We start from the raw sequence: 72089 nt of genomic DNA, 5'->3' as shown, positions 1-72089 counted from the left end.
AAGAGAAGCCAATTGCCATAGAATAAGCTCTTCCTAGGGAAAAGGTTTTATTGGTATCGGAGACAAATTTGTGTTTAAAGTTACTAATTCCAAATTACTTTTTCTTTAACAAAGCCATGTTATTGGATACTACACATTTATAGTTGTTTCATCCCAAATGTAATCTCTGCTTATGAATTATCTGCTCTGAATAACTGATAACATTGCTGAGTGAGGGAGTCTAACATGTTCAAATAATATATTTTTTAATAGAATAAGTAGTAGCAATTAAATACAAATGAAAATATAATTACCTGCCCGCTATAAGTTTTCCATACTAGGATACCCAGTCAACAAAAACTGTCTTTGGTTCAGAAGTGGAAAAGCATTGTATACATTGTAAAAAAACAAGTATTCAAAGAAATCACATGCTGATGATATCCCTTATCAGTTGTATAGTAACAGAGATGTCTTTTTCTTCTAAGAATATGAGAACTAATCACAAACTAGTAAAAAATCTCCAAACTTTTCTGTTAATAAACTTAATTAACACCAGATGAAGTTTTTCTTTCATTCTTTCTCATTGCAAGCCAGTCCTCAACAGAGACACAGGCTCGATGACCTCTTTGCACCTCTCCAAGGCTCATTTTTATGCCTCTAAATTAAAGTGATCAATTTTTTTTTAATGTATTCTCCTCTCACTTTAGAAATATTATATTTGCACTGTTTTCCCAATGTGAGAGAAATTCATACACAGTCTCCCATTCGGTCATTTGAGTGTAAGTAATACTTTGCTATCTTGACTATTTTGTCTGCAAACGACACTTTCTTTTTCTCAGAAGATCTGATTCTAAAATGTATAAACCATGTAATAAAATAGCATTAATTTTAAACAGTAATTCACATGAACATATGTATTTCCATATGAATAGGTTTGTAGAATCAGGCCAGAATCACGCAAGCCATCACGTAAGGATGGATTATAGGATTGGAGATGGATAACTGCATGAACCTGTAAACCCCATTGTATTCTTGATTGTATTTTGAATCTCCTTTTGTATTAAAGGTTTACAAGTTATAAAGACATCCTGTGAGAATTGCCAGGCAGTGCTTTAATAAACATAGATCCTTCTACACACACATAAATCCAATTCATTTCCTCTAGTATCTCATTTCAGCTGAAGTTGAAACCTGTCAGTACAAGGAACTAGCTAGCCCTCTGCACAACCAGGACAAAAGCAATGAAACACATTTGTGTTACTCCGTAAATTAATAAATATAACTATACAGGTAATAATGGCGGATTAAAAGGGTGACATACCAGAACAGGACTTTCCTACTTCATCTTTTTTCTCTCCACCATGCTAGGTCATTTTCTACTACAGCCTCTACATACTGCCAACATGGAAATCTCACATGCCTGAATACTCCCCAAAGAGCAGCACAACTTTAAAACTTGCGCTGGTTCATTCCCTGCTCAACTATTCAGGAGGTGTGTATGAGTGGTCAGCGGCGACGGAGAGAGGAGAGTTTATCCTGGCGATTCAAGGTTGCAGTGAGCACTGTAACCACTTGCAGAGGCTCTCCAACCCTGTTACCTTTGCCGCATGGTGCAACACCACCAGCTAATCGGCAGCCAGAGTAACCTTTGGCAGCCTAAATGCTCTTGGACTTGCCCAAATAAGAGATGAGGTTTATGTAGCTGCACAAGTGAGGAGAGTCCTGATGTTTCTTTCATGGAGTACTTTAAATGCTGGGGGTTATTGCAAGAGTTCTCTATGTCTTTAGATACGTGAATAGTAGATTAGTTGTTTGTATATGGCAGTCAAAAATAGGTGGCTGGCTGACAGAAGAGTTCCTGAGTTTTACGAGATCAATAAAACTTGTTGTTTTACAGAGCACTTGGCTTTCGCTAGTAGTCTCTTACATCAGCTTTAATCAGATTTCTCCGTGCATCACTGAGGGGAGGCAGTACTATGAGTTTGTTCAGCAGCTGTTACAGAAAGTCCAATCTAAGTCCAGGCTTAATGGCTCACTGGAATGAACGGGGCTTATGGATGCACTTGAGTGCTTTGCTGAACCGGGGCCAGAATGAGTGACAGTACCTTGCCAAGGAGCCAGGCACTCAGTCTCACTTTCTTTGGAGATGTCTCTATGGTGTGAAATTTTTTTCCATTGATGTGTCATTTTTTGTTGTTGTTTTTTTAAATTGAGAAGAAGCTCTCCAGAATGAAAATGTGTGATATCCTCTTGTATATGGAAAACTTCATAAATAAGAACAGATGCTCCTAGTGCAAAGGCACTAGAAAGGCATTTCTTTTGAAAACAGCAGTTAGAGACTATTCATAACTCTCCTCCCTTTCTTGGATGATGAGGTGGTTGAGCACTGAGACTTGAAGTGGGAAGGCCCACTAACCAGTTCCTTCCTCTATAAAATAGACACTAAAGAGGAATTCTATCCAGATACGCTCTTATGCACATTCCACCACACACCTTGGGTCTGAGCTCAAAACCACTGAGGTCAGTTGGATGATTCCTCTGCAGTTCGGGGAATATTGTATCTGGTGCGGACTTGGAAAATGTCAAGGAGACATTCCTGGTTTTGCTAAGGACATGGGCTACTCTTATTAATCATGGCTTTAGAAACAGACAATCAGTGCTACGTTTAAATTAAAAATTTCGAGAAAAATAGAAAAGAAGGTCAAAATAAACGATGGGCACATTTGCATTTAGATCCCATTTTTCACATCGCCAAAATATAAAGCAAGGCCTAGGAGGCAGAAAGATTTAGTGCTGGCTTCCTTCTAACAAAGCTGTGACTAATGGCATTATACCTTTTTATTTTATTTTTTAAACCAAGCTAAAATGAGGGAACAGGAGAAAAAAAATCCTTACAAATAGAGCTTACATTATGCTCAGGGCCTCTCAGGCAGCCCGCACAATGGGTGCCTCCCTCAGCCCTTCCTCCTGTAGGATGGATCTCCTCCAGTTTCCCTGGTTGCTTGTTGTTAAAGCAAAGACTGCTATACACTGTGCATCTTTTCACTGATGAGATTGTATTTTTGCATTATTTGGGAACCTGGATACAAGTCCACACCTCCAGCAAAACAAACAAACAAATGAAAAAAAAACCCACAATGCTCATTTTGCAATGTCAGCCTACATAAAACACCCTTTAGAGACATTTTACTCATCCTTTTACCCTGAATAAAAACAGCAGAATGAGGTTCTGAATGGGCCCATCATATATCAATGACATTTTAGTTAGGTTTGAGTTGATAGGTAGCAAAATGAATTTATTTACTGCATTATAAAATAAAGCATAGTTCAGGACTGAATTTGGAAATTACCCTCCCTTTCATCAGAAGTAAAACTTACGTTTTGAAGTATGTGAAAATTCTTTTTAATGATATATGACCATTTAAATGACCTTATTTAGCTGGATAAAAACTGTTTTAGTTGAAACCCTGGCTTAGGTGAGTCAGTAAATATTTGTACAACTAACATCAGTAAAGGAAAAATTATGCAAGGCAAGTTTGCTTTTGTTTAGGCAAACAGAATGGTAAAAATAAAATTGTGTCATGTAAAATTAATGCTTAGTGAAATCTTGCCTTTTCAAGTACTGTTATTAGGCAAAGCTGTAGATCTGACAGTACAATCCTAATATCAAATGCATGAAATAGAACCTTTTCAGTATCAAAGCAATAATATTAATAGATTCAAGAGGCACATGCTTTCAGACATGCAATTTCACATGTGGGAAAACTGTTCTTGAACTGGTTTGGTACCAAAGGGGTCTTTCGTTCCAAGATTTGAGAACAAATTGAGGTAGACATGCAGGAGAAGAAGATAAAATATGCTCGCTGAGGTCTTCCAGGATGGCTAAAAAGGCTCGCCTTTTCAGAGGTCTTCCACAATCAACTCTGATTGGGAATAGTAAATCCACATTGCTGGGATTTTCCAAAGCATACCATTCTGAGGGATTACTAAATGTATTCCTAAATTATTTGGGGTTTTAGAAAACTCCATAGCCATTTCTCAGTGACTTTCAACAGCATTTAGGATTTCCAGAAAGGCCTCAGGCACTTATCAGGAATGTGAGTGTGAGAACCTGTGGAGAAGTTTTTGCTGCCATTTCCCAAAAGCTCTCACACAGGTAATTTGTGGGTACTCCAACTCCAGCACATTGCAAGTTTGGATGCTTATGGAGTTTGGATAAGGATCTGCCATATTCAACACGTCCTGAATAAGCCAAAGAACTAAAACAAAAGAAAATAAAACCCGAGTCTGAAAGATTCCTTATTTCTCTCTGTTTTGAGGCCCCTTGGCATTCCGTAGTTCAGCCAGGATGTCCAGCTGACATGACACCAGCCTCCCTGCTCACTTCTTTGTGTGTGCTTGTACATCTACAAGCCAAAGGGCTGAAAACCTGACTGCAAACATAGCAAAAAGAGAGAAAGACAAGGCCCTGAGCAGTATGAAGTAACAGAGAGAGTCAATCAGTGGTTAATGAGGGGACCAGAAGATCCTCAGAGGCATCGACATTGCCCCCTTCCCTGCTGGAGGGCAGGTGCCCTGCACCTGCTCCTGGGCTGCGGCAGGGTCTGCGCAGTGAGCAGGGGGGTGGGAGGAGGTGGAGGGGCCAAGGCAGCTCCTCGCCAGCCCCAGCCTCGAGGACAGCCCTCCTGGCTCTTGCATCTGCCATGTCCGGAACTGCAGCCTGGTCTTCTCCTGTTTTACAGGCCATCAGTAGGTCTCAGAGGTAACAGTTTATTATAATGGGGGTCACTGTTCCCAGGTCAGGCTGATATATCCATGCTCAGCTACTCACAGAAGTGACTTTCTGTCCCTGTTGAAATGAAAACAGCTTTGTTACCAGACTCACCTGGGCTCTGAGGATGTGTTCCTCCAGCCCAGGCTCTCTACATGACTCCAGTCACGACACCTGATGTTACAACATTGGCTTTTCTCCACTGTGTGGCTTGGACACAAGAGTAAGACAAATTTCCCTGTGCTGCAGTGTCACACAGCAAACAACTGCAAGAGTCTCGAATCTTCTGATAAAGAGGACCTTGCAGAAATAGATGCCATCCAGGCTCCATGCCAGGTGTAAGTCCCTTTATGAAGAATTTCACCTGTTATTAGCCTGATTACGTGTTTATCTACTGAATCTGCATAGCTTCCGGTTGTGACTACTTGGTGGCCAGAGTAGTGGAGAAATTGGCAATAAAAAAGCATAGCAGTGGCAGGATATAAAAAACTAGCTTTTGAAAATGCTTATTTACCAAGCACAGTGCTAAAACCAGAATGTCTACAGATTTTTATGTATATACGAGAGGCACTGGATATTTCAAGAGTACTTTGCTGTGGGCCTTCAGCTTGAAGATTTGTCTGCTTTCCAGAACTGCAGTCTCTTAAATCTTTGAAAGCAGAAATTAGCCTTTCCAAGTACCAAATCTGTATTTTTAATTGAGGAACTTTTATTGCTGTCATGCTAAACAACAAGAAAATGTCCCAGCCCTTCAGAAAACAAACAAACAAACATACAAACAAACAAACAAACAAACAAACAAACAAATAACCTGTAGTCATTAAGTGGAAGGCAACTTCTTTATTTTGTGAAGTTATTTTTCAGCAATTGACCTCCTGCCTTCCAACAACAAGTAGATCCCATCTCACCCCTGCTCCCCCACAGCTCTGTGGCAGCGAAGAGCTTCCAGGTAGAGCGACAAGTCAAACACATCCTTCCCTGAGGGATGCTGCTGGAGGCACACATCCTCTTGGACATCAGAAGCAGGTGGAAAGAACCAGCCGACCCAAACAGCCAGGACAGTGGGAGGCCACGCTACCTGGGCTGCCCGAACAGAGGACACTATGTGCCTGTGATGGAGAGGAATAGGAATCCCAAGGCAGCACCTGTTAGTGACATTTTAAGAAAACAGCACAGCTGTAGGTAGGAGAGCTGGAAAGGGCACACTGCATTATAACCAGCCAAAGAATTACTATGCAGCAGAGTCTTGCTCCTGGTTTGCATATGTGGAAATTAATGAGTGCAAGGTAGTGGCATGTCAGACTGTCTGTTCTTTGCAGTATAACCCTCATGGACCTTTCTCCCCTCTCATTTGGCTAAACCTGTTTTAACGAAGGCGCTGAAAGGTCACGAAGATCTCCCAGCCTTTTTGTAAATGTTTTGCAACAAGATCTCCCACCCTTTCAGAAACGTTTTCTTCCTTTCTTTAGTGGAGGCAGTCAGAGGCAAAACAGCAAGCAAAGCAAACACAGGTTGAACATTCACAGTCACTAGATACTGTTAACAATCATTAAGCACTGTCGCCTGAGTCAGTAAAATACCAGTTGTCTCAAACTCAGATTAAAACATTACCTAACAACCTGTTGGAGTATACTTTGTTTACAAAAGAGAGGTTTCATTATTTCTGTTTTCATTTTTGGGTGAGTTTTTCAAAGGTACAGACAGTAGCAACATAATGTGAAAGGCTGTGTCATCCATGGGTCTGCCTTTCCAGAAAAAAAAATAAAAAGCAGAAGGGTTATTCTGCAATGTTTTTTAAGCGTAACAAAATTTTGGTAATCATTCAGCAAACCTCACAGAGAAAGACATCCCACTACCACTTTCATCCTACTTCTGTAAAAGTGTTGTGAAAAAGAAAAAATGGTAAATGATAACTTTAAATTGCATCTCAGTAAGGTAATGTAGACTGCCAACAACAAGGAACTTTTTAAAGTATCTTTCTGAGTCTCAAACAAAACAAAGCCTATCTTATCTCCACATCAGTTTACATGCTGTAATCCAGAATGCTTCCACGTTTCATTTTGTTTGAAGAAGTAAAAAAAGGTTTTACAGGAATTTCCCTTATTTTAAAAAGTCCTAATTAGTCCCAAAGTTTGCATAGATTTCAAACAAAAAATCAAGTGCATTGAGACATAGTCATTTTTCGCCTTGTTTACCCATCTGTTTCTCTGCAGTTGGAGCAAGGAGGAACTATTTAATGGAAATGGTACTGAGAATATGGAACAAGTTACCAGTGTTGAGAGTTAGTGAAGAACATACATGTGTTCAAATTACCGGAGATTTGTTTCTCTGGTAGGGAGGATTGAGGGATGAAAATGCAAAGACATGAGATTCAGCTAAACTAAACAAAGGAATTTATATGATATTTTGGACCGGATGTCTTTTTCCTGAAAAGATTTTCCTTCCAAATGATTCAGGTGCAAACTTGTTGTCTGCTGAGACTGAGAGCCAAGAGCCCTTGATATTGCTTCTGGGGGTGACACGTGACGGCAGGCGGGGGGTTTGCTGGTTGGTTTTCTTCTGAGGCAAGTCTTACTTTTTATCTGTAAAGTATGTGCATGAAGAAAGGAGTCCTACAGGCTTCAGTTCAGGACTGGATTTTGTCCAGGCCTCAGTGGGTACAGAGGAAGAGAGAGAAAGACAGGCTGAGGCTGGAGATTGTGAGTGAACTGCTTCATGTTCAACGGGGAGGCTGCTGAGTGCAAGGATGCTCCCTGAAACTGGCTGTAGACTAAGCATCGATTCTGCATAAAAATCTGTTGGGCAAGAGCAATGGTTATGCCACACGCATAACAGAAAACAGAAAAACACGTACTCCCTTACACGTTTTTCTTCTGAGGCAAAATTCCTCTGACATCCATGGAGGCAACACAACTGTGAATCACCTGAGGACTGAGGTTTACCTACAAGGCATCATCTCAACCCAGATGATTGCGAGGGCTTTGATATTAGCTCAGACACAGAACTGAGCTAACATGTCTGCAGGACTTCTAAATTAGAGCTGGCTCACATCCAGGCAGTTCGAAGCTAAGCAAAGGAGCCTCAGGTCTGTCTGAAATGTCCGTATAGATGGATTCTCAGATAGGATGCTCTGAAGTGTTGCCTCTTGTGGTTACAGTTAGCGTGTGGGTGGCTGAGTTCTCTGAATCACACATTGTAAAAAACAGCAGTTTGACAGTTCCATTAACAATATAGATGGGTTTGGTTTCAGTATGAAGACGCTTCTTTTTGGAATTCCCCAGATCTGAGGAATGGGTTGAAGAAAAAAAAGAATCTGATTCAGAACTTGAAGGGAATTCGTGTCTTTCCCACAACTTTTACTACTGGGAAACATTACTAACTTTTACTATAAGAGCTATTGACCAGTAACTCTTCTAGTGTTTCCCTGGTAGTCCAGCAAATTTAAGTGAAGAGGGTGGAGAATGAGAGCATTTTCCTTTCCAACTTTAAAAAATAAAATGAAATCCCACCTTCTGCAGGCAAATATACATGCACATGGAGTGCCTTCAAATCTGCAGAAAGAGTCTGAAACTCAAAATAATGGTAGAGCTTACTAAAATTCATCAGGCCATGTGAACGCAGGGTACTCACACCACAACATAATGAAAGCCGTCAGAGCTCCAACTTCTTGTGGCTTTCACGGACTCAAAGCATTTGCTTGCTTTGTTTTGGAATTTTGCCTCTGCCCCATGCGAGTCACTGCTACAAGAGAAATACGTAAAGGAGTCACTCTGGGTTTACAGAGCAGGAACAGCAGGAACATCTGAGATGAACCGTTCCAGGTGCTTGTTAAAACAGGTTTAGCCAAATGAAAGAGGAGAAAGGTCCGCGAGGGTTATACTGCAGCGAACAGTCTGATGTGCCACTACCTTGCATTTTGTGCACTCATTAATTTCCACATGTGTAAACTGGGAGCAAGACTCTGCTGCATCGTAATTCCTTGGCTAGTTATAATGCAGTCTACTCCGTATCGCTGTAAATGAACATATAGACTAAACAAAAACCAAAAAACACAACAGAATATAAGGCCTCATTCAGCCTTTACGTCCAAGGAAAGATACATCTTATGCACAAAGATATGTTGAGGCTTTTTGTCAAGGATATGCAGATTTTCCTCACCCACTAAATGTTTTCTCCCTGGTACTTCAAGCCCAACAGTAAGATAGACTGCTATATTGCTCTTCACTAGAAATTGGTCTGAACTGGACCAATGAGTGGAGTGATGAGTTAAAGATCACACAAAAGTGTAGACAGATGTTCTAAGTAAGATAGGAAAACCTACAACGAGAATTTACCAAGAAGGGTTCTTCAGAAGATGCAAACAGGAAAGGACAGGTTTTTTACGTCTCTCTGAAGAACAGGAGGGAGGTGCTGTCTGAGCCCTGTAAGTAGAAATGTGTACGAGCTGACAAAAGAGAGCTGCAATGAGATCATGTCTTTGTCAGCACCAGTCAGGAAGCCTGACTTCACTCTATGGGACCCCAGCAGCGATGTCCTAGACAGCAGTCCTGGGCCTTAATGACAAACGCTCCAGCAGACTGAGGACAAGAAGAAGGAAATGGCTATATGACAGAGAACTATTATTCAGCCTTATTGCAGTGTAGTTGCTCAATGTGGTTCATGTGGATTTGCCTAGGCATAGAAAATACGCAGCAAATATTGGCTGTGTTGGAAACTGATAGACCTCAACATGTGATTGTAAAGAAGAGCTTATTATCGAGGAAGACTTCTGCTGCATGCCAAAGAACACAATTCTTGGCCTAACATGATATAATATTTTTATCAGTGACCTGGAAATAGACATAAAATCATGAAGTAAGTTTGGAAGGCAGTCTAAGCTTTAAAACGGTCTGGACACTGACACGAAGAATTTAGAATCCTGAAGAAAAAGTATTGAGCAGAGCAGCACGTCTGCAAACAAAGACTGTAAGCCATGGCCTTAGAAGAGGAACATTCTCTCCAGAGAAGCAGGGACTCTGCAAAAGCAAAGGGAGAAGCTGTTACTGTTAATCAGTTAGTGTGAGTTCCTGGAGTGGTGCTCTGCCCAACAGAATTATGGCAAGTCAAGTTTTACATGTATTTTACACTGCCATGAGTAGCATTGAGAGAGAATTTTGGTAAATTGAAGGAGGCTAAGACAGGACCCTGAGAATGACTGAAATATTGAAAAATAGAGCTTTGCATAAGCACAAGGTCCTTATTATGTTTTTGCCTCCCAAAAGAAATGTTAGAGTGACATGGCTATTAACTATAACTTTACTAACTAGGAAAAAGACGTAGCAGATGCTTCAGACTAGCAGGGAAAAGTTTAACGAGGTGTGATATCTGGTCACTGTGGCTAAATTAATTCAGATTAGAAGTCGGATGCAATTTTTTAACAGTTATGGTCAGTAATCATTGGAACACCTTACCGAAGGCAGTCATTTCTTCCCTGGAAATATCAAAATCTTGGGTTTAATGAGTCAAGTGAGTCAAGCTGAGTATTTTAGGTGTGAACACATGGACCTTCTCAAACTCAAACGTACATTGACTCCAAACTTTATGTACACATTTCTGCACCTACGTGTAGAGGCTTGAATTTGAGAGCTTCCCAGCCAAAGCAGGGGAAGAGGCTCAAGCACAAACTACCCCTTAACGTCCTCTGCCTTCCCCTGCCTCAGGCATAAGTCTGTGACCAAAGAAGGCGGCAAGGCTGACAACAGGTTGACTTACCCACTGTCACACACAAAACGGTGCTAACACTCATCCTTCCTCACACAGTGGCACCTGGAACCTTGTGGTAGACCAGGTGATTACACTAGTTGGTTTTCCAGGATGAAAAGGGTGGGGTTTTGTTGGGAAAGGTCATGGGTGGGACATTGCTCTGTTCTGTTTTCTTTTAAAACCTGTCACCATATGGTTTCCGTGCTCTGTGCAAAGGAGCATGGTTTTCCTACACAGGGGATGGGTGAGTTCTTATGAACCATGGAAAGTCCTGCTGTTCATTGGCAAGGGATTGAGTACACACATTTTTCAGTTCATATTGGAGAACATAAAACCCAGTAAACATCAGGGAGGACAGAAAGTTGCCTGGTGTGGTTATAATCCAGACCATGACATGCACATTTCAAAATGTCTTCTTGGGGGAAAAAAATCTGAAAATATTACAGACAAGGGAGCAGAGAAGCGGAAAGGTTCTGAGAGAAGGTAGGTAATTTGGGAAACAGCCTTGAGGCTATGATGAAATCTCTGTAACTCAGACTACATAAGAGTACAAAAGTTTGGTTTCTTGCCCTGTTCTCCTAACACCTTGAAAGGCAGGTTGCCTCCATGGGTGCATGTGTTTTGTATACTGCTTTGTAAATCTATTCCAGGTCACAAGAGAGAGAAATGACATCTAGTAGCATGATGTATACTGGAGGCAGTGGTGTTGTCTAGTGGGCCTCCTCTGGTTTTAATACTGCTGAAGATCATGACAGGTGGATTTTGAAAGGACCAGTTGTCCAGGTTAACTTAAGATCAAGCTATTCTCTGCTCTGTCCATATGTCATATCTGCCAGGCACTTCATTTGTTTCTTTCTTTGCAAATTTCTTTGCAACATGGCTGCTGAAGATTTTCAAGACTCTATTTGATGATATTCTGGGTGTCCAGTAAAAAGAGAAATAATTTCCTGTGGTACATTGCAGTATCCTGTAACAGAGCTCCAGGGAGATTTACCCATTCCTTTTAAACACACCCCCTCCCGGAACAATGGTGAAAATGGAGTCATGATGCTTAGCGATTTTCACCATTTAACTTCCTGAAAGGGAAACCATAATGAAATACCATGCACGCTATAGTACCGTATGGTCAGGAGAACTAGACAAAGTCTTCCATTGTACCAGTCTGGTTGTTACGAGAGAGGATCTGCCTACTTTGGTGTAACAGGATGTTCTGCATATTTTGTAGTTTTGCCCAGTGCTCCAATCCCTGTGGGCTAAACCTTTTCAACAACAGCAATAAAAGACGAAAAAGACTGAGGCCCTTCTCTTATACCACTTTTATTTTAGGGGGATATTAAATACAAAGAGTTTCACTCTCAGTGGAAATTGTCCAACTGACTCCAGGATACTGTGTAATCATTAGGAACTGGAAAAACTCAAACTGCGTGTCTGTAGTGGCTTGGATAAGACCTGCTGGGTGCATTCCAGAAATGAATATTGCAGCTGTGATGAGACTTATGTTTGGTCTCTTCTTTCAGGGTGAATTGTGCCCTTATGCCCAAGGCCAGTGTAAGCCTTACACACCATTTGAGACCCGTTTAAGCCCTTGAAATAAGACTACCATCATTTAAATGCTACGTGGACCCCCTGGCCCTTTTGAAGGAAGCGTGTGCATTACAAGATATATGCTGATCATTAAAATGTATGCTTTCCACTGTTAAAGACAGTAAAATATATTCAGAAAACTACCTCCCTGTCTTACGTATGTGTTCTCTATTCTATATTCTCCATACAGCATCCAGCCTGCAAAAGTGTCTTAAACATTTGCATCTGAAAAGGAATATTGTGCAGCCCTTGGCTGACGCTGCAGCCTGTTTGTGTCCTTCTGATGTTCCTCAACAGTAGTAGCAGGACCGTCCACTCTAGGAAGCAGTGCAGCTGGATGGGTAGAGATCTGGACAGCAGACCAGTTGGTGCTAAGGATGTAACATCCACTCAGTATGCCTTTAGGTGGATTTAGAGGACCTCCTCTTTAGAGGACCCGGGCAACTACAGGCCGGTCAGCCTCACCTCTGTGCCTGGCAAGGTCATGGAGCAGATTCTCCTGGGAACCATGCTAAGGCACATGGAGAGCAAGGAGGTGGTGGGTGACAGCCAACATGGCTTCACCAAAGGCAGATCGTGCCTGACCAACTTGGTGGCCTTTTATGATGGGGTGACAACATCGGTGGACAAGGGTCGACCAACGGATGTCATCTACCTGGACTTGTGCAAAGCTTTTGACACTGTCCCGCACGACATTCTTCTCTCTAAACTAGAGAGGCATGGGTTTGATGGATGGACCACTCGGTGGATAAGGAATTGGCTCAATGGCCGTACTCAGAGAGTAGTGGTCAACGGCTCGATGTCCATGTGGAGACCAGTCACGAGTGGCGTCCCTCAGGGGTCCGTGTTGGGCCCGGCCCTCTTCAACATCTTTGTCGGTGACGTGGACAGTGGCATGGAGTGCACCCTCAGCAAGTTCGCCGATGACACCAAGTTGTGTGGTGCCGTCGACACGCTGGAAGGGAGGGATGCCATCCAGAGGGACCTCGACAGGCTGGAGAGGTGGGCCCGTACCAACCTCATGAAGTTTAACCAGGCCAAGTGCAAGGTCCTACATCTGGGTCATGGCAATCCCAGGCACAAATACAGACTGGGCGGAGAATGGATCGTGAGCAGCCCTGAGGAGAAGGACTTGGGAGTACTGGTGGACGAGAAGCTCAATATGAGCCGGCAATGTGCTCTTGTGGCCCAGAAGGCCAACCGCATCCTGGGCTGCATCAAGAGGAGCGTGGCCAGCAGGTCAAGGGAGGTGATTCTCCCCCTCTACTCTGCCCTCGTGAGACCTCACTTGGAGTATTGCGTCCAGTTCTGGAGTCCCCAACATAAGAAGGACATGGACCAGTTGGAGAGGGTCCAGAGGAGGGCCACGAAGATGATAAGAGGGCTGGAGCACCTTTCCTATGAGGACAGGCTGAAAGAGTTGGGGCTGTTCAGCCTGGAGAAGAGGAGGCTCCGGGGTGACCTTATAGCGGTCTTCCAGTACCTCAAGGGGGCCTACAAGAAAGATGGGGAGAGGCTGTTCAGGAGGGCCAGTTGTGATAGGACAAGGGGTAATGGTTTTAAAATAGAGGGAGGTAGATTCAGGTTGGATATTAGGAAAAAATTTTTTACCATGAGAGTTGTAGAACACTGGAACAGGTTGCCCAGAGAGGTGGTGGATGCTCCATCCCTGGAGACGTTCAAGGCCAGGTTGGATGAGGCCCTGAGCAACCTGATCTAGTTGGAGATATCCCTGTTCCTTGCAGGGGGGTTGGACTAGATGACCTTTGAAGGTCCCTTCCAGCCCTAACGATTCTATGATTCTATGATTCTATGATTTATGTGGTCTAGGTCTAGTCTAGTTCTGTGCCTTATATGCCCATGGGAACATATCTTCTGGTTTAGTTTCATTCCAGAGGAAGCCCGTTTGCGTGCTCCATGACCTCTACCTGGTGCAAATCGAAGCACAGTAAATGGAGATGATAGGAAAAGTCCCTCCAAAAGCACATTCATGATCCTACCCTAGATGCACTCTCTGCATATCTACATGGCTTCTCAGACAAAGTAGAAGACAAAGTTCTCACAAAACGATCCTACTTGTGGATTAACATTACAGAAGCATCTGTGGGGAGAGCAAGTTGCAGAGTCCCCACCTTTCTCTTTCATGGCAAAGATTTCTATTTTGAGTGAGGACAAGCCAGATGAAGCTTTGTGCAAGGCAGTGGTGCCACCTGACAGTGCTCCCCCCAGCTCCTGTCTCAGAGGACCTGCAAAGTTCTCTCTCCCCAAGTTTCAGGGCAACCAGGATTCAGATGGAAAAATCTGTGCGCACAGCAACCAGAACTTGATATCTTAAGTGGTGCAGCGTGTGTATTAATGCCAGGTGAGATCTGGCAAGTGAATGTTTGTTTTAAATTTCTCTTTAATCACTCTTACAGTTTTAACTTTGAAGTCTCGGGAAGTACATTTTCTGGTTTATGCCTCAGATGACATGGAAAAAGATATTCCACCTACAGTACTGGAATATCATTTATAGATGTGTAAATTCATAAAGCTATGCCTCTAACAGTTTGCCCACATGGAACTATCCCAATTTGCATCAACTGAGAATTTGACTGAAAAGAAAAAAAAAAAAAGAAAAAAAAAAAGAACATTTAGGGCATTTCTTTTAATTCCCCAGTATTTCAGACCCAGCTATTTCAGAATATATGCAAGAACATATATCCAGCCTATGTGTAAAAAAGAACAAACAAGATTTGGGTAGAAGTGAGGGGAGGTTATTTGCCTGTTAAATAAGTATTGAATTAGTTTTTGTTTAGATGTGGCTCGTTAAAAACCTTAAGGCACACACAATCCAAAGGGTAGATCACAAATGGAGCTGAGAGGACAGGGAAAGCAGAACATACAAATCTTTGGAAAAATATTTAAAGAAATAATGATAAAAAGTGGTAAGGTTTGGAGGGGTGCAAGAATACTTGGATTTATTCAAGCTCTGTTTTTCTACTACAGATGTTCTGCTAACTAGAGCAGAGATGTTCAGAGACCACATATTGGCTGTAAAATTCCAGGACTGAGATTAATTAAATGTCTGTTGCTCCTCATACAAACTAGACTGCAGAGTTTTTCAGGCCTTCTAGTCTTCTGAAAGAACAGCTGTAGAATACATCATGTGCATATCTTGCACTCTTAAAATGTATTTTTATAACAAGTGTCATTTTTTTACAAGGAAAGTTTAACATCTTACTGTTCCTCTGATTATCTTGCTGCTGTTCAGAAAAAAAAAAAAAAGGATAAGGGTCTAATACTTACTATACTAATATCTGATACTTCCTGCAGAGCACTGCCTCCACCCAACATGTGTTTTTAAACAAAATTCATAGTAGGTTCAATGGTCACAATTATTCACTTATGTTATGGTTTATATGAGTTCATTTCTTACAGCAGTCGCAGGAAGGTGAGGACCCCATTCCGGTCTACTCTCTAGGTCAATACCTAGGAAATATAATTTGTCATTTGTGCCTCCTTTTTCCTCCTGACTGGACAATGTCATCGCTTCTTTTGATCAGTAAACTCACTCCTCCTCTGGATTCTGCTATGCAGGCAAGAGGTATACTTTTATTATGTGATATATTTTTATGTATAATTAATCTTGCAGAAATCTCTTTTCCTCCTCCATAAGTGGATACCCTAACAACTTGATTTCTAGCCAGGCCTCAGACAGTTTCATATTTTAATTTGATACAGTACCCACAAATTCACAATATTCTTGTGTCGTTACACTAAAACAATACAGCTATTTAAATGGTGCCCAACCCAGCTTTAACACTGTACCCCTTATGGCTGCCTCCTTAGCTCTTACAGAAGAATGAAACTGATGTCAAATGTAAAATTTTCAGCCTGCTAGAATTATTATATACTTGATACATTACTTACACATGCCACTTATAAAAACATAAGCCCCAAGCCAAAGGCGTCTCCTTCGCTCCCACATGGCTGCAGTTGAAGATGTCATTGACCATAAAGAAGCGAGTAAAACATTTTGCCTTAAAGCTACAGTGCGTCACACCAAAAAGACTTGCATTTCTTACCAAATACAACTGCTTTAAGTTCATGATTTTATTGTAACTGAAGACATTTTTATTCTAAAACTGGCCAATTACAGCAACTACGGATGGTGGTCACAGGCAGTGGTGGCTTGTGAGGGCCACAAAGGCACAACCTGACTAATGCTGTCCAGGAACTCGTGCACTGAGGAACACCAGCCTATGCTTTCATTGTGAAAATACTTTTTAATTGTTTGGGTTTTCTGAGGTAGATGTTACTTGGCCTTTAAATAAATCATTTAGGGCCTACAAAAACTTTGGACTGGACTGCTTAGAAATGCCAGCTGTGGAAATGAGAGAACGTGCAGCCCACAGCAAGATTCCTGCTACTGCCTTTGCCACATGCAATACGAGAAGGATGAAGAAGCTAGCTCAGCCTCCAGAAGCACTCAATTCCCGATGCATCTGGTAAGACTGACAGGAAGGATACACCAATAATAGTGATGTTGGCTTATTTATCAACCACAAAGCTATTTCAACATCAACAAGCAAGTTAGAGTCAGTCAAAATGACTGCCAGGAGGTCTCCATCTGAACGGGTTTTCATAGCATTCAAGCCACGTAAAGACAGATAGTCCAAATAAGTGACAATATTGACTATGCTGCTGTTGTAAGGTGGGGGTCGAAGGCTGTACAACTTATTCCAAATGCCAGGATATCTAGTCCTTTCCAGAAAGCTAACCAAAAATATTCATCTTTAAGAGTTCTTTGCAAAATTCCTTATAATGAGTATTTTATTTAATAATGAGCACTTCAGAAATAAACTTATTCAGTGGTTTTAATGCATCACCATAGGAAAGCTATAAAACAAATAGACTTGAACATTATAATCATAATGTTTGGACTGTTAAAACTGCTGACAAGACCAATAAGCCATGGTGGATTTGAGAGGCAGCAAAATATCACTGATAGATTTCTGGGGGATAAAGATTTGAATAGCCTCCTGTTGCAGGCAAGCTTGATCTTGCTGTGATATGCATGTTAAAAATGCCACATAAAGTTAACAGAGGCTTTCAATTCTCAGGAGGGACAAAGCTGTCCCATGTTAAGATGCATGTTGCTACTGGTAGATTCTTGGATAGGAGCTCACCCAAACCAGGGTCCAGTTCGCAGTTGTAGGCCTGTGTTGATCACAAGTTTATCAAATGTTCTTTGGTTGATATTACTTTAGAACATGTTGAGCAGGCAATTTCTTGGGTTTGATCAGATCTTCCTATAATTTTGTAGAAAAAAAATAGTATCTCCCATAGTTATTGCGATTTCCACTGTGCAATTACATAGAAATGTCAGACACTGCTAACACCAGAACAATAAAAGCTGAACAGAATTTTTTTTCACTCCCAAGCAGAAAGAGATAAGTTAATGGTGAAAAACAGGTGGTGTTGGGTAGGACATCTCTGCTAGGCCTTGACTGCTACCAAGGGGCTGTAGAAAGACACAGGACTAATTTGTTAACACCTTGGGTTCATGGTTTTCTACCCCTAGTATCATGACTGAGAAATTGAAAAGACGTGATGTAAAACAGGACCCTTCCGTAAGACAATTTGAAGAACATGTGGATAAAATGATTAGCAACTTTGTCAATACCTCCATGTCTCTCAAGCTATTCCTTCATATAAGTGTTTATAATGCCTAGAGCAATTATTTTTTATGTGGCTAAAATACTATATAAACAGGAATCTTCAGCTACCAAGGCTGTTACTAGAAGGATCCTAAAGGGTTTCACGGGCAAACGCAAGGGGTGAAATACAATCTTAACAAAAGCAACTTGCAGCTCCCAGAGACTCACAAGGACTGCGTCTTTTTACATCAAGATTGAATTTGGTCCAAAGTGTACAAAACTTGCGTTGTGCCTTAAAGCTAATTGAGGATTTGTGGCTCTCTGTCTCTCAGTTGGGAAAGGTCAGCTCTGAGATTTCCAGGTCAGAACTGTTTGACAAGGATTTAGTGTCATCCACAACTTGGGACATGCTAACAGGCTTTCTTGTTAAGGGCAATGCAGCAACTGTAAAAAGAGGCTAAGAGGGCAAAAATAGGAGGAAAAAGAAGATGATTCGTTTAAGTGATTTATCCTTACACTTCAAGACTCTCAGCTCAGACTAGAAGAGGGTTCCTCCTGTTGTATGAGGCATGACTGACCTATCTTTCCATTATTGCACCACTGAGTTATTACAGTTTTGAAATGTAAATAGGAAAGACTTCATAATCTATGGGTTAATCTGCACGGGTTAATTTGTACCTTCCTGGAAAGCCTCGATCCTTGCTCAATGAAATAGGGCATTGTGGAAGCTTAGCCAACTTTTCCTGTCATTTGGGAAATCAAAGACAGCACAACAGACGAGCAGTGAGACGCACCATTTAATTACCACTAACCCTTCTAAGCATTCCTGGTTTTCCTAGGCTATACGGCTGGACAGTTAGAATTATGCTGTAGCGTGGGAGAACATTACACTGGCCTCTTGTGCATCATATACCTTTTAATTGGCAAACTAACACTTTTTTAATGAGAGTTTCTGAGGTTGTTATCCAAACTACATCCCTTATCCCAGATCTCATCTTTAGCACCTCTCCCAGAGGTATCTGGGAATTTGGACTCAGACATATATGTGAATCCGAGGCTCAACCAGGTCCTAATGAAGTCAATAAAGAGATTGTTGGTGCTGAACAGATATCCGCTACGCTCAAACGAAAAGTAAAAGCTGTCCAAGAAAAAGCAGGACACAGATTACAGGTTCTTTTTTAATTAAAATATTCCTTCTTCTCTCTCTCTCCCTTTAATTTTCTTTTCAACTGTCTTAACTTTATCACTAGTTCAAAATAACTGAGAAAGTTTAAATTTTAAAATGTTGAATAGTCCTAGACCAATGCCCCAAAAATGTTATGTGACCTTCCTGATATATAACTCTTAATTTTGGAACTTAGTCACACCAGTCAAGAATTTTTGGTGACAATAAAATACTGAAATGTAGAAAAGAAATACCAGGAGATTGAGAAATGAACTTTTGTTTGCAGGTATCACTATTTCGGGCGTGGGGGGGAGGAAGGAAAAAAGGAAAAAGAAGAAAGAACACCTGCAAAACTTTGGTGTGTTAAATATTTCATAAGCATAACCTCAGGGTTATGCTAATGTAATCATTTACATGGTTTACATGGGAATATACATTTTTGAAACGTTTGTTGCATTAGTTAACCTGTTCTTTACAGAAGCGTTAGACTCTCGAAGCAGCCTCTGGAAGCTACAGAGGCAGGTGCTGGTCTGCCGCTCCCTGCACAGCCCGGCACCAAGGTCCTGATCCTGCGAAGTATGACAGATGCGCACATCATTCCCTTGCAGATAGATGGCTCGAGCTGAGATGCTGTTGGCAGGCTAGGATGAGGCAGGAGAGCCGCATCCCCTTCGGAGTTCTGCAGCCAGAGATCACCTGTTCCTGGCGCCCGCCTTGGGACATGGAGAGGAAACGGGATAATAAGCACTTTTGTTTCCCACGGGTCCGTGTTTGAGTCGGTGCAAGACAGAGCACCTGGTGACGCTGGGTCACGTACCTCTGAGCAAGAGGGAAGCCAGCAGAGCTGGACTCCTCCGGGGTCCCGCTCCTCTCTCCTGCCCGGAGCCCAGGCTGCCTTCCAGCCCTTGATCTCGGCAGAGACTGAGCTGTTTGCCAACCTCCCCTCGCTCTGCGGGCGATGTTAAGGTGGAGAGGGCAGATGAAAGAGGGAAGGCGGCAGACATCTGCCCTTTGTGGTGTTCCTGCCGGGGTGCGAGGCGGGGGAAGGAAGGCGAGGGGATGGGGTGAGTGGACGTGTGTGTCGGGCAGCGGAAAGGTGATCCAAGTATCTGAAGTCATTCAAAAGGTCAAAGCAAGCACTAACTCTTCCCCGCCCTCTCTCCTGCTCGGGGGCTCGGGGGAAATCACAGTCCGCCCAAACTAGATGACAGCTTGCCCCGACTTAATGACAGGCTGGGTGCAGACGAGCCGCGGCCGCCCAGACAAAGGCAGGAAGTTTGGTGCTGCCGCCGACCCCAGAAAGGTGCAGGGGCAGCGGACGAGCCGCGTCCCCGCGGCCGGGACGGCGGGGGCGAGCCGACCTCTCCCCGCCGGCGCAGCCGCTCCGCTCCCCGCGGCCGCCCCGCGGGCGCTTCGGCGTCACCGGCGCTCTCGGAAAAGCCCCGGCCGCTTCGCTTCGCCTCCGAGAGCCAGGCGTAAACCTGCCTCCTCCCCCGAACACTGCGAAATGAAGGGCAGAGCCGGGCAGGAGGGACGGGGGAGCGGGCCGGACGCGAGGTAAGCGCAGCTCCACCGTCCCCGGCCGAGCGGCGACATCTCAAACGCCGGGTGACTCTGTGGCTTTAAGCGATTCGAGGGAAACCTTCCGTTTTTCATAGACAAACATTTTTTTTCCCCCGGTCTCTCTCCCCTCCCCGGCTTCCTCCCTCTCTTCCCCTCTCCTGCCTCCCTCTCTCCCGCTCCTTCTCCCTCCTTTTCTCCTCCCCCCGCAGCGCCCCCCCTCCCCCCCTCCCCGCAAGTTTCTCCCTCTGTCTGATTAAATGAGAAGGAAGTGTGGGAGTGGTGGTTTTGAAGCTCTCCCTTTAAGAGGCAGCCTGCAGTGACGAATTGTTGAAATTGCCATTGCAGGATGGCATTCCGCTATAAATTCATTGTTCCACCTCCTCTCATCTTCACATTTCTCTCCCTTCTCCTCTTGTTCACATCGGCAGACTGGGGATAACAACAACAACAACAGAAAAGATACAGGGAGGGGGTTTTTACAAAAATCCCGGACGTTTTCCGCTTCTTGGGCTTTTTTTTTTTTTTTCTCCTTTTTAACCATCTCACCGGAGACGATCGAGGCGGTTTTTGGTGCCTGAGTTTCTTCTCTCCCCTTCTCCTCCTTCTCTTCAAAACAAAAGGGGGCAAAAGAAGGAAAGGGAACCCACCGGAGCCCGAGAAAGTGCCGAGTCGCAGCAGACCTGCCCCCTGCCCCTGCCGCTGCCGCTGCTGGTGGTGATGATCGGGTGACTACAGCAGAGAAGTGGAAGAGGAGTGGGAAGTGCTCAAACTTCTCTACTTGCCGGGTCCGAGCCTCCTCTCCTCCTTTTTCTCTCCCCCCACTCCTTTGCCTCCCCAACAGCAGTGATTTGGGATTTTTTGCCTCTCTCTCTCTCCTTCCATGTGCTCCCGGCTCTTCCCTGCAGAGAAACACAAAGTTCACACGCGAGCGGCTTTTGTTGACATTTTTTTCTCTCTCACTCACACTTGACTGGAGTTTGGGAGAGAGAACTTTCTTTTTCTTTTTTTTCTTTTTTTCCTCTCTCCTTCCCCCTTCTTTCCTTCCCTCAACTACGTTGCCGCACTCCGCCGGCCGTCTCTTTCCACCCCCGTCCCCGGCACTTATTATTATTACTATTATTAATTATCACCACCACTGTGGCCGCTCCTGACGGCGAGGCAAACATGCTCCTGAAGCTGCTCTCCATGCTGCTGGCCGCCGAGCTGCACCTCGCTCTGGTCCAGCCGCCGGCACCTGCCGACGACGGAGCGCCGCCGCCCCCCGCCGCCGCCGCCGCCGCCGCCGCCGCCCCGCCGCCGCCGCCCCGGCCCCGGCCCCGGCCCGGCCCTCCCCCCGGGCCGCCCCGCCGCCCCCCGCCGCCCAGCGGGGCCAGCGGCGTCGTGCGGCGCCTCGACCCGACCTACGCGGGGGGCGGCAAGGCGGGATACGTGCTCTACGCCGGCGGCCAGCGCTTCCTCCTCGACCTGGAGCGCGACGCGGCGGTGGGGGCGCGGACGCCGCGGGCCGGCGGGCCGCCGCGCTGCTACTACCGCGGCACGGTGGACGGCAGCCCGCGCTCCCTGGCCGTCTTCAACCTCTGCGGCGGCCTCGACGGCTTCTTCGCCGTGGGCCGCTCCCGCTACACCGTCCGGCCGGCGCGGCGCGGCCGCGAGGCGGCCGGCCCGCGGATCTACGGGGAAGGCCCGGCCCGCGCCCCGCACCTCTTCCGCAGGGACCGCTTCAGCTTCGAGACGGTGCCGGCCCGCACCAGCTGCGAGACCCGCGACCCGGCCGCGGCGGCGGCGGCGGCGCCGAGGGACGGCCGGCGGCGGCGGCGTCGCTCCGTCTCCCGGGCCCGGCAGGTGGAGCTGCTGCTGGTGGCCGACGCCTCCATGGTCCGCAAGTACGGGAAGGGGCTGCAGCACTACCTGCTCACCTTGTCCTCCATCGCCTCCCGGCTCTACGCCCATGCCAGCCTGGAGAACCACGTCCGGCTGGCCGTGGTGAAGGTGGTGGCCCTGAGCGAGAAGGAGAAGGGGCTGGAGGTCAACAGGAACGCCGCCACCACCCTCAAGAACTTCTGCAAGTGGCAGCACCAGCACAACCGCCTTGACGACGACCACGATGAGCACTACGATGCCGCCATCCTCTTCACCCGTGAGGTAGGCATCGCCCCAACTGATGGTGACTTGGTGTCCCCTCGAACGGTGCATGGTGGGGTGGTTGGGCTGTGACGAGGCAGCCCTTCAGCCACGCTGCCCTGCTTTGCTCGGTGGTCACCTCCCTGCTCACGCCTTCGGCCTGTCCCTTGTGCTGCACTGCGTCCCATGGTGCGGCACCCACACGCACAGCTGCCGGGGATGGTAGTGGGGTCGCGAGGTCATCCCCACTGCAGGCACACAGCCATTCGTGCCGTTGGGGAGCTGGAACTCCTGCCAGGGTGGAGAGGTGGTAATTTGCCTCAATGAGGGATTCGGCTGATGCCACCTAACTCACCTGTGCTTGAGACGTAGTGTTCCATCTTTCCCAGGGAAGAGTTTCACACACAGCTCCTCTCTCCCTGGAGAGGTGGTCCCGGCAAAGAGCTGATAGCTTTCCCTGGCCTAAATTAGTCCCCAAACAAACCTACTAGTGAAGGTGGTGGAGAACACCTTAAAAGTAGATGCGACTTCCTTGTTGAGTGCCTTGAGATGCTATTTCCAGCAAGAACAGCTCCGCCACATTGAAAGCCGGCAGCGCTTGTGGTTCAAGAGTAGGACGTAAATGCAAACCGCAGGTAAACAGAGCTGCAGAAGCTGAGTGAGTTGGGCTGGTGGTAAGGGGATGCAGTCTCCTTCTCGTTCCTCAAGTGAAAAATGGGTCTCCTGATCAACTATGGGTCGGATCCAGCCAGTCTTACCCATGCGGAGCTGCGCCTTGCTCCCGGCCCGGTTCTTAATTGCCAGAGGTCGTTAAGGGACATTGCTCTAGTAGACATGTGGCCGCGTTTATGCAATGAAGTTCTTCTGTAAGAATATCCCTTCAGCGGTTTGGGTTTGGTGTTTTCTTTTTTTTCCCTTCCCCAAGTACGAAAAAAATAACTGCATGACTTTCCATTCGTTTGAGTTCTGCTTTTCTACATCATAGGAGCCTGCCAAAAAGGATGCTTTGGATGGTTTGTGGAAGGAGTTGCTCCAGAAGGGGGGAAAAAAAGAGCCTGGCTTGCTTTTCTAGCTGTAAATAGTTGAAACATTAGGTTCTGTGTCAGTCAGACATCACTTGTACAGCAGGAGCCTTTTTTAGCAGTTTAAAGACCATCAGTCCGATTTGCAAGCTTTCATTTTTTTATCATTATAATCTGAATGAAAGCAGGCTACCTAGGCTGGGTCAGAACACTCTTGCTTTTTGCTGTAAACATCCTTTCTAATGGCTTACTAATTAGGCCAGGACCCATCACTTTTCACTAAAGACTGTTTTCCTCTGCTAGTGTTCCTATTTATTTTCCTGGGATTAATTGCAATTCAGAAACTCTTAGGGTGGCAGACCGTGAATCTTAACCTCAATTATTGAGTTAATTCGGATGGAGATCGGATCTGAATTTAAAGTGCACTTGCTTTACAGATGCTTAGCTGTATGTAATTCTTTGCGTGGATGCCCTCCTGCCAGAATACAAATGTGCTGCTAATCAGTAATCCACTTTCAAAGACTCGTGACCACTGCATCTTCCATGTGTAGAGTTACTTCTTTTGGACGTAAGTAGTACCTAAACCAAACAAAATGTCACGGTTCCTGTGGTCTCCTTCCTCTCTTTAAGATGCAAATATTGCTTGCACTCTTACTTAGGGATGTAAATGCTTTGCAAGAAAAAAGCACAGGCTTCCGTTCTCTTGGTTTACATTTTAACACATTTAACTATGGGATTAGCTCCTCAGCGCAGTTCAGTATAACTTAATCTGCTTTAATGATTTGCTGTGTGCACATGCACGTTGTTTGGCATTACGTTTCAGTATTTGACTCAACAAGAACAAGACTGTAGTTTCTTGCTACATGTGTTCATGATGTTCTTTGCAGGGAGTATGTGTGAGCCCACACGATTTTTATATGCTTACACTTGAAATGTCAACATGGATCTGTTTGCTCCTCTTGGAATGTAAACACGAAAAGGGTTAAAGGATGAAAAAGCAGTAGAGATGTTTCCCGGAGAAAACGGCCCCACTTTGAAGTAAAGAGAGATTTTTTCCAGTTTAGCTTTTCAGTGAGAGTGGCAGCAATTGGCAGGAGAATCCAACTTTTACAACTATGTTTTGAATGTATGAAGGACGTTGCTTAGCTACTAGACGCCAAGCCATGGCTGCGTGTTTTGATGGGCTCTGAATACCGTCATGGTAATTTTCGAACATCCAGATGTCTTCTAAATGGCTTGTTTTTCAGGCATGGGGTAAACGTGTGAGGTACATTTTCCGTCTTTGTTTACTAACTGAGGCCACCTTGAACTTTGTGTCCCTGCGTCAACAGAATAATATTTGCAAATTGTTTTGTCCGCTGAACACATGTCCTCAGCTGTATGTAACTGTTTATGTGTAGTTAGAATCTAAATTATACATGCCTGTTGCCATACAAGTCTCTAATATAATAATTATCTTCGTTCTGGAGTGACATTTACTTGGATGTTACTTTTGACACCAAAAGAGGCTCTCTGAAAAGATAGTAGCTTTACTCGAGTTCTTTGTAAAGGAAGAATCCTGTCAGAATTCAGCACCATCGCTTCTTCCTCTTCTGTTGTCATTACTTGTTTAAAGATAAGTTAATAACCGTTCATAGACTAAGAGTGTGCTGGCAGCTCTCCCTTATTAAAAAATTAGTACTGGCGGTTCAAATTATTGTCATCATCATTCATACGAGGAAGCACTTCCCATGCGAAAAGATTTTTAGAAGGAGATTTTCTGATTCCGGATTAAAACATTCACTCACTTTTGGTCATAATCTTTGTTTACTTGGATAAGGGCTTTAAAGCAATCATGCTGCAGAGCATAGTAAATAGTAAATAAACAGGAACATGGATTCAGTTCACAGGCAACTGGTGTTAAAACTGTTTTAAGGCTCTGTATGGCTTATCAGCGGTGGCAAGAACCGTGTAACTATCCATTAGCTGCAGTGAATGCATTTACCCTGGAACTGCAAGGAAAACTACAGTAACGTGTCTGGTCATTATTATCACCTGCGTAGAAGATTGTAAAAACCCTCAATGGGCACAGAAATTGCCTATCACTAAATATTGCAGAAACGTAGTTGGGTTCCACAGTGATTATTGGAATTCCCAAAATGTAATAAGGAGAAGTATATTTTCCCGGTGGTCTCAATCTGTTGTTTTGACCCACAATGGCCAGTATCAAGCCTGACAGAGGTCTGATTTGTCAGTACCAAAAGGTGATAATTTGCTAATAAAACCTGTAAGGGCTCTCTTTAAGACCGTTTGGACTTAACAGCCTTAGAGAATACTTGGGTCTCTTGCTGTCTGACTACTTTGTGGCTGAGTCCTTAACAGCAGCAGTAAATTTTGGAGCCACACGCATCCTTAGAGCATCCTTCATGGAATATGGTGATGCAAGGATTCCATCATCTAGTGGTCAGGTGAGTCCCCTCCTCCCCGAGCGGTGATAGAGAAGCGGCTGTGTGGTGAGGAGGAGGAGGAGGAAGAGCTTGTAAAGCCCTCTTTCCCCGGAGATTAGCTCGCTTTGTTCTCGATGGCAGTGAAGTCAACAGCAAATTTAGAATTGAGACCGTTTCAGGCTTTTTTATTGTAAACAGTTCTCTGAAGGTTATCTTCAGTCTTGAGATTTTTATGGGTGCAGCAAAATACTTGCCAGATTATGTGTACAGTAGAAAGGCGTATTAGACATGACTTGCAAACTGCACTTGCACTCAGACTGTTCTTTTCTGATGTCTCGCCTGCTCTGCAATTATCCTTTAGAAGTCATCCAGTCTATTTCATTAGTGACCCTTAGTTAAATTTGAAGTGAACTATTTAATGTGTTTGGACAAAGTCCAGTTCTCTTCCTTTCCCCCCAGTTCTGAATCATGTGAAAATTAAAATAGATACTTCTCACAGCAGATACAAGCAACGAGAGCAAGAAAAAATGCTTTCCTAAGTGCTTGTTAGCATCATCCGTGATAGTACCATCATGCCTGGCTCTAATAAAATGTTCATGCTGGAGCCAAAGGCCACTCTCCTGCCTTTTTCTACACAGTAATTATATGGGTCTTGTGTGCGTGATTTAGTTTAACTGTCAATCTGACAGTGCTGTTGAAATTTAACAGCAAGCTTTGGATTATCTCAGTTCAATAGATGATAATTTCATTGCGTGGAGCACATGCTTTCTTTGGCTCTAGTTCTTTCTTCTCCTTTTCTATGTTATCATCTTCCCACAGTTATTATCCCCTATTAGTAAAACAGGTCACCATACCAATGGTCAATAGAATATATTTCAGTAATATTTATTATTATTACTCTGAAGAAATTATAACGTGATGTATCTACCAGTTTTGTAGTGTTTTCACCAATTTTGTTGCAAATCTAATACATTTAGATAATGTCCCTGAAGAAAATGAAGTGGGACATAATTTGTGTGGGGGAAGTAGTGCGAGTCACACTAATCTAAGAGATGGTGTGGAGTTTCTCCACAAAGGAACTGTCATTCAGACAAGTTAAATCACACATTTTCCCTTGTTCAGCAGTCACTAGTTTCATAACTGAAACTTTGTTTGCCCTTCCCCTCCCCATGCAGAGTCCAAAAGCTTTATATGTGTTTTGTCAGTATTTTTAAAGAATCTGTGGTTTACAAAATGGTGCTGCATTTTCTTTGTATGCTTTTGGGAAAAAAAAAAGAAATTTTATTAATCTGTACATTCAGAGCATATAAACTTAATCCAGTTTAGGCTCTAGTTCTAGTATTTAGTTGCAGAGTGTCCTGGGATGACGAGTGCCTCACGTCCCCGTACCATGCAAGGGCAGAGTAAGAACATGCCTAAGTATCCAGTCTGGTGAGGAGGTGGTTTCTGAAGCCAGCGAATGTAGTGTGCATGTGCTAAAGTTGTCCCAACAGGACATCACCCGTACATCGGGTTTTCTTGAATTTCACCTTATCTAGAATTCAGAAGGACAGCTCTGTACATTTGAGATTCAAACGCCCAAAACTCAGTCTTGAATGTAGCATATTAACCTGAAGGGAAGATGACCTCAATTTTGAAGTTAAACTGCTGGAGGAAAAGGTGCAATTTTTGTTTTGGTCAATATGGCAGGTATCACCATATCACCACTCCTAGTTTCCTTGAAAGGTGACCAGACTTTGGTCTTTCTTCTCAAAATATAGCCATGGGAGGACAAAACAGTATCTCAGCGAGTCTGACAGGAGTCCTTCCTTGTGTCACAGCGATAGTGTCCTGTTTTCGGCTGGGACAGAGTTCTTTTTAACAGCCAGAAGAGCTCTGCATTTTGGTTTTAGTCTGGGATTCATTATGAGAAGAATGTTGACAGCGCACTGATGTTTATGGTTGGCACTAAGACCTCAAGGACTTTTCAGCTGCCGTGTTCTTGCCAGTGTGCAGGAGCACAATGGGATGGGGGGAGCACAGCCGGGACAAAGGGTCCGCAACTCCCCTTATGATTTGAACTTAGATTTAAGTTTGAGGGCCAAATTGGCCAATGAAGTATTCCATATCATGCAGCGCCATGCCCATTATATAGATGAGGGCTGACCAGAAAGAAGGGCTTTGGCTCTTCCAGGGGCTTTCATTCTCAGACTGTGGGAGTGCTCTCTTTCTCTTGCTCTTTTTTTTGGCCTCTCGCTCATCTGGGATTGTGGTGTTGGGACTTACCTATTTTGGGATCATTAGCCAGGACAGGATAGGCCTTGGTCACCGGGTGGTGAGCAATTCACTGTGCATCACTTGTTTGTATATATTATTATCATTATACATACATACATTTTCATATATTATTACCCTTTTTACAAGGACATGTAGTGATAGGACAAGGAGCAATGGATATAAACTGAAAGAGGGTAGATTTAGATTAGATATAAGGAAGACATTTTTCACTCTGAGGGTGCTGAGGCACTGGAACAGGTTGCCCAGACAAGTTGTAGATGCCCCATCCCTGGAAGTGTTCAAGACCAGATTGGATGAGGCTTTGAGCAACCTGATGTAGTGGAAGGTGTCCCTGCCCATGGAGGGGGGTTGGAACTAGATGATCTTTGAGGTCCCTTCCAACCCAAACCATTCTCTATGATTCTTAAATTGTTCTTATCTCATCCTATGGATCTCCTTCCCTTTCCCCTTTAATTCTCTTCCCCACGCCCTGGGGTAGGGGAGGGTGAGTGAGCATCTGTGTGGCGTTTAGTTGCTGGCCGGGCTGACCCATGACGGATAACCAGGCCCTCTCCATGGTGCCCTCACCTGGACATCCCCATCAGTGAGACACACCAGTGTCAGGAAGAAGGCTTTTCACAGCAGGCTTCCTCCAGGGCAGCCTTCCATCATCGTGGCTTGTAAAGTCTCTCTTTTTAAGTGTCATAGTATCGGGTTGAGCGGTAAGATAGAAGATTCCCTAATTACTTTGTTTACCAGGTAGCCCTTATTTTCAGTACTTTTTGTGGTCTTTAGTCTCAAGTCCTGTGCTTCTTTCGACTTCCAGACATAATGTGCTCCTTGGGTGATGCTCGTAACGCTTTCTGTTTGAGTCAACCTTACCTTCCTCCGTTCTGCATCTCTGTGACATTGCTAAACTTTCACCCACTTTGCAGAGGGGCGGGTGGGAGGGTGGGTGCAGGGTCCTGAATACCGCCTGACCCCACCCTCCCTTTGCAGGCCTGCGGTGGGAACACTGCTGCAGGAAGTCGGAAAGTCGTATTTAATTCCTTCCTCTGCTTGAGGGATTTCAGGTCTGTATCGCCCACCTCCCAGGAGAGGTCTTTAACCGGTGGGTTGTAAGCTGTTCCAGGTGTTAAGGAAACTTTCCGCCCCTCTGACCAAAGCTATGTCAGTGTTCAGTGAGTAATTCAAGATTCATGTTGTGAGAAGGAGAGGATTCGTCACCTGAAGCCGCTGCCTGGAGCACACCGCATGGAGCGAGGCGGCCTGTGTTCCCGGAGCATGGAGAGGAGACTGTTTCTGTAATTTACCGAAGGACTGTTCCGTGTAAAATACAGAAGCTGGACGAGGAATAAAGACCGAAAATGAGGTCCCTTCACCAAGCGCCGTAAGCACTAACTGCACCTGGGCCAGGGAAGCCTTTGGCACGTGGGCTGCAGCAGGACGAGCCACGGCTCCCTGTGGGCATGGACACGTGCAGACCTTCACTGCAGACCATGGTCTGGTGTAGACCATAGGCCATAGGGTGCTGTCATAAGAAACATGCTTCTAAGTATCCTCATCCCTCAAAGGAATGTGAAGCTGGATCGCCTTCTTCCTGGGCAAAGGCTTTGACTGGGCAAAGGCTTTGACTGATGAGCCATTCTACAGAAAGCAGAAAAGCAAGCGAACAAACCCACAGAGATGTAAAAGCTGTTCTTTGAAAGGTGATGTGTCTGATAGAAAGCCTAATCCTGTTGGTTTCTTGTACATCTGATCTGAGAGCTCTGTAGGCTTGGCTTCCCTCAGGGGCAATGACTGAGAAACATTAAGCATCTCAACTCCAACCAAGCTTTAGTATAAGTGAAGTGCTAAGCTGCTCAGTACTATAAAACTCTGACACTTTGAGGCCCGTAAGGTTACAAACTGCAAGCCCTGTGAAGGGTGGATATCTCAAAGACCAGAGAACATGTGAGCCAGTGTTGTTCTTCTGGTCTTACATTCCACCAAAGTGTCTGCATTGGTGCTTAAATCCTGTTTTGGGTCCAGTCCACGGGCTCTGGCCTGATATCAGGTTTCACTGAACAGTTTATTCTTATTTTTAAGCCTACTGCACAAATCAAAGAATTTCAGGTTAATTTATTTTATTAACTGCTCCAGCAGGGAGCCACAACAGTTATCTTCCTTCACAACAATGCCATCTATACATGGCAAACAGCCAGTTGCTCTTGAAAGAAAACTTGGCCTTTAATAAGCTGTCTAATTAACTACTAGTCTTATGATGTACAGCTCAGTTTTCCTAAGTCATTCCTTTGCCAAAGCTCAAGTCTTAGCATCTATTGCCTCCTGTGTAGCAAATGCGTTTCCTAGTCATTCTTCTGTTTTGAAACTACTGTAACGCAGATCAAGGGCCAGACTCTGTGTTCCTTCTCTAGAAATACTTATTCCGTGAAGCTTCTGCTGCTGTTTGGAGACAATTGAATTAGAAGACAGATCTGAGTAAGGGATTAACTTTTTAGATAGAAGCCACAAACCAGAGCGAAACAATCATTGGAAACTGATTTTAATATCATGTGAGTCCCTGCTTTCTTAGTGCTTTAGCTGGAGGATGAAAAGTTGAGGAGACCCACACTGATTTTTTTTACATTGCATTATTACATCAGGGCCTGTTTTTAATGAAAAAAAAATTATTTTCAAGGGAAATAAAAGCTTTTAATGTACTCCCAGCAACTTTACTTCATAAAAGTCTGAGACTGCTTTCCAAGACTGCCCGGGAAAACTAAAAATATGGCTGTTGATGCTGGTAACAGATAATCCATGGCCAGTACAGCTACAGAAGGTTTAAGTCAAAAGAAATTTTGCCATAAAGATTTAAATCAGTGGAAGCATAAACAGGCATGATTTGCAATAACGTCACTCGAAATCGTGCTTCTGGGGAAGATCATGTAGCTAGGGAACGGTGAGTTGATCCAATAGCAAACTTTTCAGAGTATTTGTCTCAGAGATGCCACTTGATAGGCTTCAGTTATTTATGTAGTATATTTTGTGATGTTATGAACAGAAATATATTAAAGTTCAAATCACGCAGAGGCAAGAGAAATAAAGAATAAATGAGGCTATGAGTTGAGAACATAATGGAGCTGAGTCTTCACTTGTCTGCCCACGTGATTATTGACAATGTCAGCATTGCAAAATGCATCCTTGTGTGGCCGCCGAGGACTGAAGCCTGCGACGAAAACCAGCAGGCTCAGTGCACGCTCTCTGTTCAAAGCAGAACCAACACACTCTGCTCTACCAGCAGATGGGCAGCCCCTGGACATCTCTCCAACAACAGCTTCATACAGGGAAGCCAATGCCAGGAAATGTTTCCTGCCCCTGTTCCCAAGGTCCTTCACAAGCCTTCTTCAGCCACTGTCCCGCTGGGGTATGGGAGGCAGCTGCAGGGCTCCCCGTGCCACCCTGCTCAGCCCGGCAGGGAGGCAGCGCGGAGGTGGTCGTGGTGGCTTTACCACCAGGCTTTACCATGTCACTGTCCACCGCTGCCTGACCGCAGTGCAGTTGCTCTCCTCTCTTCTCCGTTACAGGGATCACTGGTCCCACACCATCGGGGGACAGCTGTTTTCCAGCTGTCCGTAGGGTGTTGGAGGAGCTAGGTAATTTTGCAGATAAATAATCTTCAGAATCACTTGTTTTCTGCTGTGGGATTACTGTTAACTAATACAGCCCTTGAAGAAATTAGTTTTATCTGACCCGAAGTTAAGGTTATTTCATAAAGAAAGCGTAAAGCCTGCTTGGTTTTGTCTAGACAACTGTTACGCAGTTGAACGTTGCCTTGAAGGTTAGTAGTGGGATGCTGAGATGTGTGGATATGTGTCATACTCTGGGAAATGATGGAAACGGAGGAACAGTGGTTTGATGAAGTGATGAGTTCTGAGGAAAACCCAGGCATGCAGTGTGGTAAAATGTTAGTAATGCATAACATATGAAAAGTAACCAAACATTGCTGTGTCTGTTAGTGCTTGCGTACATACGTAGCTATTTTTTTATGTGTAATGAAAGTGGCATAGTGCAATCCCATGCATAGCTTTGGAAATTTTGAGGGTGGGATTACTAACCATCCAAGAGTCAGAAGGGCTGCTTATGGTTAACATCCTTCTTGTAATTTTCCATACTGCACACATCCCATCAGAAGTAACTCTAGGGAATTTTATGAGATTGCCTCCTTAGAAAGATTGTATTCTTTTAATTATGTTTGTGTCATCAAATCTGGAGAGTCATTGTGAGGTCTGGTTTTGTCTGCTAGTGTAGCTTCATAGCCATATCACTGGCATAGCTGCTTCTTGTATGTAAATGAAAATGTCATGCACTGGCATAAGACATCTGTGTGGTGATATAATTGTGCCCATGCTGGGAACAGCACTGATGTAACTATCTACGTAATCATGACACCCAAACACAAGAAAAGACCAAATGAGACAGAATCTGCATGCAAAGACAGGGCCTGAATTAATGTATTTTATACGATTCTTGGCACTATGAACCTGAGAGTAATTTAGACCTCCTCCAGTAAGCTGCTTTCTGTCTTGTTTATGTGCTTTTTGGTGCTTGTTAAGAGTTTCAGTTCAACTGCTTGTGTGGATTCAGTTCAGCACTAGTATGAAAGTATCTTACTTCCTATACAGGTTCCACTCATTTGTTTAGACCGATTGTATCACCATGAAAAGGTATTTTTGTTGGTACTGTGCACATGCATTTTTTCTGAGTTTTGTTACTCATGCTGCTGTAGCTGAACCACTTACAGTTACATTTACATAGAGTTTACTCAATATAAAATTTACTCGTAGACTGAAAGGGCCAGATTCAGAAGTGATACATAAAGGGCCAAATGGATATGAACCTAAGCAAAAGCAACAGGACTTTAAGTATTGCATCTTCCTTGTTGAATATGCCTCAGATGATAGACACTATAGTATCATGACCTCACTTGGAGCCTCTTCCAGTATTGGTCCAGAAATGCTGAAAATAATAGGAAGTTTATTTGCCTAAGGAAGACTGGAGAAAAATACATTTATTTTAAAGTACTTGAAACTGGGCGTCCTTATCCTGTACCTTCCCATAACCCATGCAGAACCAGAAGCAAAGTCTGGGGAGCTAAATGGATGTCAAGATTGGGAGCCAGTGGGATAAGAGAGAAAACACCCTGCATGTCATCTGCATTGCTATAGAATGGAAGTTTTTCTTAAACCATGGATTACACCTGTGAAAATTTGGGAATTGAAGTACTTTTGAACTTTATTCCTCCTCTTCTTATGAGACTGTTTTTTTCATTGGTACTGCAGCATTTAAGTCTTGACATTAAGTAGCACCAAGAGTGCACTTACCGGAAAAAGTTCCCAGACACCTGGAAACCAGAACTGATCATGACATTCTTGCTCCACATATGTAATATTGCTGTGTAATTTTAGCTTGAAAATGTCTTTATTTCATCTTAGGGGAAAAAAAAATAACACTTTCTTTTGTAAAGAGATGGTCCGTCACAGTATCTGTGAACTCAGTGTGTTTTTCTTTGACTTCAGTGGGTTTTGAATCCTGTATGTTTTCCAGTTTGCCTAAATTTGAAACTATCATAATCAGTGAACATTGTTGACCTGGAGCCTCATACAGGATATCTGTTATTCGGATGGATTAATTGTGAAAGGCTTCATGAAAGAAGGTCATTATAAAAGGAGATCTCAAGGGAAGACGAGAGTCTTAAAAATGAAGGGAAAAAAGGTGCTCTTTGATAATTTTGATAATAACTTTTGATAATACTGTCATGCTTTGAAAATTATATTTTCATTCAACCACAAAGAAATGTCTAGAAGTGTTCCAAATGGCATGATACCTACTTTTCCTTCTCAACTAAAAAAGCATATATATATACATTCAGACTAGCATTCTTCTCTCTGTTTCAGGAGAAGCACTGAAAAGTTATTGCCGATGACTCAAATACAATGTCTGGCCAAAGTTATCTGGCCTTCATCTTTATCATTGCCATTACCATTATCATTATCATCCTGAAATGGAAAGAAAAAACCTAATGCTACCTGCATGGTTTTTGGAGACACCCCATATCTACAAGTAGGAAGCATGTGATCGAGTTGTTGCACTAGTAAGACTAGGGATTTTATGCTTTGTCTTATCACTGACTCTTTAAGCAGCCTCTGAGAATTGCTTCAATACTTGGTATATTGGGTAATGCATTATTAAACATTGCACTACTTGACAGGTGTGACATGAGGTTTAATGTATAACAATCTAATTTCTTTAAGTGCAAGTGTAAGACTTGTCTTTTGAAAAGAAAGGTGATCTCTGGTTCAAGGACTGAGCAGAAATCCGAAGCTTTCTCTCTGTGCCTTGGTTCACCTTCTGTAAATAAAGAGAATATTTCTTCTGTTTTGATTGTCATTGAAGAAATGCTTCTACAGCATGTATTTTGAGTACCTAACTCAAAGCAAGTTTGAGCCACTATATGCATTGCAGAAATAGAAATGTAAATAACAATAGTTACAGAATGTATACAAATCCTAGTAAGGTCAATGAAAATATTCCCACTAACTTTACTGCATCGACATCTTTAGATGGAAGCTTATATTGATGTTTTTATCCAGGTTCTGCTGTTTGCAAATGGCTGGTGACTTTAACCTACGGGTGTAAAAATTTATTTTAATGATTTTTTTTTTTTCCTTCCTGGGCAGGATTTATGTGGGCATCATTCATGTGATACTCTGGGAATGGCAGACGTTGGGACCATATGCTCTCCTGAGCGCAGCTGTGCAGTGATTGAAGATGATGGCCTCCATGCAGCTTTTACAGTGGCTCACGAAATTGGTATGCAGTGCCTTTTCTGTTCGCTTGCCAAATCAAACACTTGTAACAGCTGCATTAGTAACCAAAATACTTCGCAATTAATTCCAGATTTCCCCTGGTCCAGATACTCACTCGGGGATTAAGGCTGTATACATATGCACTTCAGGGTTAACTAATAAGGGATCAGAAGGCAAGTGAAGGCACACAGTAGGTGTTTCCTTTCTGACAGTGTCGTTTCTTAGCAGTAGTTGAAGTGAGAATTCAAAGGCTGCTGCTACTGTCCAGAGATGTCAATACATGTCCCTCTTGAGAAAGCATTTGACCCATCTGCTGTGATTCACGTGCATTTAGTGCATACACAGTGGAAAATAACTCCATCTTTTTGAACTGCTTGCACGCTCTACTGTTATGAAACTTTTTCTTGGCACAACGTATTACCTGCAGAGAAGGTTTTTGTGGAAAAAAACAGAATTCTAATGTTTTTCTGAGTGTATGGAAATTCCACCTGTATGGTAAAATATGGTATTAATGTGAATCCTGAAATAAGTGAAATAATATTTAGGTGATAAAGGTTTCGTCAAAAAACTGTTTAACTTTGTTTCAGTTTCCACCTCAGTGGGCAGCAATTTAATGTAGGAGCCTTACATATACTCTTCAGAAGGATTTAAGGTAGAATTAGTGACAGAAGAAAGTTCATATTCTGGGACATTATGTCTGTCATGATATATTCCTTGAGAGACACAGCTGCATCTTGAGCTATGTTCACTGGAAATACATTCGGTATGAGGGCTATTCGCTTTGGTGAGTGAACAGCAATTTAAAAGTGGAGAACATTTTTTTTACCATTCTTGGAAGGAAATAACAAGGAAAGGAGAACTTTCGGAGAGAGCCAATTTCTGAATTGCCTTGTACCTCATGCCAAACCAAAGTAAAGTTTACTTTGGGAGTATCATTGCAGTAGTTCAATTTTCAAGTAGCTAGCAGGTAGAGCCCAAGATTTGTGTGCCTTATACATGCCTGGCTCAGCAAGCAGAGGTCACCAAGAATGAAAAAGCAGCTGTCATGTCAGTGACCTGACCCTTCAACGGTGGGTGAACCTAAACCTACTGCTCTTATGGTGCCACAAAGAAATGAAATCAGTAGTGGCTGGAGAGGGATCATGTGTTGCATGAAAACATGAAATGTAGCAGAATGAGTCCTCAAACTAGAAATTTTATTTTAATAAGAGTATAATTATAAAAGAAAAAGCCCTCTGAAATCACCAATACAGAGCATTTGGAGATAAGTACAGCAATACATCAAATACAAATTCACATCAGATGAGTTTAGTGGCATCAAACCTGGATGCTGTAAAGCTAATGACCCATCAAAAACCTGGTCTAGAACTGGAACAAGTAGATAGGTTGGCAAACTTAGCCTATCACTCAAAGGCCAGTGTGCTAGAGGGACTGCTTGTGTCTTCTTGCATCCAGAAGTGATGCTTACTGCTGAAGGTTAGTGGGCATTGGCGAGGTTGGATGAGGGACCTACCTGTGATGCCATTGTTGATCTGTCTGGTGTGTGAAGAGGTGAGTGGTGTCTCTCAACTATCATTTTATCAGCAATAAATACATTTCAATAGATGAAAAATGAAATAACATAGATCAATAAAGATAGGGATGAGCAGTAAATGCACATTTCTGACTTTGAATTGCACACGAAGAAAATGTAAACTCAAGTGAATTATTTTTACTAATCTAGAAGCACATTTTTGAAAAAGAGCCATTTTCATACCTAGGCATTTACAGGAATCTGTAAAAGCTATAATTTTCAATGTAAAAAAGGCATGAATTGAAATGAATAAATAAGTGCCCTAATGGACAAAAAAAATCTAGTTTGAGGTTGTTTAAAATAACATCCCTTTTTTTTTCCCCTCACCATAAGATTTCAAGAAAGGAGGGGTGTAAAGTCATAGAATGATCTTTGTGTGTGTGGCCTGAAGTAGGAGAAGTTGAGGAGAAAACAGCTAAAATTGCTTGAGTACTTACATTAAATTAGAGGTCAAAAAAAGATGAAAAATGAAAGTGTGGCATGGATACCCTTTAGTTAAGCACTTCAGGGAAAACCTTGCTTTGTTTTATTTGGAGACGAGATTTCTTCCTACAATTCAGAAGTCTTAAAGTTCCCCCTGTCCTGTGGGTAGGGTGTAGCTTTAATTTTACAGTGGCTTAGTTATTCGGTGGAATTCACCTGGCAACATAAGAGATGCCCTGCAAGACAGAGGGGATGCTAAGGGCTCTAAGCCTGACATGCTCCTTTCTGTCAGTAAGAAGAGCGAGGTGAGCCGCTAACTGGAGTCATCGTCTGCAGTTTTTTAAATAATTCTGCTGCACATGCATGTGTGGCAGATGCAACATGGTTTACATGGACTTGATCTGGAGAATGGCTGTTTGTCCTCACTTTGACTTCAAGGGGATCCGAACGATCTTGTTTCCTCTCTGAAGGAACCAAGAGCGTTTTTGAGGATCATGTTCTTTCTCTGGAAGGCAAGCAAAGTAAACGCAACTGCAGCTCAAGCAAACAGGGCTCAGGTTAGATCTGTGCATAGGAAGGCAACAAGCAGCCTGCTACAGAGCAAAGCCTGATGCTTCTGTTGCCAGAGTTTCTACCATATTGTGTATTAGATGTTTATTTTGCTTCTTTCAGGTAAAATAGATGGATTTTGACTAGTGGTTTTTGAAGGGTTGAGTGTGAAAAAGCAGCAATAACAGGCAAAATCTCCAAAGAGCTATAAACAAGCGCACAGAAAGAAACAGATGCAATGAAATTCTTGGTGCAACTGATTGGCTTACAATAAGAGATGGAGGTCCATATGTAAAGATTTATAGGGTAGGACCTGAATCTTGTCCTACTTGTATATAGGAAAATTAGGACTAATTTGTATCCAGTGTCAAATGCAGAAAATGAGGATAATGCCGCAAAAAAATACGAGAGGACCTTGTAACTTTGAATGTGATAATCCAGTTTCTCCTCAGAATAAAGGGAAGCAGTGCTAATAGCATAAATGTTATTTTTAAATCATAGCCTGTCAAGACATCCAGCCACTAATGGTAAATCTATGTATGGTTATTTTCTAGCAGGACACATGCTGCTATCAGTTTGGACAGCAGTAGATTTGCTGTCACCACAATAGTCTTTTGGATTCTTGCCTGAAATTACCAGTTCAGCTCCATGTTGTGGCATATAGATGTCTTTTTTGACTTTAAGCAACTCCTTCCTCTGTGCCTCCATAGCTATGCAGGGATATCTGCACTAGCTTAGGCACAGTACATAGACATTCTCCATGTGCTTCCCTGCTTCGCAGAGACACACAGAAATCTGGGAAAAGCATTAAAGAACCCATGATTGCTCGTAATCTCAACATTTATTTAATGTTTTTCATAGGTCAGCACTAGCATATTGCTTCTGCTTATATCCTTATTAAAATAACCAGCAGGAAACAGAATAATTAGATTCTCACTCTAATACTCTAAACTTTTGGGTTGGAGATTTTGTTGCTTTCACAGTGTTGAATTATGAGCCAACCTGTGCATCCCGTGAAGATAAGTGTGATCAAACATCACCAACAGGCACAGTCAATCAATTTGAAGTTAGATTTAACATCTCTTGTGGTATAGTCAGTACATGACAATTCCTTGTTTAGTAGCCTGATGTTGCATTTTGTGATGCAGTCATGGCCAGAAGTTTCTGCTGACTTTGGCTCTTCCTATGCTGGAGTCCCACATACTTTGGAACAAACAGCCCACCGTCATAGAATCGTAGAATGGTTAGGGTTGAAAGGGACCTCAAAGATCATCTAGTTCCAATCCCGTGCCATGGGCAGGGACACGCTCCACTACACCAGGTTGCTCAAAGCCTCATATAGGGTTTGTCATTTACAAAATCAAAGCGAGAAGAGTTCAAGAGAAAAGCAGTGGAGCTACTGCTTGTTTTATCAATAGGTAGTTTCCCAAAATCACAAAGGAAGCCTCGAGGAAAGCCAAGGATTAAACTTGTCTCTTGAGTTTCAATCTAGTCCTTAAATACAAAAGCATCCTTCCTGCAGTCTTTAAGCAGGCAAAGCTCCAGTTTAGATCAATGAGAGTTACATGGGCCTAATAACTTAAATCTTTATTCTTTCTATCACTCTTGAAGAAATGTTCTTTTTTTATTATGATTTTTTAAGAGAAGCTACAGAGAAAGCTCTGCCTTTTTGCTCAGTGGTAATTTGACCTTTTGCAAAGTTCCTATGTCTCTGTTATGCAGCCACACTGACATGCTATTACTCCATCTATCCTCCTGAGTAATACGGTTTACTGATGTTCTTTCCAAGTATTTTATTTTTAGAATATAGCTTAAAATTGCTACATGGAACTAATTAAGCCTTTGTTCATTAGTTTTCTTTTATCTTTTACATGTGACTTTAGAGAAGGGAAGGCCAAAGAGGGGCACAAAAGCAGTCTTCAAATATATTAAAAAAATTGTTGCGAAAATTTGCGTGATAAATCGTTCTCGGCGTCCACCTGGGACAGCACAAGGGGTAACGGCCTTAAATTGCAGCAAGGGAGATTTACTTTAAGCGTTAGCCAAAATCATCTAACCAGCAGGACAGTTAAGGGCAGGAATGAATTGCTTGGGGAGGCTGCGAAATCGCTCTTACTGGAGGTTCGCAGGAGCCAGCTGGCAAAAACAGCTGTGGCTTGGGGGATGCTGATCCTACGCTGGAGCGGAAGGATGCACAAGATGGTTTTTCAAGATCTCATTTTCTATGGTGATGTGAAGTTATCACGACTTCCCCCACAGCTCTGCTGCCTAGGTGAACACCTAAAATCAAAGCACTCTACAGAAACTAAAACTAGAGTAACATGTTGAATACCAAGGTTTTTTCAGCATGCTGCCATCATCACTGAGGACAAAAATACCACCAGTGCTGTCAGGAAAGCGTCGTGCTTTATTAGAGACCATAGTTTTATGTGAAGAAGCCATTTTAGAAGTGATATGCCAATCCTGGAGTCCCTACTCAGGCAGCTCACTAAAATACATCAAAATACCATTTTGCTGATTTCTGAGTGGATCGAAAGTATTTATTCAGAGCCTGAGACTGCATTTGAGTTGTAGGCCTCCGTAGAAAGAGGACCATGTCTACCATGTCTAATTTATGTAACCTTCATAGGAAACTGTATGATTCTGACCCTTCTTCAGAAAAAAACTGAAACCAAGAACAATGTATATGATACTTACCTGGTAGTCTTGCTTTTGATGCACATAGAAGAGTCAAAAAATACTCTTGTTCCATATTTTACCACATATGCTCATTTTGTATACGCTCAAAGTAACTAAATACACAGTCATCTTTTCTTTTCCACTGCTGAACGTGTAGCCCTTTGATTTCAAGGCTGTCAAGATAAAGCAGATAAAGACAAGCTTCAAGCTTGACAGGTACAAATCTTTTGTAGCCTTTCATTTCAAGGGGAATACATTGCCAAGGGCACAGAATCTCATAGGCACATGGAAGAATGGTGAAGGTTGTCTGACTTTCATATTGTGTTTCCTTCATGACAGACAAAGTTTAGGCAAATATCCAGGTAATCATAATTAGGCAGATTTGCCTTCTTAAAAAAAGCAAAAGAGAGAGCTAACACTCATCCAAGTCTTCTCTGATGACATTCATCAGGAAAATTGCTTGATTCCTTCTCTTTGAACCTTTTTCAAGTTTCTATCTAAACTTCTGCTTGCGAGAGCTCTTGAATGAAGTCGTCACGAGCATATCCCCCTTTGGTTAAGAGAAAATATGGGCAGTCAAAACTAAGGCTTCACAAGAGGGGAAGAGTGGGGCAGAAAATTTAACTGATGCTTCAAGACACAACCATCAGCTGTACAAAAGATTGCTGGTTAAAATTTGGGGTAAAAATTCTTGACTTGTCCAACAATACTTTGGTTAACTTCTAATATATATGTAATATATAATTGTTCCACCTGCAGCACACATGGTGCTTAAACCAAACCTTTTTTAGTGAAGTTGAGCCAGTTTGTATGGAACAGTGAAGACACGGAAGGGGGAAACATGAAATGTAGCAAAATTGAATCCTCAGGTTCTGAATATGCTTGAGCTTTTCTTTACCACATACTTTTAAGTCCGAATAGATTAGGGATCTTTGCCTTCTTAGCCTCTGTGAAGCAATTCTGACAGAGAAGTGAGGAGCTGGAGGGCCAAGTTCTCAAGCAAAGACTTCAGGAAGTGACTCAGACCCAGCACTAACATTGCCCAAGTTTTCAGAGGTTTTCTGGAGTTGTGCTGATCCTTGTGTACATGTAACCTCATGAAGAATTAGATTGAACAAGCACTATGCTTTGAAAAGCTGCTACGGATCCTGAAACATCATAACTTAAAGCTGAATTATTGTAGAGTGAAATATCAGTATTTCTGCAACCATAAAGGAATTGAGAATGAAACTGTGTTTTGCCTAATGTTTCAAAACAATCATTATCAAAAATTTTTTGAGAGACATGATTTAGTGGTGGACTTGGCATTGTTAGGTTTACAGTTGGACTCGATTTTAAGGGTCTTTTCCAACCAAAATAATTCTAGGATTCTATGATTCTAAAAGAAGTCCACTTCGGCTGTGCATGCCCGAACCCCCAGTCTTCCAGAACGCAGGGAAAAGCAGAGATTACTTGCCTCCTTGGCTGGTAAATACTACAGATATGATCATGTAGTTTTTGTGCAGAAAACACTTCAAGTACAGAGAGGAAGACAGAATTAACCAGTAAACAGGCAGCAGGCAGTGCAATTTTTACTTTCTTGCACTGTCTACTCTCCCAGAGTTCATTCATTTACCATGAGCCACCATTAATTATATTCTTTGTGAGTTACTCTGAGTTGGACAGATATGAAATGGGTGTCACTACGTCCGGCTCTTCCATTAAAATTAATATTTATCTTTATCTTCTACATGCCCCCTGAATTAGGATAGAAGACACAGCGTGGACCTCCAAGACCACATCTTTTTAATGATTATTCGAGTCTATGTGTACATAGGGCTTTCTGATTGTCTAGTGCACATTGCTTGGACAGAATCTTGCCTGCAAATTGTCTGTCTGAGGGGGGTGATGTATCTGTGATCTCCCACAGAAGTCTGTTACAACAAGCCATTTCAGCAGAAGTTTGTTTTGTGTAAAGTCTGCAAGACTGGTGTATGAATGTCTGATTGTGGCTTTTTTTTATGTCTGCTCCTAAAAAGAAGCTGCACTTTAGACTATTGTTTCATTCAGTCTGAAGAATTCTTTTAAGCCAGGAGTATTAAGAACTGCCTCTGGGCTGGAGATTTAAAAGAGAGAGTGATTTTTTTCTTTTAATTTTTCTTTCATAAGTGATGGATAGCAGTCAAAGAAAAGAAAACTGGAAGGAAAGTTCAAGTATGAAGAAAGAGGAATAGCCAGTTTTACATTCTATGCATGTTATTTGTAAGCTTGTGTAATTCAAAACACTTCAGTTTTATTAAAAAAAAACAGCTTTATTAATCATTGTTGCTTAGGTCCATCATTTTTTATGCAAAGTTCCAGTGACTTCAAGAGGATTTCTGAGTCATATCAGTATGCAGTTCTTAACAAGGAGCCAAGTACTCACAAGTTAGAACAACAGTATATGCAGAAAGAAACGGTTTTATTTTAAAAGTTACCATATGCAATCTTTTTTTTAGTGAAGAGGGGAGCGAGAGACTCCTGCAGAAGCTACGGGCCGGTGATTAGACCAAATAATGTTGAGCCAGGAGCTTCCTGAATCTTGATCCCGTGAGAGCCACTGACTCACTGGGTAACCTTGAGCAAATCACTTGACCTTCTTTTGTACCCCAGTCATCCCCACTGAAAATTAGGTGAAAGGCATGACCTCGCTGAAGAACACATGCTTCATCAGCGCTGAGCTTTTCTAAGAAAACAAATTCCAATGCCTGCAGCAGTTTTTGGCGAGCTGTGTCACTTTGCATGTGTCCTGTGGTCAGATCCAGTGCAAGAGCTGTGCATTGACATGCGGTTCAGTTCAAGCACTAGAGATCTGTGTATGTCTGTAAACAACGTTGTGTTTTGTTTTTTTTTTACAGAAGAAAGAGCTGCCATGATTTGTGTTTTAGCAAAAGCTGGAGTTTACTTGCTGTATGTTAGGGGTGCTTTTTGTTTTCTTTGTTCCGATACTTGAGATGCTAGCAAAAAACAAATGAGATTAGAGTAATTTTTGCATGCTGTTGACACAGACAACCTCTACAGATAGTCCATCAACATATTTTAAGAAAATTCAGAAATATCCAAACTTCTGTTTTGCTTCCCACTGCTCCTGGGAAGAAAATAGATGCAGTGCAATGTGCTTCACCGCACATGCAACATCGCTCTGATGTGCTTCTGCTTTAACAGCAAAGCTGTTTGTGTCCTGATTATTCAGAGAGGATGTTAAGTTCTTGCTGACTTCTCACAATTGCTTTAGAGAGTTGTCACCTGTTCCTACAGGGTGTAGGAATTCTTTTTGATCCCATTGTGGGTATTGTGTGCTGCAGGGCTGTAGCAGGTGTTGGCCTTCAGTAGTTCTTGGAGTAGGGAAGCTTGTGCAGTGCCAGGGATGCAGAAGTGCCGGTGAACTGAGGTCTGGGGGGCTGCTGACTCCTTCATTTCTTGCTTTGGGATCTAAACAGACTGAGCTGTGCCAGGAGCCTCTCACAGATGACGTTCCAAAATACTCTGGGGTCCGAAGTCTGCGAGTTGCCTTCACACTGCTCTCGCAGTTCGCTGGTGTGGTCACACCTTCTGGCTCCTCGCGGGGAGAGGGCAGGCAGCAGGGAACGGCTGCTGGTCCCTTCCGCCGGTTGGCCTTTTTGCCGTTTGGAGGGAACTCGCTTGCAAGAAGGCTAGCTCTTCTTCACTCGCACCAGGGCAAACCCTGCCTCCTCGCCATCTGTTTCTTTCACCGTTTTGTGCATTCCTACAGCATAACTTAACTAAACACCATCCTGCTGGTAAAATTACATTATGTCATTTTCACTCGGTGGGAACTGTCAACACCAGTAAGATGCTTCATTAAGTAGAAAACATCAGATGATCTACTAACCCATTGTCAATCAGTCATCATTTTACACAGCTGCTGGGAGTCTTTTTGTTTTCAATAGCTTGGTTCGAAGTTCATAGTTTTACAAAATGGTGCAGTGCTAAAATTGGCATAGTTTTTAAAAGCCTTCTTCATAAGATTCATATTCCTAAAGTCTTTGCTTTTGCCCAAAGCTTTCTCTGAATTGTGCTTAAATACAGGATCTCCTGAAGGATCACCTGTAACCTTTTCACTTTGCTTCTCATGAAAGCAAGCACCTCACCAGTAAATGCTAGAAACCACCCTAACTTCCTGAGCAATATGTGATATTGCCATAATATTCACATGTGCGGGGGTGTGGGGGGGAGACTTTTCAAATCGGAAGGGAAGTGTCCCTCACTTCTTGGATGCAAAAGGATGAAGGGCACGGGTGTAGAAGTACTTTGTTCCCAGATCTATGCTAAAAAGAGCATGCCTTGGCTAGGCATTAATTACCGATCACTGTGATATTTTGGTTGTTTTTCATGAAAGGCAAAAACAGTTTTAAGAGTCAGAAGTTTGTAGTGCATTTTAATCTGTTTTAAGTTTGGTCAGAATGGCTTAAAAGCGAAAGCTAGGATGGTGGGGGATTTAAGTTGTGATAAGAATTAGGAATTTTAGTTCCATAAAATTCTTTGAAAGTTGCATTCGCAGTGTTTGTAAGCCTACATAAAAAGTTAACTGGCAGACTGATATGGACAGATAGACTCCATGTATTTAATGCCATGAACAGTTCTTACCCTCACTAACATCACTAGTGGCTAATTTAGAAGCTCAAATACTGACAATCAGAATTATATCTTTTGGAAATTTTTCACTACTTACTACTTCTTTCTTTTTCATGATTTTTTTTCAATTTCTGAAAACTTTAAAAATAACAAGAGAGATTCACAAATACTTTGGGAAGTTTCTCCTCAAAAAGCTGAGGTATGCCAAGTAAGTGACTAGTTTTCGTCATGCATTAGAACAATGGCCTGATTTAATATGACAAAGTAGACATTGTTAATGAGGTATGTCCTCAGTTCACCCCATTTATCATTGTAAAGTGTAGAAGTTATGTTGCACTCTAATTAAAGGTGAAGCCAGTAGCTTGACACTTTCCAGAAGATGACCCTGTTTCAGTTTCCTGAGTTTTTGCCAAACTATTTGGATGAAATGTTCTGTGCTGAATAGTTGCCTGAGAAGCATTTCATTTTATTTATTTACTCTGAACTTCTCTGCAGAGACTGTCCAGCCATTTCTAAGAGGGATACTAATTTGCAATCATTTTATGGAAAAAAAACCTGCAGTCTCTCTCCTCAAAGCGAAGAGCTTGAAATTTGCATGCAACCTTTCTCATATCTGAAGGAATTATCTTTTTTTGTCTATATGGAGGCGAAGAAAGGAAGAAGAACAATTGCAGTCCGCAGCTCAGCAATTACATTCTCTGCAGAGTCAGAGCATCTCTCAGAGTAGAGAGAGATGGAAACGATACCACCTTTAGGCAGGGAAGCCGGGAGCAAGCTAAAGCACAGTACACTCCCTGGACTGCTCCAGGGGCATTTGTGTTGCCCAGCTGTAGGATTTCCACAGTTTGATGTGGTGCGACCACTTTGCTCTGACAGTGGGTAGTCCGAGCTGTCATATATAAATCCCACTGCAGGAGAATCAGGGGCTGAAAAATCCATGTAAGAAAGATGAAGGTGTCTTTCCAAAGCCAGGACTGATGAAGTTGGTGCAAGGAGGAATTCACACACACAAAAACTGTGTTAAAAGAATGCCATAGGTAGCAGAGAAACTCAGAGGTGTGCAAGTTGCACATTCAGAAGCATCAGCATGAGCAGGGCCTCTGCTTATCTGCACTGTGTTAAGTCTTTTATTATGTGCTCACATGGGATGTCTGTCACGTAAGATGAATAAAGTTACGAAAGGTAAAGTATGGTTACGCAAGAAAGAGATTCTCGTGTAGAGAGCAAAGTTGTATCTTAAATGGGTGGAGTGTTGCAGAGTGGTATCAGAGGGTGTCGAAGTTAAGAAACTTGAATTCTGCCCTACAAGACTGAACCCTTCACATCACAGAGTTTTGGGTAGTTCTGAGTGGTCCTGTAAAATGTTGAGCACCCAGAAAAACTAAGTTCTCAAATTGGCGGTGCGCACCCAACTGTTATTCGTATCCTACGCTGAACGTGTGTTGTACACCATGTGATGTTACTCAGCCAAACTTTTTAGAGCAATCCTCCAGCTTTTGTTATTCACCCAGAGCTGCTCAGTACCAAGTCCAATGACTTAGAAATGAAACTCCATTTCCACTGGAACAACCTCATTACCTTGTTTCACAACCATGATGCAGTGAAGTAATTTCTTGCTGTGTTACAACTATGAGCAGTCTTGGGACATTAAATACAAAAGCATTCTTCTTGCAACTTTTAAGCATACATGTTGTCTCTTGTATGCTATAGTGAAGTGATTGCTATAGTGAAGCTGAGATCTAACCAGCATGGTGTTTTCTTGCTTGCTGGGCTAATTTTTTGCAAATATTTCCGTTTAATTGATTGGTAGCATATGCATATTCAAGTGCACAAATTCAAGTAAAATGTAAGAAACTGGCTGAAACTCCTGAGCAGCTCTGCAAAGCAGAGCGTGCGCGGTCCTGATTTAAATGGGGAGCTGCACCACATACTGAGAAGTCTGTCAACAAAAGCTAGAGGATATGTCTAAAGCCCTTTCTAGTAAATGTTTGCTTAAGTTAGCAGAACACGGATGAAACATGCTACAAGGAGTAATTTAATGTCAGCAGAAAAGGGTTCTAGTTGTGTTACTGCGACGCATGTGTTGGGGTTCATTAACCTGTCAGCTCTGCTCACGGTCCTCAGACATGAGGTGTGATCTGGTGTCATTTAATGCATTAGCGTGAGTACAAGCGTAGAGATAACACTGTGTAGAACGGCAGCCAGAAATAACATCATCTTTGTGTTTCCTGAGACACTCATTGTCAGTGTCTGGGACTTTGGCAAAGCCAGAGGTAGTCCTCATTGGCACAGTAGCTGCTGATTCATTAAACGTTTCGCCTGTGACACTTCCCAGAGAATTTGTTCTATAGGTTGGAAGGGGTGGACTGATTATTTGGTTACTTTGTCAAAGAAATGTGTCTGCTTGAAATAATAATCTTATTATGCTCAATTATTTTGCTCAACATCAGCATTTGGCTTAAATAAAACAAAGATGTTGTCATCTCTTCAGAGGAAGTATTTATACAGTGCTGTATCAGATTGAATCATAGAATCATAGAATGGCATAGGCTGGAAGGGACCTTAGAGATCATCTAATCCAACCTCCCTGTCATGGGCAGGGATGCCTCTCAAGTAGATCAGGCTACTCGAGGCTCTGTCCAACTTGGCCTTGAACACCTCCAGGGAGGGGGCATTCACAACCTCTCTGGGCAATTTATTCCAAAGTCTCACCACCCTCGTACTGAAGAATTTCTTCCTGAGATCTAACCTAAATCTGTTCTCCTTCAACTTAAACCCGTTTCCCCTTGTCCTATCAGTGGACAGTCTTGTAAAAAGTCCCTCCCCAGCCTTCCTGTAGGTTCCCTTCAGGTATTGGAAGGCAGCTATTAGGTTCCCCCTAAGTCTTCTCTTTTCAAGGCTGAACAATCCCAGCTCCCGCAACCTGTCCTTGTAGCAGAGGTGCTCCAGCCCCTGGATCATCTTTGTGGTGATGATCTTCAATATTCAAGATTGAAGCTTGACATGTACCTACTGAAAGTCAGCTATATCTCAGCGCAGAATAAAAATAGCATTATTTGGCCCTTATATGATGAGTATCGCTAAAGGAAAGTGGTTTTACCTATCAGAAAAAAGTAAGCCCGAATCTTGCATATAAAACACATGAGTAATTAGACATGCCTTCAGTATGAAAGTTTGATTTATTATGTTTTTTTCAGCAATGTATTTGTTATAGAGCATTGCAATAGCAAGTAGCAACAGTAGCAACAGGGAAAGGAGTATTAACTCTCATCAGTGTTAACCGAGGTTCCTTGAATAAATTCTTACTAGCATTTATAATACTACAGGGCCTTTTATTCAAATAGTAGCTGTGTCTGAATGGTGTTGGTAAATGTGTGCACATCGGGGGAAGAGAGAAGAAAAGAGAAATGCCCTCTTCATTTTCCTTCCCACCTCCCCTCCAGTGGGGATTCAGTAGCTGCAAAAGACAGACTGGCTGTTCTCAATAATCACTGGCAGAACTGGAAGTGACAGATCAAGGTCCTCTTGTCGCTCTTCCTCGAGCTCCATCCTTAGGTCAGGCACCCAGCATCCCTGGGAGTAAGGCTGCCAGATGATACCTTGGCTTCTCTCACAGGATGGAAACCCCGATTTCTGATCTCCTGTACCCTTAACACAGACTCTGGTCAGATACAGCTACTTTCCTAATCTCAGATACAACTCAACAGTGAGTGCTGCCTCCCTCTCTTTCCTCTTGGCTTCTCCCCCAAAACAGATGAAAACAACATAACAGCAAGTTTGTATAAGGCAAATAGGTACAGTTTGCTGATTTTCTTCCTTTCCATCCTGTATTGTAGGTATTATTATTGTTACTACTATTGTGGTGCGTATTACTATGGATATCAGAATATGATATCCTGCCATCAGTGTCCCTATTTGTGTCCCTTTACAGCTAGTCTGCAGCAATTATTCCAAAACATGAAGACGATGGTGCGTAGAAGGCTTTTAGTTATTGCAGAATAATACAAAGTGTCTCTTCAGCTGCTATTTGAGGGCATCTTCTCTGCAGCGACTTTGATGGATAGTCTTTGTCCTTACCATTAAAGTACTCTTGATCTAGCCCTGGATGTCAGATTAATTATTGCCTGGCCTAGGGTGAAGACTGTGAATGTTAAGTTCAGGCTTGAGCTCCCTGGATCTGTGGTTCCCATTCAGTCTTCAAACTCTTGGATAGTAAATTGGCTGTGAAATAATCCAGTGTGGGCATGGAAATTAAAGTTAAACCTGATGTTTACGGAGGGAACAAAGTACATTGCCTGCAATCTATTATTGGTTCTCAGAGACTAGAGAAGGTGGGGATCACTGAACTACAGAAAAGGTTGCTGTCGGACTTAGAAGAACTCATCTAGCACTGGACTGAACTCCCCTGGATGTTAAGGATTTTTGCAAGTTCCATCATGTGCTGCTTTTTGTGCACATCATTTTGTGTTCTGGAGTATAAGTATCTAATACCATATAGAGTTAAAAATAAAACCCAGCAAAATTAAAACCCTAACCAAAACAATTCTATAAAGCACCCTCCTACAAAACAAGACTCTCTACACGGAAGAGATAACATTATTGGTAACATTATTCCGGTTGTTTGATGTATTATAGAGGGTACTCACACTTCAGCATGGATTGCACTTTTAAGAATTTACATGCAGTTTGTTTAGTTGCTCCGTAAAGACTAGCATTTTTGTCCATTTAGAAGAATATTGTAGCACCTTTCTAGACAGTTGCAGAACATCTTTACAGAGTCAAGTATTAGTCTTTCTTGCTGAAGATTATTTGGAAAAACAGTAAGAACTAAATCGTTGGCTAATATAAATGAGTATAGTTCACTTTAGTCTTCATCGGGTTTCAATTAGCACAGTCCCATGTCATGCCAGCCGATGGCATTGCTTCCTTGTTATATGTAATGGTATAAACTGTCACAGCTTTTTTTGTCTTCAGGCAGAGGTACCACGTTTCAAGTGGCCTGCTTTGGGTCACAATTTGAAAATGAGTTATATAATTCATTTTACCTTGACTGAGCTCCAGCTGGTAGAGACTGTTAGATAGTAATATCGTTTCATTTATTTGTTTCATTTCTATAGGGCACTTGCTTGGGCTTTCCCACGATGACTCCAAATTTTGTGAGGAGAACTTTGGCTCCATGGAAGATAAGCGCCTAATGTCCTCCATTTTGACTAGCATCGATGCTTCAAAGCCCTGGTCCAAATGCACTTCGGCTACTATAACTGAATTTTTCGATGACGGTCATGGTATGTGTTGTCACACTTTGCGTCGGCTACATGTTAGTGTTTGCTGTGATGCATTTTTTGAATAAGAACATTTTATATTCTCTTTTTCGTTCCTTGCTTGTCTTCCTTGCAAAACAAGGCAAAGGTCTAAAGGGCTGGCAGAGTCCCACCCCCCTTTGCATGGTTCATATGAAAGAGAAAAGCAAGAGTTGATGGAGTGTGTGTTGGCGATAATTTGATTTGGAACATAGTGGTTTTTTTAAGCATGGAATTATTCTTGTCTTCCTAAATGCCACAGATATGAGCTCAGAGAGTACTTTAAACAGGGGACACAAGGCAATGCTTTTCCTCATAGAAATTAAAATGGTATTGTTTACTTAGTGTTAGACTGCAGATATGAGCAGAGTGTATCTGTTCTTGTTATCATTAATGACATTTATATGTTTATAATACCATTATATTTATTCAGTTTATAATGCCATTGTATTTATTATGTTTATGTAGAGGGGCTGTAAGCAAGAATTAAGGCTCCTCTGTGCTGTTTGTGATAAAAGAGTACTTCTGCCCCAGGAGCTTACCTTCCAAGTCATATAACTAATATTTGTTAAATATGTTACTTACCCTTTGGAGAATAAGTGCAAAACTTTCATTTTCCAAAAGTAGTAATAAAAAAGCATAGTCTTCACTCTTTAATGAGTTTTAAAGTCTTCGTTGTGCTCCCAAAGCAACTACAGTTCTTAAACAAACCATTCAAATTCCAAAATGCTGAGATAAAAATGACATAATTGAGTGAATGGATCAAGTTGTTATGGTAACTGAAATGCTTATGGATAATAAGTATGGTATGTTTGCTGAATGTAAAGGTTTTTTTTCTTTTAAATATTTTGTTGGCTAATTTCAGTGCTCTCTGAAATATTTTCTCCTGTTTTCCCCTATTGGAGAATGACTTCATTTTTCTCTCAATTTTATTAGATTCATTAATCTGTGCTGTCCTGGTTTATGGTCCATATCGCTTTGGCATTGACTTAATTTTACCAAGTTAGTTTCCACATATGAAGAGAACTTTTCAAGTTTAGTTACTGAGGTACAGTACAGTTCACTAGGGTTAAAAAAAAGGGACCTCCCTTGCCATCCAGGTATATGACCTCTTAGAGAGCGCACGGAACTCTGAACTACGGTTCCTCTTCTGTTCCTCTCCTGCTGCAGGCGAGTAGAAAGGTTGGTTGTTCTAATTTTTTCCTGTTTTTTGTGTCCTGACTTCTCCTCCTTGCTATGCATTTGGCTAGCTACTTTCTCCAACAATAAAGAAAGCAAAGAGACCATTTCCCCCACCCACCTCACCTTTGGCTTGTTTGTACCTAGGGGATGCTTGAAATTTGGAACCTTATCCATGAGCTAGATCCAATCTCAGTATGGAAGTGAGGAGGGGCTGTAACAATCAGTCCTGCAGGTCTAAGAATATACATCTGCCATTTTTTTTCAGTTAAAGTAGGTAGGAGCTTCAGATCCTTCAGAGCTGCTTTATGGTCTCCTTGTTCAGCATGAGTGCTGTTTTCCTGTACACGACATTTATCAGTCCTCAACTGCTGCTGCTTTTCACAAAGTCACGTATTCTTTGCTGCATGTGAAGGGCTTAGGATCTCTCAGCCTGTTAACGCATGGGTTAGGGTACACTGCCCTTTCTAATACTCATGAGTAGTTACCACTTGGGCATGTAGTCTCAAAGAGTTATCAACATGATGAAATAATTCACAGAAAATTTGAACCTCTCGCCATAGAGGTCCATAGTCCTCTGGGAATCAATTTTATTAGTGATGCTATTGGCGTGATCTCAAATATAAAATATTTAGGGAATCTCTTTTCTTGATAGATCAGGCCTTCAGAGACCTTTTCTGAGTAAGTCTTCCTTTTCTGTTGAAGTTTATCATTTTTTAGTTATTTATATTAAATCAAAGATTTGTCTTAATAGAACATAAACACTATCTATGAAGTAAAAATGGAAGTCAATTATTTAAATTGCGTTTTCTTCAAATTATTGTGCTGAATGGGCAGGCATTATTTTAGGAAGGAAACTTCTGGTTTGATTTTCTTCTTCCAGCCAGTGAACGAATCTATAGCTCCATAATTCCTATTTGTAATGTATACTGAGTGTATCAGAAACCACAGAATCCTAGTAGAGCATGATGCTGCTTTGGCGTGGTAGTAAACCAGTGCAAAGATGCCATATTTCCATGTTTCCTTCACAATAAGCATCTGTCTGCTTTTTGGGTCGCTCATTTTTTTCCTTAGCTGGGGCAGATGTACTGTTGTGTAGTTGCAGTGTTTTCCTTCCCTTTTTGCTTTCAATAAAGTGATCCTCTGCAATGTTCCCATAGAAAGAAGAAAATCCTCTCTCTCTCTCAAGTGTTGCTAGGTAAGGGAAAAAAAACCTTAACCATTCAGGTGTAATTTTGAGCAGTGCTGCAGGCATAACGTGGATGAGGAAAGCAGAAAATAGCAGTTGCAATGAAAGAATACAGATATTCCTATGCCAGGCTTTCCTTCAGGATATTTGTGACCAGATGTTGCAGCGTCACAGGAAGCTTAAAGTGGGAAGCACTGAACAAGAGGAGATTCTTCCATTCTGTGATAGGCAGCATAAGCAGTTTGCACCGGGCTTTTGGTCTGAACATGAGCTTATGAATTGTGCTCTGTGACAAACAGGGCATGGCCATATTGGTGTGGGGAAATAAGTAAAGTGCCTCATCTGCTGCTCCTTATGGCTAAGCATAATGAAATGTGAATGAAGTCCAGAAGTTTGGATCTGCAAGGGTATTGTACTACAGAAGAACAGTCAAAGTCTTATTAAAGTTTTAAGTTTTAGATTTAGATTCAGATCTTTAGATTTAGATGTTTACTCCATACTGCTGTAACAGCAAACATCACAGTCTTGACCCTCTAATTCATTAACATCATTTTGTCAAGTATCGATGTTCCTATTTTCTAAATTTGGAAAGTGAAGTTGGGGAGCAGACTTATCTTATAAAAATGTGGGTATTTGCTATGTAGGTAGCTACTCCTAAAGTGGGTATTTAAGTTCCCATCATAGTGCAGAGGGGTCTAATCAATGAGATCAGTGGTTTGACTGATCTCATGAGTTGCATTAGTGGTGCTGAATTACACCATAAACTCGTTCGCCCCCGTAGTGAAACATCTGACAGCTGCCTGAACTGCAGACACCAGCATTACATACAGTTAAAGTCAGCGAAATAAATCCCAATGTAAACGTCTTGTCCAAGGTCAATCAGGAGGTCTGGGCAGGATCAAGGTGCTGACTCCCTGTCTCCCGAGGCCTGCTCTGAGAACTATAAACATCATCACCATGATATCACCATTTGTTTTACACTCATGAGATGACCTCAGACAGCAGTTTGACAGTTAGGAAGAAAAGGCTCAGTTAGTGTCCAGAAGGCAGTGACATTTATTTCTGTCTGCTTTTAGCCAACCCTTTCCTAAGGCACTAATTGCCTTTATTGTCATGCCAACCACCACACTGTGGTATGATTGCTTGCAATTTATTGTGTTTAGCCAGAGTGCTTGGTGCCCTGTGCAACCTGAAAAAAAGGGCTATTTCTGTTTTAATTAGTTTATACCCCGGTTATCTGCTTCCTGCACAGATCTTACTCTTTTTTTCCCAAGATATATCACACGTAAGTTGAGGCGAGATAACGAGATGACTTAATTAACACTGTCATCAGACAAGAACGTTGCTTTATTCCAGAGCACACAGATGTACTTTGGTACTCAGGATAAAAAAATGAGAATAGCAGTATATCCATGCTCAGTTTGATGTTGTAATGTAACATAGTGAATTGAAGCCCTCTCTGCCCTCTCAACCAGAAGGCCCAGGGCAAACCATTCTCCAACTTTTTAACTGTGTTTTCTGACCATTACAAGTAGGAGGTTGGGCCAGCTGGTGGTAAAAACACCTGCACTTCGTTGCAACTTGTCTAAACATAGATTACCACTGCTACTATCTATAAATGTAAAGACTTTTTTGTTTTGTTTTGTTTTCCCTTGTGGGGAATCCTTAGGGGCCTTTCCTATCTTCAGTTTTGAATTTATCATGTGAGGTCAGCTGGAACACCTGGCTTTATAGACATGATACATGTTTCCTCAGAGCAGTATGGGTTAAGGAGAGCTTTGAATCTCATTCCTCTCTATTCTGAAGGGGAAAAAATGCTATATTTTCTATGTAAGCTTGTGAAACCTGTTTGTTATTCACATGTGAAAGATACTCAAACAGGTGTTAACTAAAATGATTGACAGACCAAATACATGCAAGGATATGGCCTTTTCTTTCTTTTTTTCTCTATATTTCCAGTTGTGTTAATAATGGTAGATCTCAGTGATGGGCAGCAGTGTCTGTCATGAAATGAAGTGTTATTATGATGTTTTAAAATACTGAATAACAGTTGCACTTCGGAGTGCACTACTACTGTAGTGTATGCTAGTGAATGTGGACACGGTAGTGCCTTCCCATCACCACCCCAACACTGTACTAGCTTCCTCTCTCATCACAAGGTATATGAAGTAGGATTTTTGTGTATTTTTGACAGCAACTTTTGCCAATTATATCCTTTTCAGAAACTCGAGAAAAAAAATCTGTGCTTCCTCACTCCTCAACATGTCTCTAATATTTTACACTACAACAGGCTTTGAACGCTAGAGTACATGTAATTATCTTTATCTCATGGCACTCAGCTTGCCAGTTAGCTTTGACACACCTTGTCTTCATTTAAAAAGTCAGCATAATCCAGATTAAAGACAATGCTAGGGTAAATCAAGGTCAGCAAAGAACAAACTGAACAAGTTTAACAAGAGAGAGAGTTTTTTGATAGTAAGTGATGATGCAGAGGGAATTTTTGGCTGATTTGGTTAGTATGCCGTAGTCTTTAGAGGAAAGAAAGAACAGTTCCTGTAAGTGCGTGTTCTGGAGGGAGAACTCAGGACATTGAGAGATGGGGTATTTGATTTCTTTAAATTCACTGCCATAGCCTGAAATTCTATTTCATTTTGTGTAAATAGTGAGATTTTAACAGATAGCTTTTTTTACCCATAATCTAACTGAAGAATACTGGTGTAGGTTCCAAAGTGAGGTAAATTGTGTAAGTTATTTTGGCCAAGGGTAAGTGAACCTTGTCCGGACCACATATCTCTTTCATGAAGCATAGAAGAGATTACTGAATAAATGGTTCTGCATGTCAATAGGTAAGTTTTTCAATAGTGAAAAAACCCAAACCTATCAGTAGATCCTCTAGAACATAAATGTGAATTCTCATTTTTAGAGTGTGCCAGACAAATCTTGACCTCTGCAATATATCTCAAAACATATATACAATTCTTTAAGTTTATGCTATTTTTTCTTTTCTTTCTGGTATTTATGTATTTATGTATGTAATGGATAGCTTGCTTCCAACTAATGCCAGAAGTAGCCAAGTATCATTCCTCACAAGGAAAGCCTAGTCCAGATTTACTGCCAACATTAGTTTTGATATGCAGCTTATATTTTTCCATTTTTCCTTTGATCTGTTGGGGTTTTCTCCTTTTTTAAAAAAAAAAAAAAAAGTGCCACATTGGCTACAAGTCCAGTTTTTGTGATTTTTCTGACATCCCTTTAGAAGCTTTACCATTTGTGACATTCTGTCTCAAAATTCAAATGACAACTTTGCTTACCATGCCATGACTCTTGATCATTCCTTAAATCACAAACTGATAAATAAGCGTGGAATGTGTTCAGAGTCAGTTCAAATAAAGGAAAACAGAATGAAAGGCCAAAGGGACCTGAGTAAAACTCATTTACACCTTGGACTGGAAATAGACAGCTCGACACCTGGTGCGCTGCTGGGTGGGAACACAGTATGACCTTGTCCAAAACCTGATGATGCTTCATCCTTTCTGTTCAGGTCAGCATCCTTTGGATGAGGTTCGCTGTCATTATCGATCTGCCTAACTTGAATGACAGATTTGCAGCACTGCAGAGAAAACTGGGAAATGAGTAGTAATAGGTTGATTTGTTCTTTTAGGTAACTGTTTGCTGGACCAACCGAGAAAGCAGATCCTGGGCCCCGAGGAGCTCCCGGGACAAACCTATGATGCCATCCGTCAGTGCAAACTGGCGTTTGGGTCGGAATACACGGTGTGTCCCGGCATGGATGTGTGCTCTCGCCTCTGGTGTGCGGTTGTGCGCCAAGGTCAGATGGTGTGTCTGACGAAGAAGCTGCCTGCTGTGGAGGGAACACCATGTGGAAAAGGGAGGATCTGCCTCCAGGGGAAATGCGTTGACAAAACCAAGAAGAAATACTACTCAGTAAGTTACTAGCTGTGACCCTGGGGGATTCTAGAAGGCACGATCCTCAAAGGCGCTGATTTTTGTGGGAGTGAAAGGGACTCTGTGGAAGTCGGATTGAAATCTGCCTTATTTTCTAGCATGTAATTGGAATGTTGTTGGTGAGGGATATAGGAAGAACGCTGCTGAGTTTCAGGAAGCGTGTTTTCTTCTTAAGTATGAAAGCCTTCATTCCTGGAAAACTAGGGGCACTCCTTCAGGGTAGAGGGTTTGCCCATTCGGTAGGTCAGGTCTCAGGACATACGGAAAGACTGTCAAGGACCTATTCTTAGCTTCCTAACTTCTTGGCAATGGACTGCGAGTTAAATGAAAACTGTAAATTTAATTTACAGTCCTTACCCGAAAGGCCCCAGGGCCTAACTCTAGTGAAGAGAAAGACTGATGAAGTTCATCCTCAATATAATTTCTGGAGCAGAAAGGTTTGTACCTCCAGTGACACAGTCCCCTCTGTCAGCTTTATACATCTGAAGAGTCCCCAGGCTTTTGAGAACTGTCAGCTGCACAGTTCAGCTACTTCTAAATTAACTGGGTGGATAGTAGCACTGCTCCTTCTCCTGTACCCACAGGAGAGGTACGGACTTGTAGAGCTTTGTGAAGATATTTGCAAACTATGTGGGTCCTTCTAATCAAGCTACAGCCCTTATAACACCATTTTTTATCGAATTATATACTACTTCATGCAATACCTGGAAGTGGTTGTAATGCTCTTTTTAGGGATCCAAATTAGTGGAGTTGCAAACTATATCTGACAACTCCATCTCTTACTGGTAATTCAGAGCCATACCTACACATCACAGTAATTGCATTTAATTAATCACAGATTATCCTTATGAATGTATCTTGTGAGCCGAATCCCCTGGATCTAGCTTAAGGGAGCCTGTTGGTGGGAATAGCAAAAAAACAGAGAGCAGCACATGAGAGTGTGGACACTACTTCTGGTGCATGTTTGTCTTTCATGAGACAGGCTGAAGGTGGCTGTGCAGAGCAAGGCCTAGTATTGCCCTTGCACGCACGGCGCCAAATGAGATGTCATCAATGTGCAGATAAAAGACAGATGTTAACTCTGCCGAGAGAAAGAAGGCTCCTAGGAGCTGTTACCCCTGACTAAAATAACCAAGGAATCACCTTCAGTTGAGGAAAACATTGGCAGTGCCTTCGAGATGTAACACCTTTATTCACACATGGATGATGTCCTTACCTGCCACTGTTCCGTATATTTCAGGCTTCAAGCCATGGCAACTGGGGGGCCTGGGGACCTTGGGGACAGTGCTCCCGTACCTGTGGCGGAGGAGTTCAGTTTGCTTATCGTCACTGCAATAACCCGGCTCCTAGGAACAACGGCCGGTACTGCACCGGCAAGAGGGCCATCTACCGCTCCTGCAACGTCGCACCCTGCCCAGCAAATGGTAAGTGCCTTTGTGCCAAAGTGCCTTCGTGCTCCAGCCTCTATGCTCATAGACAGTAAATACTGAACATCTAGGGAGAAAGGAAACAGCAAAGGTCCATTGTAGTTTCTCCAAAATGTCTTTACCAAGGCAAGACGTTCATCATGAATACAATTCTGTAATTCTTCCCCCATCCCCACCCTGATGCTGTACAGAAAGGATGCTTGAATGAAAAGACATTTCAGTCCTGGAAAATGAACCGTAATGCAAACTCTAGTCCTTTAATGCTTGTTATGTCATGGGAAGATTTCCAAGCTAAAATAGTTGAAGGATTTGAAGGCCAGTTCTAAGTAAAGAGTTGAAGTGACATAACTTAAAAATTATGTAAAAAAGAAATTGGAATAATAGATGGGCATAATGATATTTGCAGTGTGGTCTGAAATAGTCACTAATGATGTGAATAATTCTACAGCCAAATCTTTTCGACAAGAGCAGTGTGAAGCAAGGAATGGCTATCAGTCTGATGCAAAGGGTGTCAAGACATTTGTCGAATGGGTCCCCAAGTATGCTGGAGTACTTCCCGGAGACGTTTGCAAGCTCACCTGCCGAGCCAAAGGAACTGGCTACTATGTAGTATTTTCTCAGAAGGTAACGGCATCTCCAGTGATGATTTCATGCTCCAGTTCAGAAGTGTCCTGTATCTTAGGAATCTTTCCCTACAACAAGGGAAAAGAAGTTAATCATATGATTCAAAGATTTAACTGTGTGATTAGATTTAATGGCTTGATCCACTGGTTATACATTAGGACCAGAATTGGCATCTAAAATGAGATAAGTTTTTCCACATCTCAATATGTGGATTCATGAAAAATATGGACCTCTTAGTGTGCTCTGCATTAGCTTGTTTTCAGTAGTGGATGAAGGGGTTTCTGCCTGGAGAGTCATCTGTCAATCTGGGGTTTTCTGGAGGAGAAAGAGTACTGTGAGTAATAGAATAAGTTTTACCCTGAATTATGTTAAGGGAGTCCAGAGTGACTCCTACCGAGCCAATTAATATAGAATAATTAGCCGATTAGTATAGATGTGACTTGTGGTCAGTTTGTTGTATCAGATGCAATTCGAACTGAAATGTCTCCCATGCTTATACTTGTAGTTTTCTGCCTCTGTTACGAAGGTAACATTTAGATGTGGATAGCTCAAATGCAAGGCTATCTACAAGTACTTTTATTGTTATTATTAATAAGCTGCGAGATCATCGTTAAAGCCAGGGTCATTTTAGTGTCTTACAGGGGAGTTTTCTGTCGTTGCTTTCAGTCCTTTGCTAAATTTCATCTGCTTTTTTGTGCTGGGAATGTTAGAGAAACTCCGTCTGGTCTGTCAGGGTAGGCACTGTGTTCTGAGTAGGCTTTGCCAGTCGGATTCACAAAAGCAAATCTTTTCCATGGTGGTTTTAACTAACGGCCATTTGATTGCCTAGGTAACTGATGGTACCGAGTGTCGACCGTACAGTAATTCAGTCTGTGTCCGGGGAAAATGCATCCGAACTGGTTGCGATGGCATCATCGGTTCAAAGCTCCAGTTTGACAAATGCGGGGTGTGTGGAGGAGACAATTCCAGCTGCACAAAAGTCATGGGAACCTTTACCAAAAAGAGGTATTGATCTTGATTATTAGTAAATCTATCTTGTTGTGCAAATAGTAACTCTGCTATGTGCTTGCTTGCTTTCTGTCTCTAAATGCAATTTACTTTCATAGGAAGATTGAGCAAAAAAGTATATTGCCTGTGCTTTATTGCACTTTCCAGATGTTAACAGCTGGCCTCTTAACAAAACTGACAAATAATCAACTGGCGAAACACTGTACCCACTTAATTTCTGACACAAAGTGCCAGCGGTACAGATGAGCACCTCATTCATAAATAGGAAGTGTGCCTAGAATAAAGCATGGCGTCTTGTGCTACTGGCTAATTTTGCTGGTCAGATGGTTTGTGGTTTCTAGAGGAGAGAGGAAAGGGAACAGAGGAGTGAATCAGAAAGTTGTTGGGATAAAAATGATCTGGGTATCTGAAACTCTGCATTTCCCAGCTGATGCTGTGTTAGAAGGGCACATGGTGAGAATGTGTTTCATCTCATCTAACTTTAAATGACAATGAGGACATCCCACCTGATTTAGTGACACAGATTCTTTGTGTAGTTAGTGGAGAGAAGCAGATAGCATTAGAGCACAGCTGTAAAAGTCTTTCTTAATAGCTGAGAGGCATTATACCCTAAAAATGCCTTTTCACGCTGCTAAGTGTATGTGGAGCTTAGATGACTAGATGGGATGTCAGAAGTAAACGTAGGCGTAACCATGACATTTGTTATATCCCCTCATGTCCATTGGCATAGTATTGATCTCCAGATGGAATTTTTTTAAGTCAAAATATTTATAGCAGTTATCCATAAGACATTTTTCTGTCAGAGTTCAGCTTTTAACTATAATAAAACTTAGTACAAGTAAAATAAAGGGAAACGCCCCCATGGTTTTCTCTGGCCACATTGAGGGCAGCAGTAAGCTTTATACTGAGATACCAATGTCAAGTAAGTCTGCTTTCTGTCTGAACTCTTATTTCCCTCCCTCTTCAAGTCTTGAGATTCATAGAAAAATTAGGATTTTTAATTATCATTTATATAGATTCCCAGGTCTCAAAGGACTGCTGTAGTGATCTACTCTTAGAAACTTTCAATTGACAATTTCTACTCAGTATCTATGACTGCGTTAAGTGTACTATCTTTTAAAAATGTACATAAACTTGATTTTGTTTTATCTTCCAAATTCTTACATAGCATATGAAAGCTACGAGAAGTTGAAATCTGACTCCTGAAATGACCTTTCATTTCTATACATTTTGACATACTGATTAATAGCAGTCAAAAATGGCTTTGAGAGTGAATTTGTTCTAAAAATAAACATAACTAATCTTCTTCCTTGTAAACCAATGATTACTTACCTAAGGATGCCAAAACACCTCTGCCAAAAAGAGTGACTTTCTGTCCAGATTAGTAATTATATAAACCAAATCTTTTCCAATTTGTAAATATTGAAATGTCTGGAATGTCTAAGTGAAGAAGACAGTATTGAGATATACTTCATGGGAATCAGTAATGATCCTTGTGCTGGAATCCAGGCTCCAGCAAAAACATAAAAGGGACTCCATGAACTCCATGGATTTCAGTGAGGCCAGATTTGTAGCATAGTTATACTTAGAGAGATTGTTACAATTATTCCTATGAAGTTACCGTCTTACTCCTCAAGTCATGCTTTTAACTGAAATGAGACTGATCAGAGAGTAAAATATTAATTCAACCTCAATGTATTCGAAAAGTTGCCCCATTTAGAAAGTAATAGTCAACTTATACGTAACAAGTATGTTCTACCTTGATTTTGATTGAATTTTGGAGTGACGAGGATTTATTTTCTACTGGAAATATTGTTTGAGACAATTTCCTTATGCAAGTAATTGACTTTAAAATAAACCCTTCATTAAAATAATGAAATCTTAATTGTCTGTAAACTGTTTTTACACACAAAAGGGCAGGAACTGTAGTAAAATTATCTTTTCCCCACTGGAAAGTAGCAGCTCCTACATTGCTGTCCATTAGAAACCAAACCGTACATTAAATGTACAGGGAAGCTATTAAATCTACAAGGGGAACTAGTATTTCCCATTGCAGACAATTGCCGTAACATTTGTTTGTACTTTTTTCTTTTAAAGCAGTCAAAACATAATCTGGAAAACTTGCTTCCTTGAAACTTTTTTTAAAAGGCTCTAAAGCCAAATTGTCAGAAGTTGAGAAAGAGGAGAACTGAGGCTGCACGTGCTTCTTTGCAGCCGTGGAGTGTTACAGTTCTTTGTGCAGATGACTTGAATTCTCCAGCATTGCTTTTAGTTTTTGCACAAATGGTTTTGTAACTGTAATAACATGTTTTAACAGAATTATTTTGGCAACTGTTATGTAAAAATATTTGTGCAGTGCTGTAGAGCAGAGTGCCCCCCTGTTTTTCGCACCATATTCCTTCAGCTTTATGGAGGTGCTAAATCAATAGAGTTTTAGTCGTTGTCCCATAACTGCTGCAAATAGCAGGGGAACAGCACAAGCGTTTAATCTGTAGTCTGTGCAGTCTCTTCATGTGCAGCCAAAAATTCCCAAAATTAGCAGTCTGTTCTTTAGAACAATCCCAAAGGAGACTCCTTCATTTTTATATATTTTTAGTGTATTTTCTCATTCTTTTTTTTTAAAAAAGTTTCAGCACTAAACTTTTCAGATACAAGATACTTGCAGAATGGTTTTGTCACAGGTTTAGAAATGAAAATACATGTTTCCGAAGTCCAGGTGGCATCTTATAGCTGTGTATAGTCTTTAGATTTTTTTCTATATATCCGTAAAGTTAAAATAAATAACATACTTGAGATAGTGATAAGTTCCAGCACACTTGCAGGTTTCGAATGCTTGTCACTTTCAGTAGAAGAGTTAAATATCTTTTTCTAAATCTGAATTAAGATACTTTATAAGTAGCAACAGAAGGAAGTCTGTGATGGTACAAATTGAACATTTGGGTGCCCCTCATATTAGACACTTGACAATTAATCTTCGTCTTTATGAATTTCAAAGTAAACAAATTTTTTCTCAGTGATCAAGATTATTTTTAAAAGTTCCCAAGGTACCTCTACCCAGCTGTTACTCAGCTCATGCTTTCCTTAATCATCATTATAGCAAAGACAGCAAGAAACAGCTGTAACCAATGCATATCTCATTATCTTTTCCTTGGCAGGCAAAGCACGCATCATATTTCATATCTCCCACCCTTTGCTGAAATGTATAAGCTATCTGTTATTTTTCATTCCTCTTGTATCTGACTCACGTAAAATTGTTACTAAAGCTAAAGATTAAGCAATTTGAAATAAGCGCAGTAGAAATTTCTTCAAGAACTTAAAGAACAATACAGTAGACAAACAGTGGAACCTGGTTAAATTAATCTTAGATGAGCCTCAAGCCAGATGGATTCAGGGCCTGAACTAAAACGAAGCAAGATGTGTCATGCCAGTGACTTCATCAGGCATTGCAGTAAGACTTGAGGCTTATTTCACGCTAGCTACTGAATGCTTTTGTTTTTTCCCTTCGTTCAGCAAGGGCTACACAGATGTAGTGAAAATCCCGGAAGGGGCAACCCACATCAAAGTTCGGCAGTTCAAGACTAAGGACCAGAGCAGGTTCACCGCCTACCTGGCCCTGAAAAAGAAAAACGGTGAGTACCTTGTCAATGGAAAATACATGATCTCCACTTCAGAAACAATCATTGACATCAACGGGACTGTCATGAACTACAGCGGCTGGAGTCACAAAGATGATTTCTTGCACGCCATGGGACACTCTGCCACAAAAGAGGTTCTTATTGTGCAGATACTTGCGACTGATCCAACTCAACCAGTGGATGTCCGCTATAGTTTCTTCGTGCCGAAGAAGCAAGGGCAAATGACTAACTCCGTCACCAGCAGTGGCAGCGGCGGCAGCAAAATAACTCCACAGCTCACGCAACCCCGCTGGGTTACGGGGCCGTGGCTTTCTTGTTCTCGAACATGCGACACAGGATGGCACACCAGGACTGTCCAGTGCAAAGACGGGCATGGAAAATTGGCTAAGGGATGTCTTCTCTCTCAGAGACCGTCAGCATTTAAACAGTGCTTGTTGAAAAAGTGTTAACCTGTGGTTTCAATCTTCTTTAAAAGAGGTTTGATTAAGCCATTGTTGACATACTGGTATTAGGTCGGCCCAGACAGAGAGAAGCAAAGGCTTCAATGTACTCTTGCATACAGTCTCAAATTATGGGCAGAATCTGCCTATTTGGACCAAATGAAGATGTGCACTGCTTTAAATAATAGTAGGGTGATCTTAATATGTCAAAAAAGTAAGCATTAAAGTTGTTATAAGCCCTCTGTGTCTGCAAAATATAAAATAAAGTAATGCAAAAGAAGAAAAACTAGTGAATGGAGGATCCTGAGATATCTGAAGGTAACAGAATCATCTCCCCTTTTTCACCTACCTCTAATACAGTATGTCCTTAGAAAACATCACATGTACTCATGATACCACGGTAGCTTATTTTATACTGTTTTGTAAGTATCTTTCATTTGGTATGTCACTTTATATAACTTGGTTCTATTAAAAAATCTAAAGACAAAATACATAAGCAAAGTGATTGACCAAAGTATATCTGCAGCCCTTGTGGACTTGGTCCACTCTTCAGAAAGGGCTGCAGATGTTTTACTGGAAAATGAAGAGCTTGCTGCTGGTTTTAAAAAGTAATACGTTCTGGTTTTGACAAAAGGAAACATTTTCATGCTAGGAATTTCCTGACCGCAGATCATTATTCTATGACAAATTCTGTGTTTCCACCGAGAAGTTCTCAGAAGGAGCGTTGCAGCAGCTTGCAGACCAGGGATCCCCACACGTACATTGCTCAGATACCAGCACCATCAGCGACTCCTCACCATGTGTATGTCTGACACACACAGAAGGAGGATTTGGCTGCTAGAAGGAATTTGTGTACACTTCGCTTGTAAACCTTCCACTAGTTCCAGCTGTTGCACAGCTTGAGGTCGTTGTTGTCGATGAGCAATAGCTGCTAGCTGCTTCTTTCCATAAAACAAAGGCATACTGTATTTTGTAGAAACTAGTTAGGGAACCAAAAATTACAGGTAAGATAATCAAGTGTCTTCTAACTCAGATATTCTGAGGCTGTGTTCAACTGCTTTCTCTGTTATTTTCTCTATGGCTTCCACCTTGAATCTAACAATGTGTAATGCACCTACATCTTCTGAAGAGGCTATAAAGGTCAAAAAAAACACAGCAAGCAGTTAATATTTTATCACTGTTTTGTCCATCATGTCTAACTCTGGTATGCATCCTACCAGCAAAAGTTTGTAACTGTTTGTCTTTTTTGATTGTTTTGTGTGTGTTTTGGGGTGTTTTTTTTTTAAAGCTATAGAAGGCATTCATGTTCTATATATCTACCGCATTCGGGAGGAAGAGGGGTCACTAGGAAGTCAAACCACATCAGGATGTGGAGGACTTGCCCAGTATCAATAAGACTGTTTCCACAGTACAGGCAGTAGCTGGTAATAATTTTCATTGGCAGCAACTTCTGAATCCCGTTACAGTTTGGTAGAAGTTCTGTGAGGACAGGCATTTTACCTTCTGCAGGTAACAGATGGAGGCCTGATAGCAACCTTGTTAAAATTGCTTCCTTCTATATCAGCAGGCTTTGAAGTAAGCCCTAGGATAACAGGTACCTAAAGACATGGTTATAATACGCTGATGAAAATGGAATCCCATCTGTCTTTTATTCCTTCGTTCATCCACACAGGAGAGTATGAGACTGCAGGAGGATTTTCAGACAAGCCTCACAGCTGTAAGTCAGTGGTACACAAGCACTGAAATACCCCAGGCTTTTCTGAAAATCCCAATCGTGAAATCAGTAGAGAAAACTTGTTGGTATGTGTAGCAAGAGGGGCAGGTCTCGCTCCAGGCTGACACAAACATGTTTTCGCAACTGTGGCATGTTTGTATGAACTCTTAGAAAGCATGTGATGATTTCAAAACAGCGTAGAATTGCTCCATCTACAAGTATGAAACCTGGAGGAGTATCTATTTTTGTACGCTGTTCTAAATAAACAGTAATAGGGGCAGGGCCTCCTTCTCTGTCAAAATGAATTACCAACAAACGTTATTAGTCATCTACAGCTTTCAAAAATGGTGTGGCCTTCTTGTTAGGAGTAGTCCTATTCAAAATTGTGGATGGTGAGGAAAATTACCCATTTTATCTGTGATCCCACCCTAAGAACAGATGTCAGGGCTCTGAATATTAGCAGAGTTCTGGAAAGTTAAGATTTATTCCTTCTCTACCTGTTAACAAAAGATCACTTTGAAGTGTCTTATTTTCCTTTCATGTAATCTAATTTTTATGTTTATGTATGTATTATGCATGTTCTAGAACCTCTCAAAAAAGTTCATAGCAAACAGAAACCATCATGAGAGGAAAAATAAGGAGACTTAACGTGTCTCAGCATAGACTTAACATTTGTTTCAGCATACAGCTGCTGTATTAAGTGGCACTTATTTTTCCTATGTTTTATCATCATAGAGACAGAATGTGCAAGTATTTTTGTTTGCATCATAGTAATAATTTATTATATATTCAACAAGATGAGTAAAGCTTTTGGATGGTATTCAGGATCCAGAAGAGTAATACCATACACGGGTATAAATTTAAAGCTTCCTTAGATCAAGAGTATGTTTTTTCATACAAAGAGTTTATTTATAAAAAATAAGTAAATATGAGAACAAACCACTATAGTGATTTTTCCCTTTTCACCAGTGTAGTAATGAAGCAAATCAGCATAAGCAAAAAGCAGTTGCCTTTATATGGTGAGTGGGCAAAGGGGACAGACCAAGGAAGCAATCCTAAAAGTGTGAGATAAACTAGGTCAGCCTGCTCTAGTTAGCACTGACTTTTTAGCTGTTCTTTGTCATCAAGCTCCAATTCCAAACCTTGCTTTTTCCAGTCATAGTTATTTCACATAGCTGAGGACTGAAAAATTGGTGCAAGGTATGTGACTGTCATTTCAACTTCTCAGCTAAATTCCTTGTCTCTCACACTGTTATATCATTGTTTACATTACTACCGAGTGTTGCCAAACAGGATTTGTAAAATGCATCTACGGGGATAGAAACCTGGAGTATTGCTCTTTGCACAGAAATCAGCAATCCTCTGTGTTAAATTCACTGTTGACTCTTTGGGACACATCTCCAGTGCCCTTAGGTAGAGTTGGACCCCTAAGCATCAGTGTTTTTTAAAGCATCTGCTCCTCAAATAAGGCATTCTCACTAAAAAAAGTCTATCATTTTTGGTTTAACTGCATACAAGAAATTAAATTTAGCTGCCCTCCTGTGGAAACAGTTTTATCACAAGGGGGAGAGGGAATAATCTTGTGGATTAATCACAACTGTAAAAAAAAAAAAAAAAGGCAACACAGCACTGAAAAAAATAAAATAATTTATTGTTTTTACAACTGGTATGTGAACGGATGTAATGAATTTATTTATTCTTATTTAACAAAAATACCAATTGTTCAAATTCTATATTTAAAATGTTTTGCTATCGTCTCTGTCTCTCTCTTTCTCGCTCTCTTTTAATTTATGCTTCAAATTTATGTTGAAAGTACGCCTTGTGAGTTTACATAATGTATGGCACTGGTTATTTTTTGTATGTTTTTATTTAGAAAGCTTTCTGCATGAAACAGGAGTATATGTGTATACATGTGTGCACACTGTATAGATGTATATTCTTTTTCTGCTACCATCTTAGTGAAGTTTTAGATGTTTAATTTTGTGGCACCTCACGCTCAAAGCTCTTTGTTACGCTTCACTTCTAAAATCTCTCAAGTAGCAAGTCATGAAGGTCTCTGGACCAAAAGTAACCATACCAGCTCCCAAAGAAGTCAGGCAACAGACTCGCTTCGCACAGGCGCGTGGCGTTCATGCAGCATGCCTCAGTGATTTACCTCCGAAGCTGGTAGGCATCTCAGCCTCTGCTTCTGTGGGAGCAAGTTCAGGCTTCTAGTAAATGAGAGTCCTCTATATGTGAATGAAGTTTCTCTGAGTTGTCAGGGTGTTAAGTGAGTCTTCTCTCATGCAGCTTCTTATGTTTAAGTGAAAACACTGCAGAGAAACTCGTGTGCCTCTAAAAATATAGCTGAAACAATGTGTGATTTGGTTTATGAAGACTGAACCATTAAAAAAGATATTTTTTCAGTCTTTCCACCATTTATATACATATATTAATATGTATATATGGCTCTGAAAAGTCAAAAGTCCAATGGGAAAGGCTTTGCAATGTTTTACTTCATTGTATTCCAGCTCTTTGCACCACATCAGGTGGTGCAAAAAAGCCAGCAAAGCATGCGTGCCCAGTGTTTCCTTGAAAATAACAGTAGCTGTTTGCTGCCACTTTTCATCCAGTCCAACTACTGCTGAACTGAAGGGAACTTGTATTGGGCCCAGTGTAAGGAAAAAGATGTGATACAGACAAACCTACAGCTTTTCTACAGTTGCTTTATTTAACACTACGAAGGACTTTTGTCGCCACTTCACTGTAAGGGCGGTGCTACAGGCTGCAAATAATCTGTTTCAAAGTGCTGAAAGTTATCTTGCTTATCAGTGCCCACATTCAGGCAGGTTAAATTCCAGCTCAGCCTCTCTGCCCGGTGTCTGCTGCCATCCAGGCACTGCCAAAGACCCAGAGCCAGCCACAAGGCTTTAGATGAAAATGCAATGGCCAGTGCGTGATGCTTCCTTACTGAAGACCCGCTCCAAAACACCAGGGATTGACTATAACCCTTGACTTTGACGATCTCTAGATCTAGGACTGGCTTTAAACAGGATTTGCAAGGATGAATCATCAACAGTTGTGGGGTTTCAGCAATAAGTTTAGGTGAGTGTTTCACCTCATGCTGGGGAATGCCATGCTGCTCTCAGCCGCTGAGGAAGATGGAGCCTGTGACAAGAGGCAAAATTAGATTCTCTGAGCATGGGCTGCAGTTTTCATTTTAAAAATTGCTGGTTTGGAGGGGTTTGTTCTTTTTTTTAATTAAGTGATTAGTTTTTATAGAGTTGCCAGGGTGCATCATGGCATTCAAACTTGTCATTGGTAACATTTTCAAGAGGGTTTTTTGCTGTAGGCACACTGATGCTAGCTTGTATAGTAAAGCTAGTTCAACATTCGTGTTTTGAACAACATTGCAAACACAAATATTTCTGGCTTATCACATGTATCAGTAATGACTCTTAACGTGAGAGAAATTATTAGGTCCTCAGCTGGCACCACAAAATGTAGCTTTGGGGTTTAGAAGATTTTATTACAAGTGCAAGTTTTCAAATTTGCAATGCCCCAAACATATTCTTAGTCTTCAAGGTGAGTGGTGTAAGCATTCATCTCCAGGTACGCCGTACCAAACATCTCGATAGTGTCCGGCTGCTCTGCACACTGCGGAGCTGCAGGTCGAAAGCAAAACTCACAAGGTCGTTTGCCCTGGAGGTTGTCTGTAGAGGCTCACGGTCACTGTAAGGACACTAAAATCATTTCCACGTACATCAGCCTTGCATAGCCCCTGTTGAAACACGTACATGGGCACATTGGAACTTAACTGTGGCTAAATGCAAATGCATACTTTGTCTGTGCATGTGTATACTTGTGTATATATAAACACATACGTGTATGTATATATACAAATGAGCGTTTGGGTCTCCATTACTCCAACTCACAGGGCAAAATAGTTAACACCGGTTTTAGTTGTACCTGTTTAAATTCAGAGTAACTTCATTACATCATTTGACTTTGCAGGAGCTGCTTCAGACTTATACCACTTTAAATGACAGCGCAATTTGTCTTTTAATTTATAGGAACTGGTTTACATGATTTATCATATGGACTGTGAAATTTTCAGATAGTTTATCATATGAAACATACTCATTGACAGACAAGCATAAATGCATTTTTAAAATCCCATCAGATATAGGAAATAATATACTGAACTCAATAAGTTGGAGACAGTGTAATACCCCTGTATAGCAATAAATCCATTTAATTTCTATTGCCAGGTCATCTGCCTAACATCAGATGAGATAAAATGAGAGAGTTATTGTAGGGAAGACTAAAGGGAAAGCACACTGTTTGTTTTTACTTAGTTTATTTTGTGTGCCTCTTTATATGCTCTATTGGTGTCAGCTTATTCTGGAAAGTGTCACTTTTTGCATTACAGATAACTTGGCTGAAATACCAGTACCCTTTGAAAAACCAAGATGTGTCACAAAACTTTTTTTCATCCTAGTATGTGTCTAATCGAAGAGAGTTAACATTTTTAGAGCACTACTATGTCAGCCAGTTTACATCATAAATAATATTATGCAAAATATAAATTCATTTGTATTGAATTGTACAAGGTCTACACTGTACTATGACACATTGAAGGCCAATATTGTTTTGTAAACTATTACATATGTATAATTTACCAGTTGTAACCTTAAAACATTTGATTCTGTGATTTCAGTAAAAGTAATAAATATAAACCGTATCATAGGTCCAAAATATTTGTTCTATATGGTATATTTGTGAGCTACTGTTTGCCATTTGTGCCCTCCTAGAGACAGACGAGCATAAAGAGATTGAGCTGCTCCCTACGTTAAGGCATAAATACTCCTTCTATATGTAAACATCGCATTTGAGTTGCGGTAAGGTGGTGGTCTGTCAAATTGGTTTTAGGAGTCATGAAATACAACAGGAGAGTGCAGAAAGCAGCATTCGGTGCTCTTCCGCAGGCTCAGACAAAGTTCCTGTTCGCTGCAGTTCAGAAAGATGGTATATACCAGTCATCTCCTGAGCTCCCCAAAGCCTCCATGCAGTCCATGGGACCTGTCCAAAAGCAACGTCCTGCAGAATTAGTGGATACTCCGAATGAGATTCATATTTAGCAATATAAACCAACCTAAGAGTAGTAAAAACCTGCCAGAACGGGTAATGGAGGTGTAGGATGTGTGCAGAAGTGGTGGTACAGCACGTGTGTCAAAGGAAGGATAAAAACAGTACCTGGGGGATTGGGCTGATGAGACAGAGTTGTGTACACGCTCTGGTGTAACCATGGCTCTTAAGATACATTATTTCCGAGACTTACTTGTCTAATAGAACCGTATTATTATGCATTATAATTGAATTTTCATGCTGATTTCTTGCTTATCCTTTCTAATTCCACAACACTAAATTGGAGTTTTTCTTGTTCCTGAAAACGATGCTTTCTTTCCAAAAGTGAAAGCAAACTCATCCTGTCTAAGTCTTACTCCATGTGTACATGTCTCATCTATTGATTGCTGGTGTTTTATGAATTTTGGATTTTGCCTTTTTTTTTAATGTGGAGGTTTTTCTTTATTTTGTTTTACAAATTGTGAATGAAATTGATTCTTATTTACAGAAACAATTCATACATGCCTAGGATTAGCTTTTCTTCCTAGGTTGTTCAAACAACGGCAGTGAAGCTTTACAGAGCTGCCAGTACCTATAGAGAGGCCCAAGGTCTTCAGAAAAATTTGTCTAATAATCTGTTACACTACAAATAAATCTGCTTGAACCACATTACAAGAGAGCTGTCCTGCTCGTGCTTGGTACAGTATGTGTCTGTGTATATGCACAATATTACGTATTCGTAATATTACTATTGCATAGTCTATATGTACATAAAGATGTTTCAGACAATCTTGCTTATACATTTACACTGGGTGGTTACAAGACTGGTTGCTGCCCATCAGGAAGAATACAGTGGTCAATATCAGCAAAGGGTGCAGTAAAAAACCTGTGCTAGAAGGCAGTTTTGCCATTTACCCTGCCTGAAGGGTTTAGGGAGATGAGTCATCTGCTACGCTCTTCAGTAAAAATTTACTAACAGGTTCTCATCCCTCCCTGCACCTTTCCTCAGCTGGGATGCTGGGTGTCACGTTTTGAGGTCAAAACGACCAGTCTATCAGCTCCCAAGTCAGGCGAGACCCTTGGGTCCGACTCCCCCTGCCCTCTCTTGGCAGCTCAGCAGGTCGGAGGGTGATTCGTCTGACTTATTGTGGGATCCCTCACTAATAGACAAACAGGAGGTAATTTGGCCAGTATACCAGCTCCCAAGTTAGGCGAGACCCTTGGGTCCGACTCCCCCTGCCCTCTCTTGGCAGCTCAGTAGGTCGGAGGGTGATTCGTCCACTTATTAAGGGATCGTCACTAGTAATACTATGGGCCAGCTCCTTATAATAATTCAAAAGTTTCCGGAAACATGCATATATATTTTATTTGTGACAGAATACAGGTTCGAGGATAGCCGGTGATAGTGACTGACTACAAAAACAACTTTAATTGAAATACTGCAGTGATAATATAAAACGATTACTGATCAGTGATAATATTAAATAGCTAGGAAGATGTTAGTAAGTAATTAAGTAAGTGCACATAACTCAGAGTTCTTACCC

The 72089-nt window shown here is 41.7% G+C and overlaps 1 protein-coding gene across 2 annotated transcripts; it reads left to right on the top strand.

Moving 5' to 3' along the window:
- Positions 1 to 21610: 21610 nt before the first annotated feature.
- On the top strand, positions 21611 to 63734 carry ADAMTS5 (ADAM metallopeptidase with thrombospondin type 1 motif 5). Of its 2 annotated transcripts, XM_086631599.1 has the most exons (9): positions 21611 to 21644; positions 21756 to 22588; positions 34991 to 35123; positions 50075 to 50242; positions 56287 to 56570; positions 57832 to 58015; positions 58467 to 58642; positions 59472 to 59647; positions 63161 to 63734. In XM_086631599.1, exons 1-9 carry the CDS (start codon positions 21611 to 21613, stop codon positions 63732 to 63734), a joined length of 2562 nt encoding a protein of 853 aa, XP_086487725.1. The 2 variants fall into 2 exon arrangements, with proteins under 2 accessions (XP_086487725.1, XP_009986586.2); XM_009988284.2 differs by having other exon boundaries at positions 21611 to 22588.
- Positions 63735 to 72089: the final 8355 nt, after the last annotated feature.

Source organism: Tauraco erythrolophus, chromosome 1, assembly GCF_009769465.1.
Source record: "Tauraco erythrolophus isolate bTauEry1 chromosome 1, bTauEry1.pri, whole genome shotgun sequence".
Classification (NCBI taxonomy): domain Eukaryota; kingdom Metazoa; phylum Chordata; class Aves; order Musophagiformes; family Musophagidae; genus Tauraco; species Tauraco erythrolophus.
Note: the sequence above shows the minus strand (reverse complement) of the source record. Positions and strands in the feature narration are given on the sequence as shown.

Bases quoted from the DNA above. Each gene is read 5' to 3' on its own strand.
- ADAMTS5 (XM_009988284.2), top strand. From the start codon at position 21,611: ATGCTCCTGAAGCTGCTCTCCATGCTGCTGGCCGCCGAGCTGCACCTC. The intron at 22,589-34,990 runs GTAGGCATCGCC...CTTCCTGGGCAG, and splicing joins CCATCCTCTTCACCCGTGAG to GATTTATGTGGGCATCATTC. The intron at 56,571-57,831 runs GTAAGTTACTAG...CGTATATTTCAG, and splicing joins CCAAGAAGAAATACTACTCA to GCTTCAAGCCATGGCAACTG.